The sequence below is a fragment of the Ranitomeya variabilis genome, chromosome 8, assembly GCF_051348905.1.
Source record: "Ranitomeya variabilis isolate aRanVar5 chromosome 8, aRanVar5.hap1, whole genome shotgun sequence".
NCBI lineage: Eukaryota > Metazoa > Chordata > Amphibia > Anura > Dendrobatidae > Ranitomeya > Ranitomeya variabilis.
Window position 1 is genome coordinate 73,989,198 of NC_135239.1, and position 72,089 is coordinate 74,061,286.

Sequence of the window (72,089 nt, forward strand, 5' to 3'; positions counted from 1 at the left end):
CTCCCTGTGTGCTCCCATAAGAACAACGTGATGAAATCACATTGTTTTGATGATCTCCATGGAGATCCCCGGCCCCAAGATAGCCACAGGGTCCTTCAGTGAATATTCCAGCAGTTGGACCTCTACTACAATATTTTATGTTTTATCCACTCAATGACCCATAACCATAGGTCATGAGAAAACCACATTTGCATGAACGACAGGTTGATGGGTTTGGCTGGACCTCTATACACATCTCAGGATAAGTTAATTGCTTGGACAAGTTCTACGTACTAACTGTAAAATAATATGCAGAATTTACCAATCTGCTTTGGTTCAATGTTATTGAGGTTTAGCAGATATGACATGAGATGTATTTGTTTCTCTAAATGAATGCTATGGCTGCTCTTATTTGTCAAATATAGTAGTGAATGTTTTGCTTATTTCGAATGATTACAAAATGGATTAATAATAATAATAACTGAGCGATAAACAACACTTCTCATTCTCAGCCATTAATTAATTTAAGAAGGCGAAGTCAATTACACATAAATACACGAACGTTGTGTTTATTATTGTTTTAGTAAACTGGAGACGAGCTACTTTCTCCTTTCAAAGAATGTGTCATTCATTTCTGTGCAGTAGAAGGGACAGGCTTACTCTACAAGATTAAAGGCTGAAGTTTTAATTTACAAACTGAGTTTTTGTTGGGATTTGACTTCAATTTGCCTTTATGGTTTTATATAAAGCTTGGTATTAATGGCTCAGAAAGGAGTGGGCACTGGAGCTCAGTTGCTTCTTCGTCACTCATAATACATAGGCTGCCTTTTGCTATGCAATGCTTTTTATTATATTTTTAAACATTAAAACTTAGAGGAATATTTTTGGACTATGATCTTTCAATAAAAGCAAAAAGCAAACAAGATGGATCACTAGAGTGGGGGAGGTTAGCAAAAAATCAAGCAAATACAATATATACCCATAAAAGTTATTATACTGTACTTCTATTTTAGTTATTTTACAGAACTCCTGCATGACCACAGGCTCAATAAAAAATGTGTGGGTTTCTATGGCCATGAAGGAGTTCACCAGGAGGTGCTGGTAACTTCTGCACAGCCAAGAAAATGTAAAAACTTTAAAATCTTTAGCTAAACTTTGAGCTGAATTTCAGAATGCACAAAAATAGCAATACGTACCGTCACTCTTAATAAACTAAAGTTCAACTCATAAGGACGAATTTATCATAAAACAGAATTTTTTTAAAGTTTTCCTTGTAACTATGTTGCCGTATTTGACATATTTGCATCAAATTTAACCCCTTCATGACCTTGCCGTTTTTTGCAATTCTGACCAGTGTCCCTTTATGAGGTAATAACTCAGGAACGCTTCAACGGATCCTAGCGATTCTGAGATTGTTTTTTCGTGACATATTGGGCTTCATGTTAGTAGTAAATTTAGGTCGATAATTTCTGAGTTTATTTGTGAAAAAAGCGGAAATTTGGCAAAAATTTAGAAAATTTCGCAATTTTCACATTTTGAATTTTTATTCTGTTAAACCAGAGAGTTATGTGACACAAAATAGTTAATAAATAACATTTCTCACATGTCTACTTTACATCAGCACAATTTTGGAAACAAATTTTTTTTTTGCTAGGGAGTTATAAGGGTTAAAATTTGACCAGTGATTTCTCATTTTTACAACAAAATTTACAAAACCATTTTTTTTGGGGACCACCTCACATTTGAAGTCAGTTTGAGGGTTCTATATGGCTGAAAATACCCAAAAGTGACACCATTCTAAAAACTGCACCCCTCAAGGTGCTCAAAACCACATTCAAGAAGTTTATTAACCCTTCAGGTGTTTCACAGCAGCAGAAGAAACATGAAAGTAAAAAATGAACATTTAACTTTTTAGTCACAAAAATTATCTTTTAGCAACAATTTTTTTATTTTCCCAAGGGTAAAAGGAGAAACTGGACCACGGACGTTGTTGTCCAATTTGTCCTGAGTATGCTGATACCTCATATGTGGGGGTAAACCACTGTTTGGGCGCACGGCAGGGCTCGGAAGGGAAGGAGCGCCATTTGACTTTTTCAATGAAAAATTGGCTCCAATCTTTAGCGGACACCATGTCGCGTTTGGAGAGCCCCCGTGTGCCTAAACATTGGAGCTCCCCCACAAGTGACCCCATTTTGGAAACTAGACCCCCCAAGGAACTTATCTAGAAGCATAGTGAGCACTTTAAACCCCCAGGTGCTTCACAAATTGATCCGTAAAAATGAAAAAGTACTTTTTTTTCACAAAAAAATTATTTTAGCCTCAATTTTTTCATTTTCACATGGGCAACAGGATAAAATGGATCCTAAATTTTGTTGGGCAATTTCTCCTGAGTACACCAATACCTCACATGTGGGGGTAAACTACTGTTTGGGCACATGGTAAGGCTCGGAAGGGAAGGAGCGCCATTTGACTTTTTGAATGAAAAATTATCTCCATCCTTAGCGGACACCATGTCGCGTTTGGAAAGCCCCTGTGTGCCTAAACATTGGAGCTCCTCCACAAGTGACCCCATTTTGGAAACTAGACCCCCCAAGGAACTCATCTAGAGGCATAGTGAGCACTTTAAACCCCCAGGTGCTTCACAAATTGATCCGCAAAAATGAAAAAGTACTTTTTTTTCACACAAAATTTCTTTTAGCCTCAATTCTTTCATTTTCACATGGGCAACAGGATAAAATGGATCCTAAAATTAGTTGGGCAATTTCTCCTGAGCATGCCGATACCTCATATGTGGGGGTAAACCACTGTTTGGGTGCACGGCAAGGCTCGGAAGGGGAGGCGTGCCATTTGACTTTTTGAATGGAAAATTAGCTCCAATCGTTAGCGGACACCATGTCGCGTTTGGAGAGCCCCTGTGTGCCTAAACATTGGAGCTCCCCTACAAGTGACCCCATTTTGGAAACTAGACCCCCCAAGGAACTTATCTAGATGCATAGTGAGCACTTATAACCCCCAGGTGCTTCACAGAAGTTTATAACGCAGAGCCGTGAAAATAAAAAAAAAATTTTTCTTTCCTCAAAAATGATTTTTAGCCCAGAATTTTTTATTTTCCCAAGGGTAATAGGAGAAATTGGACCCCAATTGTTGTTATCCAGTTTGTCCTGAGTACGATGATACCCCATATGTGGGGGTAAACCACTGTTTGGGCGCACGGCAGGGCTCGGAAGGGAAGGCACGCCATTTGGCTTTTTGAATGGAAAATTAGCTCCAATCATTAGCGGACACCATGTCGCGTTTGGAGAGCCCCTGTGTGCCTAAACATTGGAGCTCCTGCACAAGTGAACCCATTTTGGAAACTAGACCTCCCAAGGAACTAATCTAGATGTGTGGTGAGCACTTTGAACCCCCAAGTGCTTCACAGAAGTTTATAACGCAGAGCCATGAAAATAAAAAATAATTTTTCTTTTCTCAAAAATGATTTTTTAGCCCACAATTTTTTATTTTCCCAAGGGTAACAGGAGAAATTGGACCCCAAAGGTTGTTGTCCAGTTTCTCCTGAGTACGCTGATACCCCATATGTGGGGGTAAACCACTGTTTTGGCACACGTCGGGGTTCGGAAGGGAAGTAGTGACGTTTTGAAATGCAGACTTTGATGGAATGCTCTGCGGGCATCAGGTTGCGTTTGCAGAGTCCCTGATGTGCCTAAACAGTAGGAACTCCCCACAAGTGACTCCATTTTGGAAACTAGACCCCCAAGGGAACTTATCTAGATGTGTGGTGAGCACTTTGCACCCCCAAGTGCTTCACAGAAGTTTATAACGCAGAGCCGTGAAAATAATAAATGTGTTTCCTTTCCTCAAAAATATTTTTTTAGCCCAGAATTTTTTATTTTTGCAAGAGTAACAGGAGAAATTGGACCCCAAAAGTTGTTGTCCAGTTTCTCCTGAGTACGCTGATACCCCATATGTGGGGGTAAACCACTGTTTGGGCACATGCCGGGGCTCGGAAGGGAAGTAGTGACGTTTTGGAATGCAGACTTTGATGGAATGGTCTGCGGGCATCATGTTACGTTTGCAGAGCCCCTGATATGCCTAAACAGTAGAAACCCCCCACAAGTGACCCCATTTTGGAAACTAGACCCCCCAAGGAACTTATCTAGATGTGTGGTGAGCACGTTCAACCCCCAAGTGCTTCACAGAAGTTTACAACGCAGAGCCGTGAAAATAAAAAATCATTTTTCTTTCCTCAAAAAAGATGTTTTAGCAAGCAATTTTTTATTTTCACAAGGGTAACAGGAGAATTTGGACCCCAATATTTGTTGCCCAGTTTGTTGTGAATACGCTGATACCCCATATGTGGGGGTAAACCACTGTTTGGGCACACGTCAGGGCTCGGAAGGGAAGTAGTGACATTTGAAATGCAGACTTTGATGGAATGGTCTGCGGGCGTCACATTGCATTTGCAGAGCCCCTGATGTGCCTAAACAGTAGAAACACCCCACAAGTGACCCCATTTTGGAAACTAGACCCCCGAAGGAACTTATCTAGATGTGTGGTGAGCACTTTCAACCCCCAAGTTCTTCACAGAAGTTTATAACGCAGAGCCGTGAAAATAAAAAATAATTGTTCTTTCCTCAAAAATTATGTTTTAGCAAGTAATTTTTTATTTTTGCAAGGGTAACAGGAGAAATTGGACCCCAACAGTTGTTGCCCAGTTTGTCCTGAGTACACTGGTACCCCAAATGTGGGGGTAAACCACTGTTTGGGCGCACGTCGGGGCTTGGAAGGGCGGGAGCACCATTTGACTTTTTGAACGCAAGATTGGCTGGAATCAATGGTGGCGCCATGTTGCGTTTGGAGACCCCTGATGTGCCTAAACAGTGGAAACCCCTCAATTCTAACTTCAACACTAACCCCAACACACCCCTAATCCTAATCCCAACTGTAGCCATAACCCTAATCACAACCCTAACCCCAACACACCCCTAACCACAACCCTAACCGCAACACACCCGTAACCCTAATTCCAACCCTAATCCTAACCCTAATCCCAACCGTAACCCTAATCCCAACCCTAACCACAACTGTAACCCCAACACACCCCTAACCCTATCCGTAACCCTAACCACAAGCCTAATCTTAACCCTATTTCAAACCCTAGCCCTAATTCCAACCCTAACTCTAATTCCAACCCTAACCCTAAGGCTATGTGCCCACGTTGCGGATTCGTGTGAGATCTTTCCGCACGATTTTTGAAAAATCTGCAGGTAAAAGGCACTGCGTTTTACCTGCGGATTTACAGCAGATTTCCAGTGTTTTTTTGTGCGGATTTCACCTGCGGATTCCTATTGAGGAACAGGTGTAAAACGCTGCGGAATCCGCACAAAGAATTGACATGCTGCGGAAAATACAATGCAGCGTTTCTGCACGGAATTTTCCGCACCATGGGCACAGCGGATTTGGTTTTCCTTAGGTGTACATGGTACTGTAAACCTGATGGAAAACTGCTTCGAATTCGCAGCGGCCAATCCGCTGTGGATCCGCGGCCAATCCGCTGCCAATCCGCTGCGGATCCGCGGCCAATCCGCTGCCAATCCGCTGCGGATCCGCGGCCAATCCGCTGCGGATCCGCTGCCAATCCGCTGCGGATCCGCGGCCGATCCGCGGCCGATCCGCTGCGGATCCGCGGCCGATCCGCTGCGGATCCGCTGCCGATCCGCTGCGGATCCGCTGCCAATCCGCTGCGGATCCGCTGCAGATCCGCTGCCGATCCGCTGCGGATCCGCGGCCGATCCGCTCTGTGTGCACATGCCATAACCCTACCCCTAACCCTAACCCTACCCGTAACCCTAACCCTACCCCTAGTTCTAACCCTAGTTCTAACCCTAACCCTAGTGGAAAAAGAAAAAAAAATATTTTCTTTATTTTATTATTGTCCCTACCTATGGGGGTGATAAAGGGGGGGGGTTATTTATTATTTTTTTATTTTGATCGCTGTGTTAGAACCTACCACAGCGATCAAAATGTACCTGTAATGAATCAGCCAGCCGGCTGATTCGGCGGGCGCACTGAGCATGCGCCCGCCATTTTGGAAGATGGCGGCGCCCAGCGAGGAGACGGACCGACACCGGGAGCCTAGGTAAGTATAAGGGGGGGGGGAGATCGGGGCACGGGGGGTGACATAGGAGCAGGGGGGGAGCGGGCAGGAGGACGGGGGAGCGGAGCACAGGATGGAGGGGACCGGACCCCATAACGGAGCACTGGGGGGGCGATCGGTGGGGTGGGGGGGGGTCACTTCAGGTTTTCCAGCCATGGCCGATGGTATTGCAGCATCGGCCATGGCTGGATTGTAATATCTCACCAGTTTTTTAGGTGAAATATTACAAATCGCTCTGATTGGCAGTTTCACTTTCAACAGCCAATCAGAGCGATCGTAGCCACGGGGGGGTGAAGCCACCGCCCTGGGCTGAAGTGCCACTCCCCCTCTCCCTGCAGATCGGGTAAAATAGGAGTTAACCCCTTCACCCGATCTGCAGGGACGCGATCATTCCATGACGCCGCATAGGCGTCATGGGTCGGGAAGGGGTTAACAAACTGTTTGGTGATTATCGATAAATTTGACATATGTTTAGATGAAAAACTTCTGTCTAGAGCTTATTTATTACTTTTTTGCATTTTCATACTAGAGTGAATATGCTTATTTTGTGCTACTATTTAAAAAACCAGAGAGATGACCCAGAGCAGAATTTGGTCTACATGCAATGTGTAAAGGCATGGTCACACTGTGGCCATTCCATAGACAAAACCCAAGAAAAAAACTAAATGAGCATATTCCACTACAACAAGGTATACCCAGTGGAGACAGTCCTGGCTTTTATGCTTTTTTATCAAAATAGTGTTAACCAAGTAACCTATGTTATTTACATGTACTATTTGTCACCATTCCACCCCTCAGGGTGTCTGGAATGCAGTTACTGACAGCTCAGCCGTCCAATCCAGTACAGGGGCGTGCTGAAGCTGTCAGTACTTTGATTGACAGCATGGCCATCCAATCTGGTTCAGGGGCGTGCTGAGCTGTCAGTGTGTTTATAGGCAGCTCAATTAGCCAATCTGTGACTGGGAGGTATCGACAGACTCCAGGTATTCACTATCCCTGGTAATGGCCATGTCTACTTAACTGAGCAGCTTCTCCCAGACTACTGCCAGACGTACATTCATCTCGTGAGGTTTGTGTTGTGCTCTCTCTGCCTTGAGTTCTATATGTTTGATCTGTTGCCTTCTTGGACTTTGTTCTGACTACCCGCCTGTTTAACCCTTTCAGTTCTGATCCGTTATCCTTCTGGTACTCTGACCTTAGAACATTACCTGACTACGCTTTTGTCTCTTCCTTTTGTTAATGACGTACCCTCCTGGCTTTTGACCTTGGACTCCTTGACCACTCTGACTCACGACTTGGCCGAGAGAAGTGACTAGCGTCACACTATTACTATTTACTTATTTACTCACTACAGGGTAAATGCTCATGTTATGCTTTAGTTTTGTCTGTGAAATCACAACAAAAAAGTTAAATGTCAGCGTAGCCTTATTAACTGGAATTCTCTCCTATGTCTTTTGTAACTGCCCCATAATATTGTCTGGCTTGCTATTAACCCTGTTATCCCCAACTATACAGCCGTCTACAGACTGCCTTGGAGAAAACAAATAAATATAACATGTCAATAAATTGTATGACAAAAGTCTTCAGAAGGGGTGTCAAACAACTTCTAGTCCTTTATAAATACAGTTTAGAAATGGATATACAGGCATACTCAAATTTTGTCTCGGTGTCATGGTCCATATAACCAGTCACTACAACTGTTATCCATAATTCTTGACATTTTAATTATCTTATAGTTTTTTAAATCAAATGATAAGAAATGTCATTTCCTGTAAAAATGAAGACGCATAACTCATCTTCACATATTATGCAATATCCATTTGAAGCTGTTTATGTATTTTACAGACTGTGCCAGTAACATATAAATTTTGCACATATGGCATGTCTCCTAAATAGCTTCTGATCGCCTATAAAATATAAGCTGCTTGCCTAAATAAGACAAGATAGCAATAAACTGTTGGACAAAGCCTTTGCTGCTGAGATCTGCAAAACGAAAGAAAACATTTCATTTTTTTTCCTTGTCGCCACCAGTCTTATCAGACGAGAATGATCAGAGCAAGATTTTCAGCACCGACTGTGTAATATAATACATAACCACCGACCAGACAGTTACAAAGTACAGTTCTGCTGATAATGTTCTATCATGTTACAGGAATATCACTTGCTTACCCAAATGCCTTTATGTCGGTCATGAGGTCATATTCAGGAAAATAATCCATAAAAAAATGAAATATTCTTTAAATATTCAAAAAAATCTTCCCTAGGTAGATGCAATTCATTGATACAGATACAATTAAAGCTGCTGTAAGGCAAGAAGTCCTGGTCTTAAGAAAGTAGAAATTCCAGAAATACTGTATGGTAACTAATTATGTATCATAAACTCTAGTTTTCTTTGTTTCCTCTTAAATTTAGTTCTTTAATTTACCGTAAATGTAGTTAGCCAGCGATTGACCAATTGTTTATATACCATTTATTTATATTATATTTATTTGATTTTATTTGTAGATTTATTTTGTGCAGAATTACAAAACGTTTTAGAGTCTTTAAAAAAATGTCTTATTGTCCATGTCCATGTGTTGTGTCCAGTATAAGAAAGCAATCACATTGGTCTGCTTCTGGAAAACCCCGTTGGAGATGCAAAATGTTTTTTGTAATATTAGAAATACAGCACAAATGAGTACACCTCCTTTGAAAATTAAGATTTTAATCAATATCTCACTGAACACGCTAATAATTTCCAAGATTTTGATAAGACTGAGTTTCATAGAACATTTTTTAACCCATAATACAAAAGTAAGGTTAATTATTTTATATCATTTTTATGAAAAAATCTTCAGTTTTACTCAGATAAGTTGATGCAAAAATCAATACACCCCACATCAAAAATTGTAATTATATCCAGCATTTTATATGACCTCAATGATTTTTAAGGACAGCACCAAGTTTCCTACTTGGCAAATTCTCCGTGTGGACATCTCAAAAATTGGAAATTTTTCCACTTAGTTGGATTACCGATGTACTGCAGTGTGCAGGCCCTGCCGTAAGAAAATAATCTGTAAACGTACCAACAAAAAATGAACTACCCCAACGTGCATAAAAAGTGCAAAAAAGATGTAAATAATACATGAGGTATTGGCCGATATTTTGGACAAAATACACAAGCTCTCAACACACATCAAGGGTCCTCATTATCTACAGTAAATTCAAAAACAATTCACTGAAAAAGAGGTGCAAGGTACAGTCATCATTATTTCATAAACTAAGCCATCCCTGCTTTGTACTTTCACATGGCAGAGACCATAAGCAGCTCCTTGGAGGTAACACTGTTCTATAAGGTGCACTCCACCATCCTCACCAGCAGTTACAGTCAGCAACGTTACATGACCTACATGGCCCGGTGAGGCAATGTTTTCCACCAGCAGGCCAGTTGTTTACTGGTAACATTTACACTGCTGATTATGCTTATTCAATGCCACATCCTCTTCAGTGGATATCCTCTTGTCCCCAACAGCAAGATGAAGGACATTGTATCAAAAATCTTACAGGATGGCTCCTCGTCAACTACAGGCCTCCAAAAGGCCCTCAATGCTTGTTTCCCTGATAAGAAAGCTTAGTCAGGAAACTAAAATAATTAAAAAACAGAAATATATATAGTATCAGACATATCATGTCTAAGTCGCATCCACATGTGATAGGCATACTGCGTGATGTGCTTCATTATGATGACGATGTACAGGACCTGAATGCCTAGTTGGCCGATGCACATAACACACAAATGGCACTCAGCATTGGGAAGAGACAATGCATGCAAGGATCATGTACAGCCAGAGGTAATCATCATAAGGACAGAGTCATAAAGAATAGCAGCAAATAGTTAAAAACAATGTTTTTAAACAAGGAAGGATTTATAGCTATTTCATTGATGCCAGCTGGAAACCTTGTTTTCAAGAGAACTATCCATCTTGTTTCTCTCTTTTGGAGAACTTTCTTTAAATTATCCCCCTGTAGACCCAAATTGACCAGATCAATACCATGTATTTGAAAACCCTTTTTATTGCATTGATGAAATAAAAAAAAGTCTAGGAATGGGATGCAGTTTGTTATTCTCTTTCACTTTTGTGACAGCACAAATGCCCCTAACATGTTCTAAGGCCCAAATTCTTAGTTTCATAGTCATCCCTATGTAATGTATATTAACCTCCTCCTGACAAGCAAATTACAGTTATCTCATATGTCCCTGACTTTGTTGAGGAATCGCAAGCCAAGCCCACAACTTTGCTGGCTGATGATGGCTGAATTATTCAGTCATCATCTGCCTCTAACAGCTAACAGCTCTGCTCTAACCGCATCTGTTAACCTGGTAAATGCACGTTAACAGGGGGATACGTTATTCCACATACCCATCATCGCCCCACTTGATCGTGGGGCGACGATGGGTTGCTATGATAGCCGGAAGACTGCTGAAGACCTTTGTGCTTGTCATGACAATTCTCCTGTGGAAGCCAGGCATTCATAGGAGACTGATTTTCACTCTACAGTGAAGCGTTGTAGCACTGCTGTGTATAGTAGATGTGATCAGACGATTGCAGGTTCAAGTCCTATAAGAGGACTAACAAATGCAGTAAAGAGGGATTTTTTTTAAATGTAAAGAAATATACAAGTTTTATCACTTTGGCCTCATTGAAAAATTAAAAAAAATATGACGAGTCTCAGAGAATGGGAAATAAGCAAAAAATTTTGTTTACAAATTTCCAAAAATGTTTTCACCACTTAAATAAAGAAAAAAAACTTTACATGTCTGGTATCTGTGTAATAGTACTGACATGGAGAATCACATTCCAGTTCAGTTTTACGATATAGTGAACATGATAAACAAAAAAATATTTAAAAAAATAATTGTTGAATTGCACTTTTTCTGCAATTTCAACATGCTTGGATATTTTTCCCACTTTCAAGTGCATCACATGATAAAATAATGGTGTTGTTTAAAAGTACAATTCGTCCAGTGCCCTCATGCGGCTATGCTGATGGAAAAAGAAAAAGTTAATGCTCTTGAAAGTTGTGGGAGGAAAAAACGAAAACTCAAAAATGGAACTTGGCCGCTGAGTGAAGGGTTTTAGTTACAGGGGTTTATAGCATAAAATATCACCAAAATTGTGCTACAGGTTGCATGATGAACAATTTAACATTTCTGTTTACCAACTAAACCGGTTGGACATTTGCACCACATATTGGCAATCAACGAGTAATGAAAAAGAGCCCAATTTGGCTCCTATGCCAAATAGGTTACGAGGTGTTGGTGCAATATAGTGGCTGTTGGTCAATATGTCATTTAAATTGCATGATTGATGCCACGTAATGTTGGGAATTGTTGAGAGACATTTGGCAAAGTCTATATCATTCAATAAAATTGGACAGTGTTTATTGAATACAACAAAAATGGAGCTCCAACTGATATTAAATGTGGTAATCGGACAGGGAAAATCAGCAAATTTAGAAGAAGAATCACTATTTGGACTGACCCACCAAAAGAGGTTCGCAAGAAACCTCCTTAGCCCTCCAATAACTGGATTAGATATGCCTACGGCTGTGGCACATCTTTTGAAAATTTCAACATAAGTAATGAGTAGTGTTGAGCGATACCTTCTGATATTCAAAAGTATCGGTATCGGATTGGATCGGCCGATATCCAAAAAATATCGGATATCGCCGATACCGATACCCGATACCAATACAAGTCAATGGGACACAAATATCGGAAGCTATCCTGGATGGTTCCCAGGGTCTGAAGGAGAGGAAACTCTCCTTCAGGCCCTGGGATCCATATTCATGTAAAAAATAAAGAATAAAAACAAAAAATATGGATATACTCACCCCTCCGACGGACCCTGGTTCTCACCGGTGCAAGCGTCTGCCTCTGTTCCTAAGAATGCAGTGAGTGAAGGACCTTCGATGACGTCTCAGTCACATGAGCGGTCACGCGACCAATCACAAGACCACGACGTCATCGCAGGTCCTACACTCACTGCATTCTTAGGAACGGAGGCTGCCGGTTGCACCGCTGAGGTCCAGGGTCCGTCGGAGGGGTGAGTATATCCATATTTTTTATTTTTATTCTTTATTTTTTACATGAATATGGATCCCAGGGCCTGAAGGAGAGTCTCGTCTCCTCCAGACCCTGGGAACCATATGCACCGCACATGCCTGGGAACTTTTTTGGAACCTCCGATTCCGATTTCCGATATCACAAAAATATCGGAACTCGGTATCGGAATTCCGATACAGCGAATATCGGCTGATACCCAATATTTGCAGTATCGGAATGCTCAACACTAGTAATGAGTTTCTATTACTACAACTTTCTTTACCATAATCATAATATTTTGAAAAATTTGAATTTTTTCAGACTTTTGTGAATTTTCCCAGTAGAACCATGTGCAGGATTGGGCCCCTGTGAAGGGCTAGGCACAAAAGATGTAACATTTTTTACATAAAAAATCATGGGCCTCCTCGACTATAGTTATTTTTACCCTCATTATCACCCTCATTTTTTTGCTAAATTAAATATTTTGAGGGGTTTCATATGGATACATTTTCCCCATAGAACCATGCACAGGACTGGATCCATGCATAGGGCTTGGCACAAGCAGAAGACATCAAGACATTTTCTTCAGACAAAACCTCATTCATTTCCATAGCTAGAATGCTCTTTATCATCCTCTGTTTAAAGCAATACTCAAAGTAAATGTAACTTTACATTTTGAGCTATTTTTATACCATATAATGACCATCCTTAGAAGTGTTCCTGCTGACCTTTCCGTAGTTTCTAAGAAACATACCGCATTCTAGACCCTAGCGAGAGGTTTCATATCAAAACCAGCTGTGCATGTCATGTTTTACTCACTCCATCACAAGCTTGGTTTTTACTCTGCTTACTCTTAAGAGAATGGGGAGTTTTCTTAATTCCCTGTGGGCTCCCAGGTTTCCGAATAAAATTAAAGGTGAACAAGATTTGTAAAGACAGACTGTATACATTCACTATACTCACAGAGGCACTGAAGTGGAGAGTAGTGACAGAGAAGTGCGCAGATAGTAGAGGGACCTTTAGTAGGGTAGGAGTATGCTACATTTGGAGCCCAGGAAGTGTGATAGCTGGAATTAAATTGAATTGACATGTCTGCGAGTTCTAAAGAGCATTAGAAGACATGCACATTACAGCGGAGAGAGGCTGTCAAAGGCCGTACTTTGAAAAAGAATATTGATTCATTCTCTGAGTTTGTGATATGGTATATATATATATATACAGTGCCCAGAATAAATGAGTACACCCACTTTGAAAAGTAAGATTTTCATCAATATCTCATTGAATCCAAAAACAATTTCCAAAATATTGACAAGACTAGGTTTTGTAGAACATTTTTTTAAACATGAAAATAAAGTTAATAATATAACTTTCATTACAAAATCTTCAGTTTTAGTCAAATTAGTTGATGCAAAAATAAATACACATAAAAACTCTGGCATTTTTTAAGACCTCCATGATCTTTAAGGACAGTACCAAGTCTTCTAAGCATGGAATGAACAAGTTGACAACAAATTGTAACTTGTATTTTTTTTCATACATCAAGAACGACCTCTTTTATATATTGGATGCTGGATGGAGAGTGATGTGCAACTTGTCTCTTTAGAATTGCCCGTAGGTGTTCTGATCAGGAGACACTTGGCCACTGAATAACTTTCACTCTTTTCATCTTCAGAAATACAACAGTGGCCTTAGATGTGAGTTTTGGATTATTGTCATGTTACTAAAGTGCACGTCTCTCAAGGGCACGGAGTGATTGTAGCACCTTCTCTTTAACTACAGAGTAGTACATCTATGAATTCATGATACTACCATCAATGAAATGTAGCTTCCTATCATAAGCAGCACTCATGAAGTGCCACTTAAAGACACTACCACCATGTTTCTCTGTAGGCACCTTGCAGTTTTTTTTTGTATTCTTCATCTTTGCTAAATCATACAGTTTTGAAGCCATTAGTTGAAAAAACATTTATCTTGGTCTCACCACTTCAGAATACAGAGTCCCAGTAGTCTTCTTATTTTTCAGCATAGGCTCTGGCAAGTTGTATCTGTTTTTTTGTGCATGGCCTGTAGGAGACTCTTCTTTCGTGGACAAAAGCCATGCATGCCATTCCTTTGCAGGTTTTTTGTTGTAGTGTTTCATGGGAAACCCTCATCCCAGTTTTGCTTTTAATTTCTTTACCTAACTGCAGTGAACTTGCATGTTTATTTTCTTCAACCTTTTTCATCAAAAGCCGCTTTTGTTTAGGTGTTAATTTCCGTGCTCGGTCTGGAAGTCTCTGTAAGATGGTTGCAGTTCCATCTTTGTTACATCTTTGCATCATTTGTGGAACAGGATTGTGACTGATAAAGTTTTGCTGATCTTCTTGTAGCCTTCACCTTTCTTGTACAAAGACATTATTTTCTTTCTCAGGTCTTGTGACATTTCTCTTCCATGTGGTGCCAATGATGACAGCATGAAGTGGTAAGGGGTTTTCTATGGTAAGTTATGCCTCCTAAGATGAGTATCCATATTTTCTGTCCCATTGAGATATGAAAAACATCGGATCACACCCTTACCAATGTTAGTCTATGGGGCTGTGAATATATATGATTTTTTTTCCTCAGACAGAGTGAGTCTGTGGAAAAAAATCGCAGCATGTACAATTTGGATCCCATATTTGGATCACACTCGACCATGCAAGTCAATGCATCCATGAAAAACATCGGACTAATGTGATTTTTACAGACTGAGAATGAAGAAGATGGAGAAATATTTTTCCATCTTCTCATCCTAGAAAATCAGATCACACTATGATCACATTCTGATCAAACTCTGATCAGGGCTTGGTCAGTGCGAATAGCATTATTGTCCCGATCCTCTAGAATAAGAGAAAATACAGTGGTGTGACCAGGTACGGACTGGGGCTGATATTCAGCCCTAGCTTTTGAAATTACACAGGCCTATGCTGTCCCCATCCCCAAGCACCAGATGGAATATATTACTACTAATATTGCCCTGGATGGAGGAAAGCAAGATATACTTCCAGAACAATATTTCAAATGTTACCTGTAGCCTGCTGAGATAAGTGACGGAGTCAGTGACTTTGTGCTCCGTCTCAACTCTTAAGAGCATGGGTGTCTTGAGAACACCAATTCTGTGAACAATGTCAACAAGGCAGCCCACGACCAGACAGGCCCTTCTGGCATTTGCCAGAATTGCCAAATGGCCAGTCCAGCCCTGGATGTGACCCTAGCCATAAAGTCAACTGTGCTGGACACCTGTTTTAGGAATACTCCTTTTTAATTAGAATTTTGAAGTCTAAGCCTTAGCTTTGCTCCTAAGACTTTAATTTTAGTGTACTCATATTTCTAACATGGTCTTGAATGATTGTTAGGAAAATTACATTTATGTATAAGCAAAATAACAAATTCTGTTTGCAAGCAATGACCCACATCTGTGGGAGCATGTTGTAGCATAGTATGCCAGAGAAAATATTGAAAACTAAATGTTTTCTAACAAATCTGTTGGGATGTACTCATTTATGCTAAGCACTAACATATATATTTCTTTGTATTACATTTTTCAAAATTTTTTGCTTCTTCTAACCCTTTAACCCCTCATTAGCAATAATTCAAAGAGTGATTCCACACAAACACACATATTCTCCAACATTTTGAGTAAGTATTAAGAAGATTCCGTTTTAAATCATTAACCTTTTTATATATACCACTAGACATTAGCAAATCAGGCAAAAATTATATTTTACTGTTGGCTCAGTTTTCCCCTGGAAAATAGATTCACAGAGAAGAAATTTTCGGTGAATTAAATGTTTCTTATTATGCTCTGTAGTCTCTCCAACCCCAGGGCATAATAACCGTAATATGTAAAATATAATAAAAACCTTTATACCCACTTCACTGCTCGCCTCTCTTACCTCGCCATTATTCTCTGTCACTTGACCATTCCTTGTTGCATCTGCAGATCGACTGCATGAAAATCCCTTGTGCATCGGTTTCTAGGCCAAGGCTTTCGGATTTGCTAGGATTGGGAGAGTTCTTTGCATGCACCTGCAAAGGTTGCATTACACACTATGACGTCATGGGCCGAGACCTTTGAGGTCACATGCACAGAACTCTCCTGGACCTAGCAAACTCAGAAGCCCTTGATATTTCAACGCCACTGCCGTCAATCTTAAGATGTTGCAATGACATGTGTCAGAGAGTAGCGTAGGGGCCGAAGAAGTGATCATAAGGTTTTTTTTTTAATTTTCTAACATTCTATGCTTCAGAAAAGTGGTGATCAGTGATCAACATTTTGCTGAGTCTGGTACTATATGATATGTTAACTAACAGGATGAAACACTACATTTGCCTTGCAGGGGCACCTTCAAATGACATAAATGGCCAGACGTAATTTCCCCTCATGATATCAGCTGCTCAGGCTTATCAGTGGATCAACATGGATTTGGCTTCTGAAACTTTTGTTGATCTGTTGGCCACTTGTCCAGCTTGATTAAAGAAAGTGTTGTATTGGTGAATCAATCATTTTAAATACTATACAATAAAGAATTTTATATTTTTTATATTTTGTACTTCACTCCCCCCCTAATCAAACATATTCCAGTTGATAACTTCTTATGTACAATAGTTTGCACAGTAAAATTTCATTTGTTTCCTCCTTATGTTATTTTTAACACTTTAATTTATTTAGCTTTTCAGCAGGTAACACAAAAAATACCATAAAATTAGACACCCTTTACTATGCACTTATAGTACGCTAGTAAGCTTTGTCTGCGCGTATTCATACACCTAACAGAATACTATTAGTATTAGCAAATTTAGGTGACTCTTATTTAACATCAACTTGACTAGTTGAACTAAAACTTTTGCTGATACCACAGGTAGATATTGCTGTTCTTTGGGATATATCATACCTATTTGTCATCTGTCCATTGTGGATAGGATGACAAATGACTGCTAAAAAACTGATCCAAAAATTATCAATCACATCATTTAATACATCTATTATTTCATTTAATATATTGTATGAAAAAAAAATTACTATTAAAGCTACTTACACAGTATCATCTTTAACATGATTGTGACACATTTTTTATGTCATTCTTGAAAATCATCGTTTTAACCTGTCCATCATTCCACTGACATTATGTTAAAAAAATGAAAGACAAGAAGCATATCATTTTTGTGGACAAGAAAATGCAACTTGTAATGTTAGAACCTTTTTCCCTTTTGCATAATATGAATTGATACATAGTGTCTCTATTGATGACCTGTTCAAATGCCTTTTGCACAAAAAAAGAAATACAATTAAGATAACATTAAGTTTCACCCAAGGAAACACTTTAAAAAGGTATATTCTAAGTATTTTAAAAGTTAACAAAAACCTAAAGAAATGAACTGGAATACAAGTTGGTAAGCATGCAACATGTAGGCGCATGGTCATACTGGACACTAAACTGACAAAATTTAAGTTAAAAACTAAGTGAGCAAATACCCTTCTGTAATTAAACATATAGCAGTAGTGCATGAAGATAATATAGGGTACTTAGTTATCATAATTTTTATTGAAAAAACATAATAGTCATCCCACCTTGTCCAGGTGATCCTATTTCTGAAGGTCCTAATCTCTAGTATTAATACCTTACTATATGTCAAATGACGTAAATGTGAATAAGGGCCAAGCAGAACTGAAACCCTGACTAAGGGACACCCAACCATGTGGAGCTATATAAACATAATGTTCAGCTTATTTCTTTAAAATTTTGTTTCAGGTTTTTGCACTCTGTGCAGATAAGAGTATGGCCTCCCTTTTTGTTTGAGCTTAGCATTATGTTTATATGGGGTCTTGGTCCTGCTTGGCCCTTATTCCCCTTTATGTCACTTGGAAAATGGTAAAGGTTTAAATACTCAAGGTTAGGACTATCCTGAATACGGTCACCTTGACATGGTGCGATGGCTTTTACATTTTTTATAATCAAAATTATGTTACCTAAGAACCCTCTATTATTTTCATGCACTATTGCTATTTATTTACTACAGGGTATTTGATAAAACTTTGGTTTATTCTCAGGCTTTTTCTATTTTAAAAATTAATCTTATAGGACTCAGTCTGGTGTAAGAGATGAAAAAAAAAAGTTATTCTTACCTATCGAATTGGTGGCTCTTCTCCACACTCAGTACTGTGTCTGCTGCTGGTCTTCCAATATCAATAATATGTGGGATCAGGGGCGTAACGACCGCGGTCGCAGCGGTCGCCATTGCGACCGGGCCCCGCAGGTCAGGGGCCCCGGGCCGGCAGGTCAGGGCAGGGCCGGGCTGGACATCGGGCACTTCTGGCAAATGCCAGAAGAGCCAATGCCAGTAGTGGGCCGCCGCACTGTTCCTCCCCGCCGCCGCCGCCGCCGCCGCCGCCGCATTTAACTATACCGGCGTCTATGACACCGGTATAGTTCAATGCAAATTGCAATGATGGAGGAGAGCGTCACCTGACGCTCCCTCTCCCATCATTCCCCGCTCTGCCTCTGACAGTACACTGCGGGTGCGCGATGACGTCATATCATCGCGCACCTGCAGTGTCCTGGGCAGACTGCAGCCACCAGGAGCAGCGCGGGCAAAAGGAAAGGTGAGGAGAGTTTTTTTTTTTCTTTTTCACCGGACTGTGGGGCCACTATCGGGGGGGGGGGGGGATGAGATGCGGGCTGTGCTCTATATACCCCTGTGCTGGCTGTGCTCTATATACCCCTGTGCTGGCTGTGCTCTATATACCCCTGTGCTGGCTGTGCTCTATATACCCCTGTGCTGGCTGTGCTGCATATACCCCTGTGCGGGCTCTGCTGTATATACCCCTGTGCGGGCTCTGCTGTATATACCCCTGTGTGGGCTCTGCTCTATATACCCCTGTGCGGGCTGTGCTCTATATACCCCTGTGCGGGCTGTGCTGTATATATCCCTGTGCGGGCTCTGCTGTATATACCCCTGTGCGGGCTGTGCTGTATATACCCCTGTGCGGGCTCTGCTGTATATACCCCTGTGCGGGCTCTGCTGTATATACCCCTGTGCGGGCTCTGCTGTATATACCCCTGTGCGGGCTGTGCTGTATATACCCCTGTGCGGGCTGTGCTCTATATACCCCTGTGTGGGCTGTGCTGGATATACCCCTGTGCGGGCTGTGCTGTATATACCCCTGTGCGGGCTGTGCTGTATATACCCCTGTGCGGGCTGTGCTGTATATACCCCTGTGCGGGCTGTGCTGTATATACCCCTGTGCGGGCTGTGCTGTATATACCCCTGTGCGGGCTGTGCTGTATTTACCCCTGTGCGGGCTGTGCTGTATATACCACTGTGCGGGCTGTGCTGTACATACCACTGTGCGGGCTGTGCTGTATATACCACTGTGCGGGCTGTGCTGGATATACCACTGTGCGGGCTGTGCTGGATATACCACTGTGCGGGCTGTGCTGGATATACCACTGTGCGGGCTGTGCTGGATATACCACTGTGCGGGCTGTGCTGGATATACCACTGTGCGGGCTGTGCTGGATATACCACTGTGCGGGCTGTGCTGGCACCCAACACCATGTTGCAGTGCAGGAGATTCCTGCAACAGTCCGAGGCGTATCTAGGGGAAGGGGGTGGGGGGGCGTCACGGAGGTAGGGGGGGGGGGCCCATTTGGAAGTTCGCACCGGGGCCCATAACTTTGTAGTTACGCCACTGTGTGGGATGTCACATTATAGTCACAGCCAATCAGCATCCAATGAACAATGGCAACTTCCATATTTTCTGGGCCTATTGAGATTAAAGGGGTTGTCCACTAACTGAGCAATCCTTTTTTTAGTGAATTACTGTTAGGTGTCGAGTTTCTTCTACTGCACAGGGGGAACCTCAAACCATGTCCGCTGAGGTCTCCCATTCTTCTCCAGCCACAGTGGAACCTGCTCAGCAGAGACATCGGTCCCAGCGCCTGGCTCGGACAGATACTGTACATTTGGCTACTGCTGCCTTTCCAGGTTCAGTAATCAAACGCTGATAAACAGCAAAAGGTCAGTAAATAAGTCTAGTAAAGCAAATAACCTTAATCCATTATTGATAAAGTAGATTAAAACATAATGTTTTTATTTGAATAGAGTTAAAAACCATGAGACAACTACAACAGATAAACACATAGAACAGACAACCGTGCTCCCTAGACAGTTAGGCAGGGTATATATGAACAGAGCACAGAGGTAGTGAGAAGTTGTTTTGCACGAGCACTTTTTCTTTTTCGCACTTATTGTCCTAGTCCGTGTCTCTCACCCTGCTACATGCAGCCCTATATGAGCAATACAATATATATATACTCATTGCTCCTTCATTCTGTCTAAAACCTTTCCTGTCGGGTATACATGACAGTGAGCATGGGACACTTTGCTCAGGGCGCATTGTAGGAGTAAGGCCGGGGTCACACATGCGTGTTTTACGTACGTAAGAGCGCAAAAACTACGTACGTAAAACTCGCATTACATACGGCACAATGCTTCTCAATGGGGCTGCTCCTATTAGCCGTATATTACGGTTCAGTATTATACGGCTTTCTACGGCCGTACAAAATCGCAGCATGCTGCGTTTGTCAGCATATTGCGCAAATAATACGCCAATGAAAGTCTATGGGGGCGAGAAAAATACGGATTCCACACGGACCAGCAGTGTGACTTGCGAGAAATACGCAGCGGTGTTAGTGAAAAGTCGGTAATTCAATTGCCGGCTTTTTCCTTCTCCTTCACAAACCCGACAGGATATGAGACATGGTTTACATACAGTAAACCATCTCATATCCCCATTTTTTTTGCATATTCCACACTACTAATGTTAGTAGTGTGTATGTGCAAAATTTGTGCACTGTAGCTGCTAAAATAAAGGGTTAAATGGCGGAAAAAATTGGCGTGGGCTCCCGCGCAATTTTCTCCGCCAGAGTGGTAAAGCCAGTGACTGAGGGCAGATATTAATAGCCAGGAGAGGGTCCACGGTTATTGGCCCCCCCGTGGCTAAAAACATCTGCCCCCAGCCACCCCAGAAAAGGCACATCTGGAAGATGCGCCTATTCTGGCACTTGGCCACTCTCTTCCCACTCCCTGTAGCGGTGGGCTATGGGGTAATGAAGGGTTAATGCCACCTTGCTATTGGAAGGTGACATTAAGCCAGATTAATAATGGAGAGGCGTCAATTATGACACCTATCCATTATTAATCCATTGTTGGAAAGGGTTAAAAAACACACACACACATGATTTAAAAGTAGTTTAATGAAATAAACACAGCGGTTGTTGTAATAATTTATTGTTCTCTCAATCCATCAGGAACACCCTCGCTTGGCAAAATAATAAACGCACAAGATACATACCTTCTGGTGAACCGTCTCGTCCCACGAAGTAATCCATCTGAAGGGGTTAACTAATATTACAGGCAGAGCTGCGATAAACCACTCGCTCGTGCCTGTAATCCCCGGGTGCTGAAAGGAAAGCAGGATCTGTACTTACATTGAGTCGCGGTGAGGCGCCCTCTGGTGGATGTTCTCATGAACTGCAGCCTGGGAACTTTTTCCCACGCTCCAGGTCATATGAGGACATCCACCAGGGGGCGCATCACCGTGACTGAAGGAAATGTAGGTCAATGACCTACATTTCATTCATTCGCCGGGGAATTACAAGCACGAGCACACCGCTGCATTTAGCAGGGCTCCTGCCTGTAATATTAGTTAACCCCTTCAGATGGATTACTTCGTGGGACGAGACGGTTCACCAGAAGGTATGTATCTTGTGCGTTTATTATTTTTCCAAGCGAGGGTGTTCCTGATGGATTGAGAGAACAATAAATTATTACAACAACCGCTGTGTTTATTTCATTAAACTACTTTTAAATCATGTGTGTGTGTGTTTTTTAACCCTTTCCAACAATTGGATTAATAATGGATAGGTGTCATAATTGATGCCTCTCCATTATTAATCTGGCTTAATGTCACCTTCCAATAGCAAGGTGGCATTAACCCTTCATTACCCCATAGCCCACCGCTACAGGGAGTGGGAAGAGAGTGGCCAAGTGCCAGAATAGGCGCATCTTCCAGATGTGCCTTTTCTGGGGTGGCTGGGGGCAGATGTTTTTAGCCACGGGGGGGCCAATAACCATGGACCCTCTCCTGGCTATTAATATCTGCCCTCAGTCACTGGCTTTACCATTCTGGCGGAGAAAATTGCGCGGGAGCCCACGCCAATTTTTTCCGCCATTTAACCCTTTATTTCAGCAGCTACAGCGCTGAAATTTTGCACATACACACTACTAACATTAGTAGTGTGGAATATGCAAAAAAAAAGGGGATATGAGATGGTTTACTGTATGTAAACCATGTCTCATATCCTGTCGGGTTTGTGCAGGAGAAATGAAAAGCCGGCAATTGAATTACCGGCTGTTCACAGATAACGCGCTGAATGAAATCTAAATACAGAATATATATATATGTGTCTCAATGACATATATATATATATATATATATATATATATATATATACTGTATATATGTTTTCCCGAACATTTGAGCACATAAATCCATTAGATGTCGGTTTTGCAAGCCTGCGCGAAAATCTCGCAGTACGGATGCCATACGGATTACATACGGAGGATGCCATGCGCAAAATACGCTGACACACCCTGACTACGGATCAATATTTTGGAAACATTTCTCCGTATTACGTCCGTAGTACGGACGTATAATACGTGGCGTATTGTCTTACGCCATGTGTGACTCCAGCCTAATAGGGTCAGCCGTCGACGAGTGGGGGCACCAATCTCGTATCTGTGTATAGGGTGCCAACCTCCATGGTCAGGCAGTGTTTTTTGCAGTATCCCCTTCAGGGTTTGTCTAGGGAGCACGGTTGTGTGTTCTATGTGTTTATCTGTTGTAGTTGTCTCATGGTTTTTAACTCTATTCAAATAAAAACTTTATGTTTTAATCTACTTTATCAATAATGGATTAAGGTTATTTACTTTCCAGGTTCAGCCATTATAACCAGTACTGTTCAGTGGCGAGCAGGCACTCCTGGGACTAAGTCCTGCTTTTCTCCTTCCGAGCATGCCCAAGGGAAGAACTCTCATTGGAGGTCGGGGGTCACATGCTCAGGTCCTGTAGCAGCTCCTATTGGTCCACTAGGAAGGTCCTGGACAGCTACCACTATAAAAGGTTCGCATGGCCACACGGCCATGCGCTAGTATCATTTGTGTTTGGCTGTTGCCAGTGGATACTCTACCACTCAGTTTATATGTGGTGTGAGTCTGTTTAGATTTGGGGCTGTACACTCAGGCAGGCAGCTAGTGTCAGTGGGGGCAATTAGCCTTGGATTAGCATCTGGTTCCTTCATGTGTGCGGTTAGCACAGAAGAGTTCCAGAGCAAGCACAACCCTAGTTAGAGTATTAATCTCTGTGTACAGTGCGACTCTGTGAGGCAACAGAGCTCGCTTTCATTTCACAAGGGGTGAAGTTTAACACACATGTGGGCTCAGTGTCCATCCGCCATTACTTTGCAGCAGGTATCTCTTCACGGTGGACCCTGGGCATCGAACGCACCTCGTATCACTCTCTCTATTACTTGGTGCGTTCCGCTAGCCCTAATAGTATACTAGTGCCTGGGTCTGGCTAGTAATGGCCGACATACAGCAACTGCTGCAGTACATCCAGCAGCTGGAGGGCAGGTTGGCGGCTCTCGAGCGCACAACCTCAGCTGTGGATGTTACCGCTGTAGCTGTTCAGGCTGCTAGTGTGGCTGCAGCAAGTTTGTCCACTGCCACCCCTGTTCTGACCTTATCTCGCCTCCCGCTGCCAGATAAATACTCTGGTGATAGTAAATCTTGTAGGGGTTTTGTGAGCCAGTGCGCAATACACCTCGAGCTCCTGGCTGCACGTTTTCCCACAGTGCGGGCAAAGGTGGGATTCATTATATCTCTACTGTCGAACAGGGTGTTGTAGTGGGCTATGCCGCTGTGGAAGCGTGGTGCTCATGTGGTGCAGAGTGCTCCGCTGTTCTTGAGCACTCTGAAACAAGTCATTTTAGGACCTCAAGTCACCCATGATATGGCGATCCAACTGTTGGCATTGACTCAGGGCTCGTCCATGGTCAGCCATTTTGCCGTCCACTTCCGGATTTTAGCATCTGAGCTGGAGTGGTCGGATAAAGCCCTCATCCCTGTATTTTGGAGGGGGCTGGCTGACCATGTGAAGGACGCTTTGGCCACTAGGAAGATTCCCGCCACACTGGAGGAGCTAATAGCTGTATCTACTCGAATAGATAATTATAATAATGATAATCTTTATTTTTATATAGCGCTAACATATTCCGCAGCGCTTTACAGTTTGCACACATTATCATCGCTGTCCCCGATGGGGCTCACAATCTAAATTCCCTATCAGTATGTCTCTGGAATGTGGGAGGAAACCGGACTACCCGGAGTAAACCCAAGCAAACACAGAGAGAACATACAAACTCTTTGCAGATGTTGTCCTGAGTGGGATTAGAACCCAGGACTGCAGCGCTGCAAGGCTGCTGTGGTAACCACTGCGCCACCGTGCTCTTCGTTTTATTGAATGAAGGTTGGAGCGAGCCCAGTGTAGGCAGAAGTTTCGGCTGGCTCCCACCTTCGCCATATCTTTGTAATTTGTAATTTCCGGTCCAGGCGCCCGAGTTACATGAAGCCATGGAGGTGTCACGAGCGGGATCTAAGTCCCGGACCGCTCGTGCACTTAAGGTCTGTCATGTCTGCCGGCAGTCAGGACACCTTGCCTCCAGATGTTCCCAGCAGTCGGGAAAACGTCAGTGTCTAGTGATTGTAGGAGGAGGTACACTAGACATGGCGACGTTTTCCTCCAAACTGTCCTTTAAGGGGACAATTACCATAGGCTCATCCACTCATTCAGTAGAGCTTTGCGTGGATTCCAGGGCAGAGGGCAATTTTATGTCATCTGCCTTCGCCCAACGACATGCAATAACCCTGGTGATGCTCACCAAACCAGTGATCGTACGAGTGGTGAATGGGTCGACACTGCCCTCACAGATAACAGAACAGACCATCCCATTTACTCTATCTATGTCGCCATCTCATCAGGAGATTATTTCTTTACTCGTCTTTCCTGAGGGAATTGATGAGGTCCTGTTAGGGATACCTTGGCTACGGTACCACTTCCCTCATATAGAGTGGTCCACAGGCAGAATTTTGGGATGGAGTGAATCTTGTGAGGGTAGATGTCAGAGGGAGTGCATTCAGGTTGCTACTACTGAGGTACCCGCAGATCTTTACTCTCTCCCCAAGCAATATTGACCCTATGCTGACATGTTCTCCAAAAGGGCTGCGGAGACCCTTCTGCCTCACCGCCCCTAAGACTGTCCTATTGACCTCTTGCCTGATGCTGAGCCTCCCGGGGTCGAGTCTACCCATTATCTCTCCCAGAGACAGAGGCAATGTCTCAGTACATCCAGGAGAATCTGGCAACAGGATTCATTAGGAAGTCAGTGTCACCTGCAGGGGCTGGGTTTTTCTTCGTGCAGAAGAAGAACCGAGAATTATGTCCATGCATAAATTACAGGGGTCTTAACGCCATCACCGTTTGTTAGGGTTGGCGGAACACACTGAATATATATTTTTTTGAAATAGTAGGTGCATACGCCACGTATTATACGTCCGTACTACGGCCGTAATACGGAGAAATGTTCCCAAAATAGTGATCCGTAGTCAGGGTGTGTCAGCGTATTTTGCGCATGGCATCCTCCGTATGTAATCCGTATGGCATCCGTACTGCGAGATTTTCGCGCAGGCTTGCAAAACCGACATCTAATGGATTTATGTGCTCAAATGTTCGGGAAAACATATATACAGTATATATATATATATATATATATATATGTCATTGAGACACATATATATATATTCTGTATTTAGATTTCATTCAGCGCGATATCTGTGAACAGCCGGTAATTCAATTGCCGGCTTTTCATTTCTCCTGCACAAACCCGACAGGATATGAGACATGGTTTACATACAGTAAACCATCTCATATCCCCTTTTTTTTTGCATATTCCACACTACTAATGTTAGTAGTGTGTATGTGCAAAATTTCAGCGCTGTAGCTGCTGAAATAAAGAATTAAATGGCGGAAAAAATTGGCGTGGGCTCCCGCGCAATTTTCTCCGCCAGAGCGGTAAAGCCAGTGACTGAGGGCAGATATTAATAGCCAGGAGAGGGTCCATGGTTATTGGCCCCCCCATGGCTACAAACATCTGCCCCCAGCCACCCCAGAAAAGGCACATCTGGAAGATGCGCCTATTCTGGCACTTGGCCACTCTCTTCCCACTCCCGTGTAGCGGTGGGATATGGGGTAATGAAGGGTTAATGCCACCTTGCTATTGTAGGGTGACATTAAGCCAGATTAATAATGGAGAGGCGTCAATTATGACACCTATCTATTATTAATCCAATTGTTGGAAAGGGTTAAAAAACACACACACATTATTAAAAAGGATTTTAATGAAATAAACACAGCGGTTGTTGTAATAATTTATTGTTCTCGCAATCGATTTCCAGGCTCTCGCTTGGCAAAATAATAACCGCACAAGATACATACCTTCTGATGTCAGATCACGTCCCACGAAGTAATCCATCTGAAGGGGTTAACTAATATTACAGGCACGAGTTGCGATAAACCACTCGCTCGTACCTGTAATCCCCGGGTGCTGAAAGGAAAGCAGGATCTATACTTACATTCAGTCGCGGTGAGGCGCCCTCTGGTGGATGTTCTCATGAACTGCAGCCTGGGAACTTTTTCCCACGCTCCAGGTCATATGAGGACATCCACCAGGGGGCGCATCACCGCGACTGAAGGAAATGTAGGTCAATGACCTACATTTCATTCATTCGCTGGGGATTACAGGCACGGAGCACAGCTGCATTTAGCAGGGCTCGTGCCTGTAATATTAGTTAACCCCTTCAGATGGATTACTTCGTGGGACGAGATGGTTCAGCTGAGGGTATGTATCTTGTGCGTTTATTATTTTTCCAAGCGAGGGTGTTCCTGATGGATTGAGAGAACAATAAATTATTACAACAACCGCTGTGTTTATTTCATTAAACTACTTTTAAATCATGTGTGTGTGTGTTTTTTAACCCTTTCCAACAATTGTATTAATAATGGATAGGTGTCATAATTGACGCCTCTCCATTATTAATCTGGCTTAATGTCACCTTCCAATAGCAAGGTGGCATTAACCCTTCATTACCCCATAGTGTGGAATATGCAAAAAAAAAGGGGATATGAGATGGTTTACTGTATGTAAACCATATCTCATATTCTGTCGGGTTTGTGCAGGAGAAATGAAAAGCCGGCAATTGAATTACCGACTTTTCACTAACAGCGCTGCGTATTTCTCGCAAGTCACACTGCAGGTCCGTGTGGAATCCGTATTTTTCTCGCCCCCATAGACTTTCATTGGCGTATTATTTGCGCAATACGCTGACAAACGCAGCATGCTGCGATTTTGTACGGCCGTAGAAAGCCGTATAATACTGAACCGTAATATACGGCTAATAGGAGCAGCCCCATTGAGAAGCATTGTGCCGTATGTAATGCGAGTTTTACGTACGTAGTTTTTGCGCTCTTACGTACGTAAAACACGCATGTGTGACCCCGGCCTAAAGGGTACAATACCAGAGCCTGGAAAGGCAGCAGTAACCCTTTGTACAATATCAGACTGAGCGAGACGCTGGGACCGACGTCTCCACTGAGCAGGCTCCACTGCGGCTGATGCAGAATGGGAGACCGCAGCAGACATGGTTCGAGATTCCCCCTGTGCAGCAGCGGGAACTCGACTCCTAACATCGTTAAGAACAAGTACCCACGGCCCCTGATATCTGAGCTCTTTGATAGGCTTTGGGGAGCAAAAGTATTTACTAAACTAGATCTGCAGGGTGCTTACAACCTGATTCGCATCCGTGAGGGGGATGAATGGAAGACGGCTTTTAACACCAGGGATGGGCACTATGAATACCTGGTGATGCCCTTCGGGCTCTGTAATGCCCCAGCCATTTTCCAAGACTTTGTAAACAATATCTTCCGGGATATGCTCTCCACCTCGGTCGTAGTCTATCTGGATGATATTCTCATCTACTCTCCAGATATAGACTCCCACCGGAGAGATGTTTGCAAAGTCCTCAACCTCCTACGGGCAAGCTCCCTCTATGCCAAGTTGGAGAAGTGTGTGTTTGAGCAGGAGTCTTTGCCTTTCCTGAGCCATATCATCTTGGCCCAAGGATTGGCTATGGATCCTGCCAATCTACAGGCTGTTATGGACTGGCAGGAACCCCATTCTCTCAAAGCGGTGCAGCGCTTTATGGGGTTCATCAACTATTATCGCCAGTTCATTCCTCACTTCTCAACTTTGGTAGCTCCCCTGGTTGCCCTCACCAAGAAGAGAGCAAATCCTAAATTGTGGTCGGAAGAGGTCTCCAAGGCCTTCCTCTCTATTAAGTCCCATTTTGCTAGCGCTCCCATTCTACATCGCCCCGATGCAGATAAGCCGTTTATAATGGAGGTGGATGCCTCATCTGTTGGTGCAGGAGCAGTCCTCTTCCAAAAGGATGCTCAGGGTCGGAAGCATCCTTGCTTCTTTTTCTCCAAGACCTTTACACCCACGGAAAGGAATTACTCCATCGGGGACAGGGAGTTGCTAGCTGTGAAGTTGGCCTTCTCAGAGTGGAGACACCTCCTGGAGGGGGCTTGTTTTCCCTTCCAAGTGTTTACTGACCACAAAGATGTGGTTTATTTGCAGACTGCCAGCGGCTAAACTCTCACCAGGCTAGATGGTCCCTGTTCTTCTCCCGGTTCCACTTTACTCTCTATTATCTTTCCGGGGAGAAGAACATCCATGCCGATGCTCTCTCTCGCTCCATGGTGTCTTCAGTAGAGGAGGAGCCTCAGCTAATTGTCCCTTCTGAGAGCCTGAGGACCGTGGCCCCGGTTTCGCTAGAGTCTGTGCCCCCTGGCAAGACTTTTGTACCATCTAATTTGTGACTGGAGGTTCTCTCTTGGGCTCACTCATCCAGGGTGGGTGGACATTTTGGGACCAAGAAGACATCTGAGCTTCTGGCGAGGATGTACTGGTGGCTGCATATGGCCAGTGATGTTGGGGATTATATTCGGGCGTATGTCTCCTGCGCCAAGAATCAGTCTCCTCGGCAACAGCCCGCTGGGTACTGTACCCCCTGCCAGTGGCAGACAGGCCCTGGGAGATCGTCGGGATGGACTTCATGGTGGGCTTACCCAAGTCTCGTAGCTGCACCATTATCTGGGTAGTCGCAGACCATTTTTCTAAAATGGTGCACTTGGTGCTGCTTCCACGGTTACCTTCTGCACGGGCCTTGGCAGCGTTGTTCATTAAACATGTTTTCCATCTACATGGCATGCCTGACAAAATTGTCAGTGACCGGGGTCCCCCATTTGCGTTTGCATCTCGGTTTTGGAGAGAGCTCTGTCGTTTACTCAGCATTGAGCTGAATCTCTCTTCTGCGTACCATCCCGAGACTAATGGGTTGGTAGAGAGGGCCAACCAGACTCTAGTCACATACCTGAGACATTTTGTCTCTGCCAGGCACCTTGTGTGGAATTTGCTTTGAACAATGCCGTAGCCGACTCCACTGGGCAGACTCCATTTCTCTTTAATTACGGCCAGCATCCGCGTGTCCCTGTGCCCATGCCCGTGTCATCCACTGATTCTAGGGTGGCAGACTGAGCAGTGGAGGCACGTGACATTTGAGATCGCACACAGGATGCCATCTGGGCCTCCAAGGAGAGAATGAGGGTTTCTGCTGATTCATGCCGGCGCCCCACTCCGACCTTTGCTCCTGGCAACTTAGTGTGGCTCTCCGCCCATAACATCAGGCTGCGAGTTGAGTCCACTAAGTTTGCGCCTCGCTACATAGGCCCTTTCAAGGTTCTGGAACAGGTTAACCCTGTGGTCTACCGTTTGGCTATTCCTCCTCGCCTAGGTATCACCGACACTTTTCATGTATCCCTCTTAAAGCCCGTCTATATGTCCCGGTTTTCCGAGTCATCTGCCGGGACATCGGGTTCGTCCACGGATGAGTACGAGGTGAACTGTATCTTGGTGTGCAAGGTGGTACGTGGCAAAAAATAGTATCTGGTGGACTGGAAGGCCACAGCCCAGAGGACAGAACCTGGGAACATGTGGAGCACATTCGGGCTCCACTGCTCATTGCAGCCTTTGAACGTAGCGAGGCCCATGGAGGGGACCCTAGGAGGGGGGTAATGTTAGGTGTCGAGTTGCTACTGCTGCACAGGGGGAATCTCGAATCATGTCCGTTGCTGTCTCCCATTCTTCTCCAGCAGCAGTGGAACCTGCTCAGCGGAGACGTCAGTCCCAGCGCCTGGCTTGGACAGATACTGCACGTTTGGTTACTGCTGCCTTTCCAAGTTCAGCCATTGTAACCAGTACTGTTCAGTGGCGAGCAGGCACTCTTGGGACTAAGTCCTGCTTTTCTCCTTCCGAGCATGCCCAAGGGAAGAACTCTCATTGGAGGTCGGGGGTCACATGCTCAGGTCCTGTAGCAGCTCCTATTGGTCCACTAGGAAGGTCCTGGAGAGCTACAACTATAAAAGGTTCGCATTGCCACACGGCCATGCACTAGTATCATTTGTGTTTGGCTGTTGCCAGTGGATACTCTACCACTCAGTATATATGTGGTGTGAGTCTGTTTAGCTTTGGGGCTGTACACTCAGGCAGGCAGCTAGCATCAGTGGGGGCAATTAGCCTTGGCTTACCATCTGATTCCTTCATGTGTGCGGTTAGCACAGAAGAGTTCCAGAGCAAGCACAACCCTAGTTAGGGTATTAATCTCTGTGTACAGCGCGACTCTGTGAGGCAACAGAGCTCGCTTTCATTTCACACGGGGTGAAGTTTAACCCACGTGTGAGCTCAGTGTCCATCCACCATTACTTTGCAGCAGGTATCTCTGCACGGTGGACCCCGGGCTGCGAAAGCACCTCGTATCATTCTTTCTATTACTTGGTGCGTTCCGCTAGCCCTAATAATTACTCACCCTAGTAAAGTCAAAAAAATATATACTCAGCATATATGCTGGAACTGGATCTCTTGGGGCTGTGTGATATTAACTCATGTGACCCCTTTTTCCGTTTGTCTGAGGCTTATTCAAGGTTAGTAAGAAGGCAGCAGCCCAAAGGCACCACAGCATGGGCAACTACTGTGCAATTCCGTCTCCTGGAAATATCCAGTTTACAACAATCTCTTGCTTTCTGATGAAGGTCTGGAATCTAGGATTGAAATATCAAATATACACTGCGTGCAGAATTATTAGGCAAGTTGTATTTTTGATCACATGATACTTTTTATACATGTTGCCCTACTCCAAGCTGTTCAGGCTTGAGAGCCAACTACCAATTAAGTAAATCAGGTGATTTGCATCTCTGTAATGAGGAGGGGTGTTGTCTAATGACATCAACACCCTATATAATGTGTGCTTAATTATTAGGCAGCTTCCTTTCCTTTGGCAAAATGGGTCAGAAGAGAGATTTTACAGGCTCTGAAAAGTCTAAAATTGTGAGATGTCTTGCAGAGGGATGCAGCAGTCTTGAAATTGCCAAAATTTTGAAGCTTGATCACCGAACAATCAAGCTTTTCATGGCCAATAGCCAACAGGGTCGCAAGAAGCATGTTGGGCAAAAAGGCACAAAATAACTGCCCATGAATTGAGGAAAATCAAGCGTGAAGCTGCCAAGATGCCATTTGCCACCAGTTTTGCCATATTTCAGAGCTGCAACATTACTGGAGTATCAAAAAGCACAAGGTGTGCAATACTCAGAGACATGGCCAAGGTAAGGAAGGCTGAAAAACAACCACCTTTCAACAAGAAACATAAGATAAAATGTCAAGACCTGGCCAAGAAATATCTTAAGACTGACTTTTCAAAGGTTTTATGGACTGATGAAATGAGAGTGACTCTTGATGGGCCAGATGGATGGGCCAGAGGCTGGATCAGTAAAGGGCAGAGAGCTCCACTCCGACTCAGACGCCAGTAAGGTGGAGGTGGGGTACTGGTGTGGTCTGGTATCATCAAAGATGAACTTGTGGGACCTTTTCGGGTTAAGGATGGAGTGAAGCTCAACTCCCAGACCTACTGCCAGTTTCTGGAAGACAACTTCTTCAAGCAGTGGTACAAGAAGAAGTCGGTATTGTTCAAGAAAAACATGATTTTCATGCAGGACAATGCTCCATCACATGCCTCCAACTACTCCACAGCGTGGCTGGCCAGTAAAGGTCTCAAAGAAGAAAAAATAATGACATGGCCCCCTTGTTCACCTGATCTGAACCCCATAGAGAACAAGTGGTCCCTCATAAAATGTGAGATCTACAGGGAGGGAAAACAGTCCACCTCTCGGAACAGTGTCTGGGGGCCTGTGGTGGCTGCTGCATGCAATGTTGATTGTAAACACTAACAGATCAAGCAACTGACAGAATCTATGGATGGAAGGCTGCCGAGTGTCATCATAAAGAAAGGTGGCTATATTGGTCACTAATTTTTGGGGATTTTGTTTTTGCATGTCAGAAATGTTTATTACTATATTTTGTGCAGGTATATTGGTTTACCTGGTGAAAATAAACAAATGAGATGGGAATATATTTGGTTTTTATTAAGTTGCCTAATAATTCTGCACAGTAATAGTTACCTGCACAAACAGATATCCTCCTAAGATAGCCAAATCTAAAAAAACCCACTCCAACTTCCAAATATTAAGCTTTGATATTTATGAGTCTTTTGGGTTGATTGAGAACATAGTTGTTGATCAATAATAAAAATAATCCTCTAAAATACAACTTGCCTAATAATTCTGCACGCAGTATATAGTGCAATTGGATTGTTAAAATAAAATATTTTCACTATTCTATTGCTCAACCCCTGAGCGACGAGTTTTTTCTTTTTATGTAACGAACTGGATCCCTATTCTGGCACCGCTACTCTAATGGAGTGACGTATAGTACTATATCATAAGAAAAACTGATGCTGATTAGCTGCAGGGTATACATGGCATGTCCAGTAAAAGAAAAGACACCACCTTCTTGAGAAACTCTAAGTTATGAATAAGGACTTTTACTTATGAAACACAACAGATGTTTGAAGATCTGTGTTCAGTGGTTTTAGCATGTATGGAATAAAGCTACAATTAAGACGGAATTTCAAAATAAGAACAGAGCACTGTCTTTTCTCTTACTGGCTTATATTGACATGCTTTGCTCAAGTTGTCAGGCACCTTGGATGAAGCCATTACAGGTATGGTGAGCTGTTGGCTTTTTTATGTCAGGCTCACATGGCATGTGTTACGTGAGTCCCCAGGGACTTAGTGCTGATATTGCTGGAACAGCTCCAGCGAAGGAAGTGGGTATCTGCTATTTTTATTTTAAATGGGAAGGTACTTGTCTTAAAAAGAGATTGTCAAGATAGTGGAAACTTCTTATATTTAAATATAAAAGATTTTTCTCTGGCGGTATCTTTTTTACAATATAACAATACGGCTAGTAATGGGGGCATCTTATAGATGCCTCTCCATTACTAACCTGTGGGCTTTATGTCAGCGACCATAAAACAGCAGACATCAACCACTATGACCCCATTTGCCACGGCACCAAGGCAAGTGGGAAGAGTCAGGCAAAAATGCCAGAATTGGTGCATCTAATAGATGCACCTTTTCTGGGGGGCTGCGGACTGCTATTTTTCGGCTGGGGAGGCAATATCCATGGTCCTTTAGCAGTCTGAGAACACCAGCCCCCAGCTGTCTGCTTTAGGAAGGCTGGTTGTCAAAAATGGGATGGACCTCATGTGTTTTTTTTTTTATATTTATTTAAATAATTTTAAAAAAAATGGTTTGGGGTCCCTCTATTCTTGTTAAGCAGCCATGATAAAGCTGACAGGTAAGGGTTGCAGCCCTCAGCTGTCAGTTTTGCCTAGGCTGCTTATCAAAAATAAAAGAGACCCACATCATTTTTTAAAACATATTTAATTATAGCCCAGGCACCGGTTGATGAATACTCCCATCAGTAGCACCTGCTCTCACTCACTTTTTTCAGCGACAGCAGGCGTAGGATGTTGGGAGCAGTACTCTCTCATCAGTCGATGCCTGTGACCGAAGGTAAACTTTTCACTGCCCATCACAGCTGCTGGCCTACACTGTCATCTGACAGCATTGGAACGGCAGCTCTATGACAAGCCGTAAGATCTTACTGCCGATCGGAGTCCGTGTTTGCAGCACTGTCATGCAGATGACAGAGGGGCAAACAACAGATGTTCGGGCCCCCCATTCATCTGAAATTTTAGATTTAGGCCGTACCCGAACATCCACTGGTACGCCCATCACTAAATATAATATTTGCAGCTTTCAGATATTTAGCACTAGCACATATGTGGGCTTTTGATATATGGTGTTTTTATCTATGTCTTTAATTATTACTACATTGATGCTGATTCAGGTTCCGGTAAGTAGGTAATGGGGACCATCTCACTTTGCTGTGAATTCTAGTTACGTCCTTCGATTTACTTTTATATACATTTTTATAGTTTCTATATTATTATTATCATTATTATATTTCACTAAATAAAAACTGACAACCACAAAAATGTATTTATTACAGTAAGTACATAAATATAATGCAGCTTAGGAGGACAATACTGTCATTAAAATGGTGCCAATGTCAGAAGATATCAGAGAACAATTAAAAATGTTGATACATAAATCAGGCTTGCTTCATATATTTAGTCTGGAGAAATCTATTCTTTACACATAATTACACAGACAGATAGATATCTGTGGCATCTGGAACAGTTCCATGGTTTGACCTACACAAATTAAATTTCTAATTACGGTATAGGTAAGTACAGAGCTATGACCACAACTGGTTAACCACATTACATCACTAAGTAATGTTATAATAAGAGGAATAAAAAAAATAAAATGCTGACAAATTTCTCTAAAATTAGATTCAACTCCAGATTCTTCTTTCTTCAGCAATTCGTAGAATCCTCATTAAGATTAAATGTTGCCGTAAGAGGGCTATATTTATTCCCTTTATTCACTATACAAAAATGGTTCCTCGGAAGTATGAATTTTAAATTATGTCTGAGTTTTAAAGTATGTTCTAATGTTTCCTACTTAGTAAATGCATCAATAATTCAGGGATAAAGGGATGAGGTACATTCATAAAATTATCTATCCTGTCATCCATGACGTTTTGTTAGTTCATAACGATTCATGAAAATTCAATAACTTGAGCAAAGTGCCTCAATAAGCCATCGATAAAATGGTTGGTTTGCTTGCCCTCTGTGTAAGATAATACATTGATAATTACTAGAATTTAACTGGTTAAAAGGAACCTGTCACCAATAGTGATGAGCGAATTTACTCGTTACTTGAGATTTCTTGAGCATGCTCGAGTGTCCTCCTAGTATTTTTTAGTGCTCGGAAATTTAGTTTTTATTGCCACAGCTGAATGATTTACATCTGTTAGCCAGCATAAGTACATGTGGGGATTCCCTAGCAACCAGGCAACCCCCACATGTACTTATGCTGGCTAACAGATGTAAATCATTCAGCTGCGGCAATAAAAACTAAATTTCCGAGCACTAAAAAATACTCTGAGGACACCCGAGCGTGCTCTGGGAATCTTGAGTAACAAGTATATTCTCTCATCACTAGTCACCAGGTTTGACTGAGATGACATGCGACCACCACCTTTCAGGACTGATATGCAGAATTCTATAATGCTGTATATCTGCCCCCAACCCGACCTGCAAGACAAGATGGCATCATAAGAAGAAGGGAGGCACCAGACTAAGACCAGTGACACCCCTCGGACAGGACCGTCCCGGAGGTGAGAATAGTAAAAGGTCTTTTTCTTGCCTTGCGTGTCGGGTTGGAGCTTATATACAGCATTATAGAATGCTGTATATCAGCCCTGAAAGGTGGTGGTGGTATCTCATATCGGTCAAACCTGATGACAGGATCACTTTAACACACAGTAACAGTGTAACACTGCTAGAGAATATCATGAGAAATCTTGAATTTCAGGTTAGCCTAGCATTGTAATATGCAAGTTATAAATTAGATTATCATCATTTATTCAGCAAGTTTGTATTCAAAACCATAAGTTTTAAATATATTAAAGCAACATGCAATAATACACATTGTTAAAGGGGTTATCAAGGACTTTGATGATTTTTTACTATGGGTCTAAGATCCTACTGGCATTAGTTGCTAACTACCTGCCTGTTCAACCCGGCACAGGTCTCTGCCAGCTTAGAGTTGTCATGAACCATTCCTGATGGTGGTTCTATGGCTTCTTTTGACCTCAAGCCAACAAAGCAGCTCTTCTTCTTCTTGTCTGCTTTATCAACGGGTCATCTCTGTGCATGTCATGCTGACAGTTGGCTCTTTGCTGCCTAATAAGCCAGCTGTCAGTCATTATCATGTCAGAGGTGATGCCCTTTTGACAGAGCAGAGCAGAAGAAGAGCTGCCCTGTTGGCTTGAGATCAAATGAAGAAGCAGAATCACTGGCAGGATTGGTTTATGACCGCTCAGAGCTGGCAGAAGTCAGCACTGGGGAGACAAGCAGTTAATTTGAAACTGCCTGCCTGTAAGATTTTAGCCCCATAGCAAAAAATAAGCAAAGTCCCAGATAACACTGAAATTAAAGTCAATTTCCACTTTTAAGGAAATCTGTCATCAGTTTGGACCTCTATAATCCGATAATGCAGTTAAATGCATGATGAGAAATCAGTGTTAAATAATAGTGCCATATGTAATGAAGGATCTGGTAATGCACCCTCAGTCTCGGGGGCATGGGTTTTGTGTAGCACATTGCATAATTTCCCCCAAAAAGTCAATTTGCTTTGAATAAATTATGGGAAAGCTTCTGTCAAGCTTCTAATTGCTCACAGAATACATGTATAACACTCTTAGAGCCCGATTCATCAAAACGTTTACACCAAGTAGTCATAAATATATGTATGCTTCCAGCCACAATCCAACTAGACATGAGTGGCCTCATTTAATACAAATGAATTGAGCAAAGCCATATATGACTAGTCGGAATGTAGCAGGGAATATGCATACCACTACGGTCAGTCATATTCTAGCCAAAATCATAGCATAAAAATCAAGTGACGCTGCCTTCAATGGAGGCCAAGTTGTCAATCCAGTAACCAGATAAGAGCCACACTGGGGATATTATTGAACATAGGAAAAGTGGCACAATAAAACTTGCTCTTTTTAAAAGATGCTCTTTTTTCCCTCCCTTGACATTGATGGCAAGGAGACTGCTGAGAACTCTTCTTGAAACAGCAGGAAGTATGAGTGTTTAAAAGTCCCAATGGCCAGTGTGAAAATTGCAAGTTTACTCATTTTTTTAAAATAAAAAATGTGACCTAAAAAAAAGACTTTGCCCAATTTTTAATTCTTTTTAAATATATGTAACGCAAAAAAATGATTTAAACCATAGATAAGGGCATCACGGTGGCTCACTGCAGCCTTGCAGCGCTGGGTTCTTGGGTTCAAATCCCACCAAGGATAATATCTTCAAAGTTTGTATGTTCTCCTCATGTTTGTGTGGGTTTCCTCCAGTTTCCTCCCACTTTTCAAAGACATAATGATGAGGAATATAGATTGTGAGCCCCATTGGGGACAGTGATGATGTCTGTAAAGCGCTGCGGAAGAAAATAGCGCTATATAAGCAATGCATAATAAATAAATAAGTAATTTTCTGATGATGATTCCCCTTTAATGATGTGGTAATTAAGTAATGAAATTGAATCAGTATTTGTACACTCATAGATACAGCAGAAGGCATTTAGCTCAGATGTCATCTGGGACGCATTGGGTTGTGAAAAGAATATATAACATTTATGGGACTAATTGCATAGAGACACTTTTTATATTGTGTTCATCATTAAATGTGCAGCATTTTAAAGATGACAATTGTCATAATCTACAATGTATAAAATCTTTACTAGAAATCTTGGCTCCTGTGCCTCTTCCCCGACAACCACGGACACCATAACCTCTGTCCATAATGATGATGTGATGAAGAGTAACCTCTAATAACACAGTACTGGAAATCGTCAGCGCTGCTGCTCAGAAGGCTGCCTAATGAGGGTCTGTATCTCTGCTTCTGATCCCCCGTTGAGATTTAATTGCTCTGATTCTCACCTAGATCCCTTTTCTCTTGTGTGTAAGATAGGAAGATCCTCTTGTGCATCTTTTGACATGTTCGCAAGAACAGCTTTTACAGCCAAAATCTCATAGGAAAGTTATCGTTTTTTAATGAATCACTATATAGGAAAAATAGGAGTTCCACAAATGCATATTTAGCCTAAATTAATTCACATAAAAAGGAATTTGTTTTTTTCAAATGTTCATATCGGAAATTATCGATATTCTACCTACACAGTATATGGCAGCATTGTAAAGGGATAGAGGACATGATAAAATACAAGAATGATTAATCATGGCTTCTGGGCCTTTTCTCTAGAGCAAAAAAGGCTCTGACTTCAACATTATATTCATTATTAACCCCTTTTCGACATTGGGCGTAATAGTGGTACACCCTCCCATTGATGTGGGCTTCGGCGGTGAGCCCACATCTTTCCGGACACATGTCGGCTGTTTTGAACAGCCGACATGTGCCTGAAACAGCCGCGAGTGGAATCTCAATCCACCAGCGGCTATTAACCTGTTAAATGCTGCTGTCGAACATGCACTTCCGGCAATTGCGCAGGAAATCCGCCCATCAGTGATCCCCGTCACATGATCGCAAGTCACCGATGGGTTCACATGACAACCAGAAGTCTCCTAGAGACCTCTATGGTTGTCACTGGTGGACTGCTATGAGCATCGCCCGGTGGTCAGCACTCATAGTGAGGTATTCTGCTACATTCAGGCAATCTGATCATTGCCTGTATCTAGCAGAGCCAATCGGGTAATGGCAGCTTCTAGTCTTCCATGGAGACTATCGAAGCATGCCAAAAGTGGAAAAAATGTTTTTAAAAATATATAAAAAAATTAAAAAATATAAAAGTTCAAATCACCACCATTTCACCCTATTGAAAATAAAACAATAAAAAAAAATCAGACATACATATATTTGGTATCTTCATATGTGATTTGAAAATTTGCAAAATGTTAACAGAATTATATTCCAGTACCCTTTTCCTAATTTTATTTTTGTGCAGCTGAAAACTAACATGTATCTTTTTATTTTAAGATGGTTTAAAAAAACCGTTAAAGACAAGAAAAACCACATTTTTGATTTGCACAAAATTGATCAACCAGAATGTGTTATTTTGATGAATTGCACAACACGTGCGACAAGACAAATAGAAAAAGTCACTTTAAAATAATTTAAATGATGAATTGTGGCTTTAATGTTTCTTCACAACCTTTTTTTATTTTTGTGACACTGCATCTAATAAAAAATGTAAAGCAACTCAGAAAAATCTGAACCAAAAAATATATTGTTGTGTGTCAACGAGTCCTAAAGAAGTCTATGGGTTCAATTCATTATGCCTTTGGGCCCTTTTTGTCTACTTTGTGGTGTTTTTCATCTGTTTTTAATTTTTCCCTTATTATTCTTTCAATTAGTGACTTTTTTATAGTTTATTTCACGTTTGTTTTCGTGGGTTTTTTCCTGTTCATCACTGTGGACAGGGTTTGGGGTTATCAGAGAGTTTGAACTGATTCATTAATTGCAACTTTTTAAAAGGTTCCAATATTTTTTAGCTGAAAATCTTTCTGCAAATTTTGGAAATTTAGCTGAACATACGACTTTTTGGACTGATATGTCACAAAAAAAAGTTGAAGGAAAACAATGAGTATTTTTGATTTTCCACAAATTTCATAAAACACGAGTCACTTTGAAGAATTTGTTACGAAAAAAAACAACAAATACCATCAAGTATAAAAAAAAAGCTGCAGATAATGAATCTGGCCCCATATGCTTCCTTGGTGCAAGACAACAAACAAATCTTACTCTGTCCAATCTTGTAGTCACATTGCTTTTCATCATCATCATTATTATTACTATTATTATTATTCATTTATATAGCACCACTAGCTGTACTACCCGGCTTCGCCCGGGTTAAGGACTGCTGTTAGCAAAATAGAATGTGTTAACAAAAATTTATTCTGCACACAAAAACCACAAAACAAATAGATAGAAATGTAATTATTAAAAGGCAAAAACTAAGCTAATAGAAGAATTTCACAACATATATTAGCTTTGTTATACTGAGAATGTCTTTGTTGCCTATATTAACCAATCAGAGCTCAGGTTAATTAACTGTAGCAAAATAGAAGCTGAGCTGTGATTGGTTGCTATTGGCAGCCTGATAAATCCCCAGCCAACAGGAAGCCCTCCCCCCTGGCAGTATATATTAGCTCACACATACACATAATAGACAGGTCATGTGACTGACAGCTGCCGTATTTCCTATATGGTACATTTGTTGCTCTTGTAGTTTGTCTGCTTATTAATCAGATTTTTATTTTTGAAGGACAATACCAGACTTGTGTGTGTTTTAGGGCGAGTTTCATGTGTCAAGTTGTGTGTGTTGAGTTGCGTGTGGCGACATGCATGTAGCGACTTTTGTGAGATGAGTTTTGTGTGGCGACATGCGTGTAGCAACATTTTGTGTGTCGAGTTGCATGTGACAGGTTAGTGTAGCAAGTTGTGTGCAGCAAGATTTGTGCATGGCGAGTTTTGCGCGTGGCGAGTTTTATGTGTGGTGCGTTTTGAGTATGTGCAAGTTTTGTGTGAGGCAACTTTTGCATGTGGTGCAACTTTTGTACATGTGGCAATTTTTCTGTGTGTGCAAGTTTTGCATGAGGTGAGTTTTCCATGAGGTGAGTTTTGCACGTGTGGCGAGTTTTGCGTGAGCCTAGTTTTGCATATGGCGAGTTTTGCATGTAGCGAGTTTTGCGCGTTGCGAGTTTTGAGTGGTGACTTTTGTGTTTCGACTTTTATGTGGCGAGGTTGGTGTGTGTGTGGTGAAATGTGTGCTGAGGGTGGTATATGTGTTCAAGCACGTGGTAGCGTGTGGCGCATTTTGTGTTTGTGTTCATATCCCCGTGTGTGGTGAGTATCCCATGTCGGGGCCCCACCTTAGCAACTGTACGGTATATACTCTTTGTCGCCATCGCTCTCATTCTTTAAGTCCTCATTGTTCACATCTGGCAGCTGTCAATTTTCCTCCAACACTTTTCCCTTCACTTTTTCCCCATTATGTAGATAGGGGCAAAATTGTTTGGTGAATTGGAACGCGCAGGGTTAAAATTTCACCTCACAACATAGCCTATGACGCTCTCGGGGTCCAGACGTGTGACTGTGCAAAATGTTGTGGCTGTAGCTGCGACGGTGCAGATGCCAATCGCGGACATACACACATACATACATACACACATTCAGCTTTATATATTAGATATACCTGTATGTAATCTCCTGTATATAGTATATACCTGTGTGTCATCTCACCTATATATAGTATATATCTGTGTGTCATCTCCTCCTGTATATAGTATATACCTGTATGTCATCCCCTCCTATACATAGCATATACCTGTATGTCATCTCCTCCTGTATATACTATATACCTGTAGGTAATCTGCTCCTGTATATAGTATATACCTGTGTCATCTCCTCCTGTATATAGTATATACCTGTATGTCATCTCCTCCTGTATGTAGTATGTACCTGTATGTCATCTCCTCCTCTATATAGTATATACCTGTGTGTCATCTCTCCTGTATATAGTATATATCTGTGTGTCATCTCCTCCTGTATATAGTATATACCTGTGTGTCATCTCCCCTGTAAATAGTATATACCTGTGTGTCATCTCCTCCTGTATATAGTATATAGCTGTATGTCATCTCCTCCTGTATTAGCCCTCGTTCACACGTTATTTGGTCAGTATTTTTACCTCAGTATTTGTAAGCTAAAATGGCAGCCTGATAAATCCCCAGCCAACAGTAAGCCCACCCCCTGGCAGTATATATTAGCTCACACATACACATAATAGACTGGTCATGTGACTGACAGCTGCCGGATTCCTATATGGTACATTTGTTGCTCTTGTAGTTTGTCTGCTTATTAATCAGATTTTTATTTTTGAAGGATAATACCAGACTTGTGTGTGTTTTAGGGCGAGTTTCGTGTGTCAAGTTGTGTGTGTTGAGTTGCGTGTGGCGACATGCATGTAGGGACTTTTGTGAGATGAGTTTTGTGTGGCGACATGCGTGTAGCAACTTTTTGTGTGTCGAGTTGCATGTGACAGGTTAGTGTAGCAAGTTGTGAGCAGCAAGTTTTGCGCATGGCGAGTTTTGCGCGTGGCGAGTTTTATGTGTGGTGCCTTTTGAGTATGTGCAAGTTTTGTGTGAGGCAACTTTTGCATGTGTTGCAACTTTTGTGCATGTGGCAATTTTTCTGTGTGTGGCAATTTTTCTGCGTGTGCAAGTTTTGCGTGTGGCGAGTTTTCCATGAGGTGAGTTTTGCACGTGTGGCGAGTTTTGCATGTGGAGAGTTTTGCGCGTGGCGAGTTTTGAGCGGCGACTGTGTTTCTACTTTTATGTGGTGAGGTTGGTGTATGTGTGGTGAAATGTGCGCTGAGGGTGGTATATGTGTTCGAGCACGTGGTAGTGTGTGGCGCATTTTGTGTGTGTGTTCATATCCCCGTGGTGGTGTGGTGATTATCCCATGTTGGGGCCCCACCTTAGCAACTGTACAGTATATACTCTTTGGCGCCATCGCTGTCATTCTTTAAGTCCCCCTTGTTCACATCTGGCAGCTGTTAATTTGCCTCCAACACTTTTCCTTTCATTTTTTCCCCATTATGTAGATAGGGGCAAAATTGTTTGGTGAATTGGAAAGCGCGGGGTTAAAATTTCACCTCACAACATAGCTTTGATGCTCTCAGGGTCCAGACGTGTGACTGTGCAAAATTTTGTGCCTGTAGCTGCGACGCCTCCAACACTTTTCCTTTCACTTTTTCCCCATTATGTAGATAGGGGCAAAATTGTTTGGTGAATTGGAAAGTGCGGGGTTAAAATTTCACCTCACAACATAGCCTATGACGCTCTCGGGGTCCAGACGTGTGACTGTGCAAAATTTTGTGGCTGTAGCTGCGACGGTTCAGATGCCAATCCCGGACATACATACATACATACATACACACATACATACACACATTCAGCTTTATATATTAGATTATTTCCATGGTGCTGTACGTGAGAAAGGGGTTACATACAGGGTTATAGATATCGTTTACAGTAAACAAGTTTACAGTGACAGACTGGTACAGAGGGGAGAGGACCCTGTCCTTGCGGACTTATATTCTATGGGATAGTGGGGAAGAGACAGAAGGTAGGGGTGAGGCGGCGGCGGCTCTGGCGGTGGTGAGGCGGCGGCATGGTTATTGTAGGCTGTAGGCTTTCCTGAAGAGATGGGTTTTCAGGTTCCGTCTGAAGGATCCGAGGGTGGTGGATAATCGGACGTGTTGAGGCATGGAATTCCAGAGGATGGGGGATTTTCGGGAGAAGTCTTGGAGGCGGTTGTGTCACATAACCTATGGATTGTTAGAGCCATCGGAGACACCGTGACTGAACCATCCTCCCAGATACTAGGCCCTGCATCTCACAAGGCGATGTGTCAACACCATTCATTTTACTACACAGTGTATTGTAAAATGGGAAAAAAATTCCAAGTGCAGTGAAATTGTGAAAAAAACGCAATTCTGATATTGTTTTTTGGAGAATTGTTTTTACGGTGTACATTTTGTGGTGAAAATTACCATGCAATATGATTCTCCTCATCAATACAGTTACGGCGATACCCAATCTGTCCAGTTTTTTATGAATTTAGTGCAAAAAAAATCAGAGGTTTGCAAACAGTATTTTTTGGGTTTGTATCACCATTTTCCAAGACCCATAACCATTTTTATTTTTTGACTAATGGAGCTGTGTAATGGCTTATTTTTGCGGGGTGAGACAATGTTTTTCTTAGAACCATTTTACGATGTTTTTATTTGTACCATTTTGATGTAGATGTGACTTTTTGATCGCTTATTACAGCCTTTTTGCGGAATTGCAGCGACCAAAGAAAGTGTAATTCTGGCGTCCTTTAATTTTTTTTCCCATTTATGGTCTTTACTGATCTGGTTAATTGTTTATATATTTTGATAGGTCAGACTTTTCTGATAGTGGCAATACTACATATGTGCATTTTTTTAAATATTTTTATTTTCTAAGGGGGAAAAGTGGGTTGACTTGAACTTTTTGCTTTTTTTGATTTTGTCATTTTTTTAAACATTTTTTTTTTACTTTTTACTGTTACTCATAGTCTCCTTAGGGGACTTGAAGATGCGATTGCTGGATCGCTTATTCTGTATACAGCGATGCCACAGCATCACTGCATATAGCAGAAATCACAGTCTCCTTTGAAGCTTGCCCAAAACATATGCCTTATCATCCTGTTTTTGAATAATAATCTGAATGGTCTTACCTCATTGCAAAGGCATTCATCTTAACTAGCGAAGATGTTCCTCCTTCACCACAGGAGTCTGACGGGAGCATTTTAACTCACCCACTGAGTTAACCAACTCACCACTTAGTTCAATAATGTACCAGTTCTATTATTTCAGTCCAGAAATACTTATACTTATTCAACGAGTCCATTTTCTGACTTCAACCAGAAGGATACACTGGTCTTGGAAAATTTTCACTAGATCTGGTATAACCATACCTGCCACCCCAATTAGAAGGATAGACTATGATGTTGATGGTTTATTAGCTCCATACTGGCTAGTCCAGCTAACACCTCCATTAGGCCTGTCCCACACGTCCAGATAATTCCGGTACCGGAAAAATCGGTACCGGAGTTATCCGTGTCCGTGTGTCCGTGAGCTCACGTGGCACATCAGTGTGGCACAAGTGCAGCAGCTGTGTGTCGCCCGTGTGCCGACTGGGTACCACACGGACCGTGCTGGAGACAGCGCTACATTAAGCGCTGTCTTCAGCGTGGTGCTGAAGCCACCATTCATCCCTTCTCTCTAGCAGCGTTCGCAGGGGAGAAGGAATGAAAAATCATTGGTTTTTTTTGGTTAAAATAAACTTTCCGGCAACCTTCCCCCTCCCACCCCCTGTGCCCCCGGCCGCTGTTAGTAAAATACTCACCCGGCTCCCTCGACGCTTCCTGTCCACGCCGCAGCTTCTTCCTGTATGAGCGGTCACGTGGTACCGCTTATTACAGTGTTGAATATGCGGCTCCACCTCCCATAGGGGTGGAGCCGCATATTCATCACTGTAATGAGCGGTACCACGTGACCGCTCATACACGACAAGCTGCGGCGCGGACAGGAAGCGTCGAGGGAGCAGGGTGGAGCCGGGTGAGTATTTTACTAACAGCGGCCGAGGGCACAGGGGGTGGGAGGGGGGAGGTTGCCGGAAAGTTTATTTTAACCAAAAAAAAACAAAAAAAATGATTTTTCATATCTTCTCTCCAGCGAACGCTGCTGGAGAGAAGAAATGAATGGCGGCTTCAGCACCACGCTGGGGGGACAGCGCTTACTGTAGCGCTGTCTCCTGCATGGCACACGGACTGCACACGGACAGCATCCGTGTGCGCTACGTGTTTTACATGGACCCATTGACTTTAATGGGTCAGTGTGATCTGTGCGCTCCCACGAACACTGACATGTCTCCGTGTTTTGCACGCGGACACGCGGTCCGCGAAAACACGCTGACATGTGCAGAGACACATTGATTTTAATGTGTCTACGTGTGTCAGTGTCTCCGGTACGTGAGAAAACTGACACCTCACGTACCGGAATCACTGACGTGTGAAACTGGCCTTAGTAATGCTATTGACTGATAGTGGGAGTCAGAGCTTCAGAGGTTTAAATAGCTGACTGCTTCACTCAGGAGTGATAAAATGTAGACTAAAATTTATCTGAATTTACCCAAAGTAATCCCTTAAAAAGCAGCACCAACAGTCCCAGGGGAACAAATAGGACTTGCGCCGTCATGTGTCGCAAGCAATAAAGGTATGCCACTGCCCAGCGGCCAAAGCAGAAACAAAGGACGCACAAATTGGCACAGATGCTACTTGCTGATCAGAGTTCGGGTAGCATAAATCTGATGAATGGTTCCCTTTATTGTTCCCCAAGTTAATTACTTGGTAAGAGGAAGACAAGTTATCTGAAGATTCTTTTAAGCAAGCAGTAAAATGCTAATATAATTAGGTAAAGCCCCATTTGAAGGGCAAATCAAAGAGATTTTCTGATTAAATTTGTAACTCTGGTCTTCAGCTTCCAGGAGAACAGAAGATCAATACTGTACACTAATAAAGATGATTATAAAAAGACACTGGGTGGTGAGTTTCCAGTAGTTGAAGCACCTGGAGGATAATGACATTTGCATTCTGAAAGTGAAGACAATCAGATGTCAAGGTTAGGAATGACCGAATGACCTATGATGGTATTTAAGGACAAGAAGAAGTCCCCAATTGTTTCCCATCATTTCAATCGTGTTTCAGGAGGAAACTCTGAAAGAAAAAAATTAGAAACTGTTTCCTACAGTTAATATTCTGCATATGCTTATGTATTTCAGTGTTGCTTTTATGATATGATATGAAATGATATGATATAGTATTGTCATGTTGGACGCTATTCACACTAGGGCGTCCGACAGACAGCGGTAATTCCGCATTCGTCCACTATGCGCTCAGTGGCGCTGGCTAGATTTCATCTAGGTTGTCCGGGGTTAATCTAGCTGGTACTCGGATTGGAGGCTGGATCTCGCCCACTGCCTTTAAATAGTTCTGCTGAACTTTGGGCATCACCGATTATAGCTTGTGTCTTGTGCCTGGTGATCTCGGTCTGGAGTGGTGGTCTAGGAGAGGAAATATCGTGTCTGGTGGTGTATTATCCTTCGTCATATTTCTCCTTCCTATATTTGTATTTGTTTTGCCCTGTGCACATTATAGTGTTTTCCTGTGTGTCTGCTTTCTGTAGGGGTTGGTGTGTGGTCTTATCACTGGGTGGCAGGTGGAGGCTTCAGCTTAGTACTGAAACAGGACTCAGGGTCAGGCCTGGTGGCCCAGACATGCACACCTTCAGTGTAAACTCTGGGAGAGGGACAGACAGGGTTTCCCTAGTCTGAGGGATATTGCAGGGGCCCGGGTAATCAGTTGTAGTCTACCCAGTACCCCAGTGACAAGTATGAAGTGATGCTGTATTAAACTGGCTGCATACACAAGCAAATACTGGTATATTGATTGCCACTTTGCTAGTGTGTACGTCATGCAATTTATATATACTGTATGTCCCAGCTTTAAAGCGTGTGCTGACCCGCAATATTGTGTACATTTGGTGAACAAAGAAATGTACACTTGTAGATAATTCCAAGTATCTGAATTTGAATGAATTGTTATTTTTAGGTTTTATATGCTGTAAATATACTCTAGGTTAAAGAAATCTGTCACGAGCCAAGACGATCAACCCCTTCAAACTGCTTATATTGTCATGTAGCTCATTGAAAGATAAGCTTACGTGCTCAGGTAACGTGTTATCTGAGCATGCTTAGGTGTTATCCGAGTATCTTGGGAGTGCTTGAATAATATGTTTGAGTCCTCATGGCTGCATGTTTTGCGGCTGTTAGGGAATCCCTGCATGTGTTCCGGTTGTCTAGCAAATGGGCAATCCCATCATGTTGTGCTGCTGTCTAACAGCCACGAATCATGAGCACTTCCAAGATACTCGGATATCATCTGAGAATGTTAACGCATCACTATTTATTAACCCTTCAGGTGCTTCGCAGAAATTAAAGCAATGTAGAAGGAAAAAGAAAAACTTAACTTTTTCACACAAAAATGTTCCTTTAGCCTCAAAGGTTGCATTTTCACAGGGGTAACAGGAAAAAATAGACCATAAAATTTGACTTTTGGATAATTTGTTGAAATAGATAGTGGATGCCCTGACGCATTCGCAGAACCCCTGATGTGTCTTAAACAATGGAAACACCACGCAAATGACACCATTTTGGAAACTACACCCCTCTAGGAATTTACCTAGAGTTGTGGTGAGCATCTGAGTACACAGATATCCCATATGTGGTGTGAGCATCTGAGTACACAGATATCCCATATGTGTTGTGAGCATCTGAGTACACTGATATCCCATACGTGGTGTATAATTACGGCGTGGGCTGGATTGGAAGAACACCATTTGATTTTTGAAGCACAAAATTGTCTGTAATAGATATCGAAAGCCATATCGCGTTTGCAGGACCTAAACAGTTGAACCCCCAAAAAGGTGACCCCATTTAGGAAATTACACCCCTCAAGCGATTTAGTTATTGGTGTGGTGAGGACCTTGAACCAGCAGTTACCTCACAAAATTTTATTCAGTGGAGCCGTGAAAAAAAAAAATCTAATTTTTCCCACAAAAAGTTTGTTTAGCCCAAAATTGTTCGTTTTCACAAAGGTAGCAGGAGAAATGAAGCATGTAATTTGCTGTGCAATTTCTCCTGAGTACACTGATGCCACATATGTGGGGGGAAAAACTGTTTGGGCACATGGCAGGGCTCAAGTGGAAGTACTGCTATTTGAATTTTCGAGTGCAGATTTGTGAGGAATAGGCTGCAGGTGCCATGCTGAATTTGAAGAACCGCTATGGTGCCAAAACAGCAAAAACAACCTCACAGTGTTCACAGTGATCTAATTGAGGTCACGACAGTTAATCGTTCTGGCTCACAGTGAAATGCTAGTGGGAACGTAGCCTCAATGCCATGCGGTAACCTTGATGACGTCACTGCTAGTCACTGAAGCTGGGCTCACAGCACCTCATTATCCCATGGTTTTTAGACTTAATGATTGCATCATGTCACCATTCATGTTTTAAACCAGTTATCACAGAGATGAATTACAGCGTTAGACAGTATGACTTTTCTTCATTTCGGACATGTGAAGGATATGGTTGTTTATTATTTTTCTTTTATTACAGGAGACAAGGACATTAATTGAATGGGCATAAGGTGAGTATCATGGTTGTTTATTTCATGTTTTTTTACAGGTGACAAGTGCTTCAATTAAATAGGCTTAAGGTGAGTATACCAGCGTTATTTTATTTTTATTTCAAATAAAGGAGTCTGTGTCTTTTTAACAATTTAAGTATGGGGCTGACTGTTCAGGTTCACCCATCTTTACTTACTCATATTAGCTTATAAATCAGATGAGTGCTATCCGATAGAAAATCAGATTGCACTCAGACCAATGTTATTCAATGAAGCAGTGCAGATCTGCATATATTTTTTCTAAGCTGTAATCGGCATGAGAAAATAAAAGAGAAGCATGTTTTAATTTTCCTCTGAAATATGCTGGGTGTGAGAAAAAAAATGCTTGCCATCAGAATGGCATCTGATTTTTATGGATTACAATTCTGTAGCATAGGAAAATGTAATTGGTCATGTACAACATTAATAGCTACTGATTAAAAAGAAAAACTAGATCGTATACGGATAGCACATGGATGACAAGTGAGAAAAAATTGTCCCAATTTTCTGGACAAGAATGGGACAGATTTTTATATACTAGTGTGAGCGTACCCTTAGGCCACATTCACACTTTCAGTATTTGGTCAGTATTTTACATCAATATTTGAAGCCAAAACCAGGAGTGGGTGATAAATACAGAAGTGGTGACGTGTTTCTATTATACTTTTCCTCTGATTGTTCCACTCTTGGTTTTGGCTTACAAATACTGAGGTAAAATACTGACCAAATACTGAATGCTTACACTGACAGAATGTCTTTTACGCCATGCAGACATAACATAGCTGGCTGACCCGGAGTTCATCCTATGATCATGGTTGCCATTGCAATGATCGGCAGCTGGCGATGATGTTGCAGAGTTGCCAATCATGTGGGAAAGGAAGCCTCCTCCCTCTCCCAGCCTACATCATGTGCAAAATTATTAGGCAGTTTGTAGTTTTAATGATTCATTATATTATTGAACAACTGCAGAGCTCTCGATCAATTCTAAAGGTTAATAAAACGGATTATTTAAAAAATTATAAGTGAGGCTTTGTCTTTCTTAGGAGAATATATGCATGTGTAGGATTATCGGACAACTGAGTGTGTAAAATTATAAAACAGGTAAAGTGGGAATGAGAACCAAAAATCGTAGTGACATTTGAGGCCTTGTCCACCAGGAAGATCGGGCCTGGAGTGAAGATTTTGGAGAGTATGAGCAAAGATGAAAGAAGTGATAAAGACTGGATGGTGGGCTTGTGGAGTGGTGTGACAGGTGAGCGGTAAGATGAGTAGTCATTTTTCTAATCACTTGCCTAGTCATCTACATTTCAGAAAAATGATGTCCAGAGATAGCCATCACTTTGCTGCATCGCATTGCAAAAAATTCATAGTCTGGAGAATATTTTTCTAAAATTTGAGTAGAATTCAATTACACTCTAATTACTTTGCTAATTTCTATCAGCAAATGAAAATTATGCCAAATTAATTAAGAGGAGTATGCTGCATGTCAATGAACTTGGTGCAGTGGGCTATGGATCAAGACTGACATGCAAAATGCCAGACTTAATGGATTCTCTCATATTTTTTTTCTTTGTATTCGATAAAATTTCTAAATGTATGAAACTATGTTAAAGAACTGTTCTCATCTTTAGTCATCGGGAGGACACTGCTCCCTTGAACCTTGAAGATTAAGGCCGCCGTCACACTAGCAGTATTTGGTCAGTATTTTACCTCAGTATGTGTAAGCCAAAACCAGGAGTGGAACAATTAGAGGAAAAGTATAATAGAAACATCTGCACCACTTCTGTATTTATCACCCACTCCTGGTTTTGGCTTACAAATACTGATGTAAAATACTGACCAAATACTGGTAGTGTGACAGCAGCCTAATAGTTCTAACCAGTGTAATTGTTGCGCCACTGGTCCGAACTGAGTGTTCTCTCACTCTGCTAGATCAGGCAACATTGCCTTTTTAGCATCGGAGAAGCACAAGTAAAAAAAAATGCAGAGGGACAAAAGCATATAGCCTTTTATTAGACAATCACACCTTACCTAGGTTACCAACCACTTTGAGAACATCGGGTGGCTGGTAACCGTGGCAACGAACTGTAAACTATAAAATTAAAAATTCCCTCCAAAGCAAATTTTTAATAAGTTGTAAATTGCAAACTTATTTGTTTTAACAAGTGCATAGCAATTTTACCTATTTAAGAACTTGAGACATACCCTTTCATGTATTATCCCTGAATGATCAATAATACAAAATGTCAATAAACTAAATACTAGAATTAGCTAGGAGAAATGGTTAAAATCACTGTCAATGCCTAGGACTTCAAGCATGAATTATTTGAATGTGTAATATTAGCTACATGCTCAGTGTGAAAAATAACGCTACAAACAGGTACGGCTGTAATATTATTATCTATCTGGCCCACAGAGATCTCTGCAGGGAATTAAGAGGATGAGAAAAGTGAGATACATGTGAACCTTTTCTATCAGTCTGGTATATACCCTCAGGAGCCGGTCTGTCACGTGTAAACATGTCTTGCAGAAAATTCTCTCATGGTGCCTTGCAAGTTCATGTACAGTATATGCAAGTGTAACATTTCCAATGTATCAGTATAAATAGAGATGTCACAATGTTTGTCAATGCTGCAACTATGAAATGCTTACAAGCAATGAGAAAAGTAGTGGTATGCTCAATCTAGGGATTAATGTTGGTAAATGGTACATTACTAATGTTTGAAGTCGTTGAATAAATACATAATACATTTTGTGTCTCTTTGTGAGATAGAATTTCTTTTATCATTTATCGATGTGACCTACTGGAAAAAAAATATTTTTTTTACAATGGACAATACACAAATGTATCACATTAAGGCAACCTTAAAATCCAGTGCAAAAATGGGCAGACACGAGCCTTGGATCAAAGTAAAATAATTAGACCACCCTTTTTATACCACAGCAAGCAGCCTATAGTGTTAAAGTATATTTTCAAATTACTTTAGTTAGTTAGGCAGGCATAAAAGTAAGCAAGTTTGCAATTGACTTGCTTTTTCTCTCTGCTGTCATTCTCCTGCCATGACAGCTTTTATCTTTTTTATAGTAAACACCTAATTTCCATGGACCTTGGCCTCCAGACTCTGGTTAAGAGTTTACGTGCCAAAAGAGAAACAACAGAAGGAGCAATTCCCAATATAACAAATTTTATTAAATCTAAAATAGTAATCACATATAGTGCATATAGTGTGAAAATAGTAACAAGAGATACAATTGAGATGGTACAACCATCTATGAACCAGTTTCAGCAGAAAGAGAAGAAAAACGGGACCAAAACGCCTCGACCATGTTGTCAGGTCAAATTACACAGGATGCTATACCAAAAAGATGGATCTAAATTAGCACAACATGCAAAGTGCTTATCTGGCAATGTAGGAGAGTCAGCAAGCAGGTAATATATAAATCTTAGCTGAGTCCCCAGAGAAGATTGCCTACTAAGTGATTGCACTACACCCGATGATTGCACATTACCCAATAGCCTAAAATAGCATAAATAGTCCTTATAAAGTCCGGCTAAAACGGTAAACGCAAAATACCTGCAGTCATGATAGCCTCAGTATGATCCCGTAATGCTGAACACCTCGACGCGCGTTTCACCACACCAGTGGCTTCGTCAGGAGGTGAGTAAGCATCCCAAAGAAACCCTTTAAATACTAAAGAGGCAGTGATGTGATTACCAGCAGCCGTTTGCGGCGCGCCTCCGCCATGATGCGACACGCCGAGGAGAGCGGCGCTCAAGGTGCGCGTCACCGCGTCACGTGATCCGGTCACATGACCAGACCCGTGACCATGGTAACGCGTCTCCCTGTTAGAGCGCCACCCACCACCGCGCGGGGCAGCTCATGCGCGGTGCGCGCTCCGGCCGGGAACAAAATAAAAGAAGGTAAACTTGTGCATACTGCAGGGAAAAATAGAATAAATGGTGTAGGAGATGTCAGATAGACGTCATGGAGGGCTCCCAACAATAGGACCGCAAATAGATAAAAATATAAATAGTCTTTGGGCCCAAAAAGGAAGATATCAATTATGGACCAATCAAACTAACCACTAGGACCCCCTCGGACCTATCCAATAGTGGCATGTGGCCCACCGAACGACACTAAACAGATCATTCACCATACAAGAGACAACCTATACACAGAGGGTGGAGCTATACCAGTGAAAACTCCTTAGCTCCCATGTCAAATCTCCGAGCGATAATAATTACAAACAGGATAGTCATCTCAGTAGTAACAATACAATAGTACACATGTCACATAAAACGGTCTGTTCTTATAATGGGCCGAAGTGTTTGTAATATAGTTGGTCCAAAACATCTTCTTACATGGAATCCCAAGTCAATACAATGGTCCCAGACAGTGGCCTCCTTTACTCCATAGATTCCACCAGAAGGTCCAAAGCATGTGCGGACTGCAATGTACAACCATACAGTATGACTGACAACAGAATAAAAAATAATTAAAATCAGAAACCACAACAAAACACATTAAAATTCGCGCCTACTCCTTAAATAAAGGACTTGAAGCTTAACGCCTCATTGAGGCCTTTAGGGGCAACTGTGTCGAGGCAGACCATCCATTTGGTTTCCCTTTTCAGGAGTTCCTTTTTATAGTTCCCCCCTTGAATACCCAGTTGCACCCTATCTATGCCCTTCACCTTAAACATTTTAGGATTGCTATTGTGATGGATACGGAAGTGTTTAGGTATGGTTTTTAAAATTGACAGGTTATGGGCCACTGCTGCATTCCTAATGTCCCTAGCATGTTCCAGAGTCCTAACCCTTAATTGTCGGGTAGTCATCCCGACATATATTAACCTACACGGGCAATAGGCATAATACACCACCATATCCATAGTACAGGATATATGATGTGTAATCCTATAGGTCTTGGTAGCATCACTGTTGTCAAATGTGAAAGACCTATCAATGTACTGACATGCAGAGCAGTCACCACACTGAAAGGACCCCCAAACTGGGCCTGCACGTGTAGAGAAGTGGGACCTCTGTACTGCCACATAGTGGCTACGTGTCAATAGGTCCCTCAAGTTTTTCGACAGTCTCCACATCACAGAGGGGTTCACGGGCAGGCATCTACTGAGATCTTCATCTGCCCGCAATATGGACCAATGTTTACGCAAGATGTCCATGACATTGGTCCATCTCGAGTTGAATGTAGTGATCAATCTAATTGGTTCGTCTTGTTGTTTTAACACCCTCCTTTTAACTAACAGTTCACCCCTCTGTGTCCCGGCAGCTCTCCTGTATCCCTTTCGTATATATTTGTGATTGTATCCACGTTGTTGTAGGTGCCTAGTAAGAATCCCTGCCTGATTCTGGAATTTATTATCATCGGAACAAATGCGCCTCATACTGAGGAATTGCCCCACCGGTATCGCCCTGGTCGTCTGGGGATGATGCGCTGAAGAGGCATGAAGGAGGGCATTAACCACCGTGTTCTTACGATATACATCAGTAGTCAGATAACCATTCTCATCTGTCTGTATCAGGACGTCAAGAAATTCCACTTCCTTCTTGCTGTATGTAAGTTTGATGTTATACGGGTTTTCATTCAAATCAGTCATAAATGAAATCAGTGATGTCTCAGAACCCTGCCATGTAAACAATATATCATCGATATACCTGGACCATGAGACCACGGCAGAGAAGTCCCCCATTTCATAGACCACCTCTTTCTCCCACAGCCCCAGGAATAAATTAGCATATGAGGGCGCACAGGTCGCCCCCATCGCTGTTCCCTGGAGCTGTAGGAAAAATCTGTCCTTAAATGTAAAGAAATTATGAGTCAAAATAAATCTCAAAAGGTCCAAAATAAAAGTAACCAAATGATCATCCAAATTTGTCATCTCCAGGAAGGACCTCGATGCCGTGATCCCATGGTCGTGGAATATCGATGTGTACAGTGACTCAACGTCACAAACCACTAGGAACAATTAAGAGTTTACTTTAGTTACATTCCAGGAAGAGTTAACTCTTAACATCCCAGTTAGCTCTCTCCAACTCATTAATTTCTATAAAGCAGTTAGTTGCTCATCTCCTTCCTCCTCCCTCTCACCTTCTGAAGTGAGATGTAGTTCTAAATCTTGTAAAATCACCAGCCTGTAGCTTTTACAGCAGTTCTCCTAATCACAGCTCTAAGTGTGTTTATTCAATGATGGTAGTGTAGACTCAGAATAAACTGCTGATAGCTGAATGTTTCTTGTGGAACTTATGCTGAGCTTTGTAGTTCTACCAATACTACAGTTCTACTACAAACAGATCTGCCTTGCTAAAAATCATAAAGTAAGGAAACTGCAGAGTTTTGTGCAGCTCAAGACACAACTTTATAATACCCCTGTAAAGATATATTGCTACAGCTAAAGATAAAGATAATCTACTGTATATGTCTCTACACCTACTAAACTACCTATCTATCTATCTATCTATCTATCTATCTATCTATCTATCTATCTATCTATCATTAAAAATGCTCCTCATCCCCCCAAAAAAATCCTTCCATCCCATTATATCTTCATAAACCCCCATTACATTTTTTCCTCCATTTTTAGCTCTTCTTCAGTCCCCTTATTCCATGCTTGTGATCTGATATTATTCACATTCTGATCTCTCCCTTTAGATTATATTTCCATAGTGATAATGTTTTCTGGCTTTTCTGCAAGAGGTGCATTGGTCACACAGCACCCTCACTCCTACTCTTCATGCTCATTCACTCCACTTACAAAGTATTTTTGTGAGATACCTTTGCAAATGTCTGCCCAATTGTTTCCACCTCCTAGCAATCCTCCTCCTGCAATACATTTGGAGCCATTCAGATGCTACCCTGATGGTATTGCATGATGTATTAGCATCTGCTTAAGTTTTTCAGCTTTAATCTTGACCAACTTCATTCTCTGAAATGGAGCCTTAAACTTGTCAGAACCCTCATAAGCTTCACTGTTGCCTCCAGACACCTATTCTACCACTCTATAGCCCTCTGTGAACAAATTGCCTTTTGTTAGAATCAAATATTTCACATTTTGATTTATCAGTCTAGAACACCTACTGCTATTTCTCTGGACATCTGATTTTGAAAGGAGATAAGACTGATGCATCTTTTTTTGTCGGCTGCACTAAGTTTCCTTGGCCAACTGCTTCATCGATGTTACTTCACGTTGCCCATTTGTTGGTATTAACAATGCTGAGAAATATGACCATGTGGGAGGCAGGCCCATCAGAGGACCCACCTGCCAGCTTTCCGCACTGCAATACATACCACTGGCCAGTTAGAGACTTGCAGCTGATAATGGCAGGCCAGTCACAGACGATGCATGGCAGTAATGTCATGCTTCCTGCCATGCGAGCCAAAGTCAGCTGTTGGCTCCTTTGTCGGCTGTAGAAGAGGATGCCGCATTTTGTGGGAGATGAGGAAGGTAAGAAGACTTTTTGTTCTGTGGTGGGCTGATATTGTGTAAGTCTGAAGGGCTGGGGGGTCTGATACACAGGGAGGAGGAGGATGTTACACTGTACAGCTATGGCCTGGGGAAATATTACTGTGTGTTTCACTCTATATTTTGTGGTGATATAGGTATGGAGGGCACGCGGATATATCCAATGTCATACACTGTGAGCTGCTGTGGTGTGATGGGATGGGGTGTTACCTTGTATACTGTATGTGAAGAGTTTTGTGTTTTTTTCTGAGGTAATGAAAATATTGTGTATCTGGATAACAGTATGCAGAGGCTAATGGAGTGGTCTGCAACAAAATTTGAATTTCACCTTATATATCCATTTAAAGGGGTTGTCTGGCCTTGGGCTACAAATCTGCAGTCACTCTGTGTGACTGCAGACTTATGAATCCTCACCTCGCGTAGACTACGTGCTGTGAGTTTTTTCCGATGCCAGGAGCGGTGGGCAGACGACCGCAAGTATGTGATTTGCATACTTGCATTCACATGCAGACTAGATAAGCACAATCTCATTCAAAGCATGTGCATTGAGCAAGGCCGGAAACAGTCAAGTCATAATGTGGCCAAACGCAAGCAAAGCACATACTTGTGGTCATTTACCCACTTCTCCTGACACCAGAGAATCCGCACTGCTCGCTTTGTACCCAATGTGCGGATTCACATGTCTGAAGTCACACAGAGTGACTGCAGACTTTTGGCTTATTGTTGAGCCACCTCTTTAATGTAATAATTCAAATAATTTTTGTAATATACTTAAATTAAAAATTCAGTATCGTTCTATACTCTATATTTCAGTTTTTTATTTCTTTTTTACCACCGATGGTGATGCTATGTTTGAGAATTCCCAGTGCATCCTGAGATACTCAAACAGGAAGTCATTAGCCACCCCGGAAACAAAGCATCACCAGTGACATCCACTTCAAGGGCTGGGCTAGTCCCTGCTCTGCTGAGCATGCACCAAGTTGTTAATTCTAATGCATGTCCAGTATGCACTCCCTGCTCACAGTACTATGTTCCTTGGAATGTGCAGTGACAGTGTGCTCCCTCACCAGCTGTAATAAAGAGTGACAAGCCTGCAAGAGAGTACACTGTCAGAGTGCATTGTAAGGAGAGAACACTGCAAGCAGAGAGAGCAGAGACTTGCCAATCCGCTGAAATCGACATCACTGAAGATGATTCATTTCAGGGTAGGTAAAACATTTGCAGCAGTGACTGCAGACCAGCCCCTTGATAACATCTCATTTGAGTATCCCTGCATGCACAGGAGATTCACAAACTAAATGTCTTTGGAAGATAAGTAACAAAAGAAGCAGGGAGTTACAGTCGAGCGGTAGGAAATTTTTATCTTAAGTATTTCAGAAAAGTGATTCAATTATTAAATTAAATTAGAGATAGACATTTAGGATGGAATTGTGCCAACCTTACTTCATATCCATCAGATAGGCTATAACTTTTTCATTGCTGGGACCCCACCAATCCAAAGGTTCGTACTGTGAAGAGCTGAATCTGAATAGAGCGAAAGTCAAGCATGTGCACCTCCACTTTACTCATTCTCAATATGAGCGCTGGATATAGCAAATCATTTTATGTAATTTATCAAATCAACAAAAAATAATTCTTTGTTTCTTGGTGAGTGACCAATAGAAATCAACAAATATGCTTGGTGATACTCGGATATCACTGGAGTATCGGGGTGCTTGGATGTGCTCAAATGTGCTTTGGCTGGTTTTCAGATTTGAAGCTCGAATCCCTCCCTCGGATGTTTGACGCCTATTACACAGCTAATAAATATGCGTAGATTGCCTGCCAGCCCCTGTAATGCCGTAGCCATCTTGGTAGTGGCATTTCTGTGATTACCTGGCTTCATTACCTCTTCAGAGGTTATAAAAGAACAGGTGCTGCCACACTAGGCACACTGACACCACTACACAGTTCAGGGACAGTTGTGATTGGAGGGAGAAATCAGAGTCCTCTGGTGATGATGCTGAGTCATCATACTAACAATCCTTCTAAGGGCTAATCCTGTGCTGAGCTGATTGTATCAGAAACATTTTGCATTCAATTGATTTCTTTGATTATTCATCCATAGTGTATTACGCTCTTTGTGTTACATTTCGGTGGTATATAACACTCCAAAAAAGTGTTCAAAACTTTTCTGGATTGAGCTTGTCATTCATAGAAAATTATGTGCTTTGTGTTACATTATGGTGGTATATAAAACTCAAAAAAGGTGTTATTTTTTTTTTTACTAGATTGAATTAGTAATCCTTAAAGTGTAATGTGCTTAGTGGGCATCAAAGCGACACAGATGGCATTATCCCACCAAAATCCCAAGGGAGCGACCGGAGGAATATCAAAGACCAAGCTGATGCTGCAGCAGAGGTGACAGGAGCCTGTGGACCTGAATTGGCTACTTTCCTTGAACCACCAAGGCCCAAACCCAGCCCAAAGCCTTCACCGTAGGGATTCTTGCAGACTGCGGATGGGAGAGTCAAGATCCAGCAACGTGTGAGTGGACTGCAGGATCTAGGCTGGTCAGAAGAGAGAAGGAGGTGAGCCAGAACAAGGACTGGAGTTGGCATCCCGGGGGAGGTTGTTATGCACGAGCAGCAGAGGATTTGGAGGTCCATAGAAGAGCCTTTATGATTGTAGGAGTACATCTACTACACTTTCAAAATATTTGAATGAGGCCAGCAGTTATTGCATTCAAGGGTCTATGGATGACCCTCCCTATAATTCTTTTCCGACTTTGCACTGCGTGCAGAGCATTTATGAGTGTAGGAGTATCACAACTATACTTTCTTAATATTTGAATGAGGCACTACAGTTGGTGCCTTCAAGGGTGTTTAAATGACCCGGCTTGTGATTTTTGGCAGGCTTTTCACTTATTATATAGCCTTTATGAAATTAGGAGTGCTACTACATCATAATTTGAACATAATATGTATGAAGCCCTACTTAATAACAAATACAGGGTGTATCTGAGTCCCTCTTCCATCAAACTTTTTGCAGTTCTTGTTTCCTTCATAAATTACACTGAAATTTCCTTTTTTTTTAAAAAAAAAAACAAAACAACAACTCAATTTTGGTTTACTTAAATTATTATTTTTATAAAATCCTTTTTAAATTTTGCCTTATATGCAAGTCATTATACAGGGAAGAATGTTTCCTAAAAATTTTTTGTAAACTCCAACTTCTCATTGATTTTGAATGTTTTAATGTCTGTCCTTAAAGGGGAGTAAAAGTGTGACATGTGAGGCATTGACTGTAATGATCAGACAGATTACACCCAAGCTTATGTTTGATACTCTCGATGCCAGGTATACCATATATACTCGAGTATAAGCCGACCCCCCTAATTTTGCCACAAAAAACTGGGAAAACTTATTGACTCGAGTATAAGCCTAGGGTGGAAAATGCAGCAGCTACCGGTGAATTTGAAAAATAAAAATAGATGCTCCATACCGTTTATTATGGCCCCATAGCTGTGCCATATAGTGCTCTGCACCGATCATTATTGCCCCATAGCTGTACCATAGAAAGCTGTGCCATATAGTGCTCTGCACCGGTCATTATTGCCCCATAGCTGTACCATAGAAAGCTGTGCCATATAGTGCTCTGCACCATTCATTATTGCCCCATAGCTGTACCATAGAAAGCTGTGCCATATAGTGCTCTGCACCGTTCATTATTGCCCCATAGCTGTACCATAGAAAGCTGTGCCATATAGTGCTCTGCACCGTTCATTATTGCCCCATAGCTGTACCATAGAAAGCTGTGCCATATAGTGCTCTGCACCATTCATTATTGCCCCATAGCTGTGCCATATAGTGCTCTGCACCGTTCATTATTGCCCCATAGCTGTGCCATATAGTGCTCTGCACCGTTCATTATTGCCCCATAGCTGTGCCATATAGTGCTCTGCACCATTCATTATTGCCCCATAGCTGTGCCATATAGTGCTCTGCACCGTTCATTATTGCCCCATAGATGTACCATAGAAAGCTGTGCCATTGCTGCTGCTGCAATAAAAAAAAAATGACATACTCACCTCTCTTGCTTGCAGCTCCTCAGCGTCCCGTCCCGGCGTCTCTCTGCACTGACTGATCAGGCAGAGGGCAGCGCGCACACTATATGCATCATCGCGCCCTCTGACCTGCACAGTCAGTGCGGAGAGACGCCGGGAAGACGGAGCGGCACCTGGCGTGTGGAACGCGGACAGGTGAATATGTAATACTTACCTGCTCCCGGCTTCCCGCTCCTTCCCCCGGACAGCTGGTCTTCGGTGCCACAGCCTCTTCCTCTATCAGCGGTCACCGTTACCGTCATTAGAGGAATGAATATGCGGCTCCACCCCTATGGGAGTGGAGTCCATATTCATTTCTCTAATGAGCGGTCCCATGTGACCGCTGAACAGGGGAAGAGCTGCGGCACCCGGAGACCGTGGGACTGCAGGGACAGCGCCAGGAGCCCCGGAAGCAGGTAAGTATGCCTCAGCGCCCTCTCCCCCTCACCCGCCGACCCTGCCGCCGACCGTGACTCGAGTATAAGCCGAGAGGGGCACTTTCAGCCCAAAAATTTGGGCTGAAAATCTCGGCTTATACTCGAGTATATACGGTATGTTTATTTTTAAAAGTATAGTAAAGCGTAGCATATACTATACTGCTAAAGAAATTCAGTGACATTTTAGAGACATTTGTGACCACATGACCGTGATGAGTGCCTTTGAATCTGCAAGAGGATTATCAATAATTACAGATTCCTATGCTATATCGCCTATTCTGCTATCCGGGCATACTGTGTTTACATATGTGGTTAGAAACTGTGCCCATTGTGTTTGCATAATTGTAGTATTATTATTATTTTTGTGTATATCTATTTGGCAGTTTGTGGGACTTATGCTATATCTATATTTATGTATACATCTATTTGTGGTTAAAAGGATTGTAATATTTATAAATTTGTCATTATGTATATGTATATGCAGTGCTGTTTAGATGTATTATATGTATGGTATCTGGTATATATATTCTTGTCGCTGGGTGCATAAAATATATTTATATGTATAGGTATTAGTCTCTGCGATATATGAAATCGCCCTCTCTTTACATATATCCACATCTTATATCTATTTGGGCAAGTTTAGTATCGCTGTGCAAAGTTATAATCGCATGTGCGCCACTGGTTAGCAGTTCTGGCTAGTTGCCCACAGTTAAGATGGTTGCTGAGTGTATTGAGCAGCTCCATCCCACTTTACCTTCTGGCTCCGCCTACTGTCTGACATTTTGGTCACATGGGTTCCCCATGTGATCCTGCGTCAGCGGTCCGCAATGATGCTGGTATGTGGGCGGGATGATTCTTTCTGCTGTGCATACACACGCTTCTGGTGGGTTTACTATAAATAAACATCTTTTGCTCATCACTACACGCCCCCTGAGGAAGGAAATCACCGAAACGCGCGTCGGGGTTGGTGGGAGACAGCGTGTGATCCCTCTACCTGAATACTTGGTATATGTATTTGAATCTATTAGCTTCATATGACTGAAATTAATCTCTGTATATATCCTCATACCTGTGTTCTTTGGAACATCTAGGAATCTCCATGCTGTAACTACAGCACTTATGTATGCGGTATTATCTGTCACTTTTTAGCCCTGTTGTTTGCCATTGACTTGTATTAATAAATTCAACTTTGCAATATATATACAGTACATATATGTTGATTTGGACTTTTTTCACTGGAATTTTTTCTGCGGTGGTTTTCGTATCGACAGTCAGTGTGTCCATATTGTCCTAGCACGTAGCTATGGAATTTATTCATAGTATTCTTCATATAATCTCTAACATATATTGAATATGCTATCTTCCAGTAGCTATATGTGTTTTTCCTCTTGCTGCTAAAAAACTCTTATACCTGGAAAAAAGTTTGGGCGTAAGCATTATTGATGTGATTGATTTTGTCTGCAGATCGGTAACTTTGAATACTTTCTTGTGTATTTTTCTAAATGTATTCACTTGGCTGATGATTGTGGTGTAGGGAATCATTTATTCTAAATTCATACCACATTTTTAAAATGAGTCCAAGTTTCTTACAAACAAGTCTATGCACTTTATATAAATTATTTTACTGTTTCAGATTACTTAGCTTTTATTATGTTTTTATAATGCTGGTGAAAATATTTTTGTTGTGACTATGCAATTTTGTAGCTGAAATTGGTTGTCCGAGACATTTATTGTACGCAACACTGATTCTGACTTACACAGATGACTGTAGTTTCGGTTCAATACTGTCCATTAAAAAAACAGACAAATGTTATTCAATGGGGCAGTGCAGAGGAGCAATTTTTAGACTGACCGAATGTGTGTGAAAAAAAAAAAAGATCGCACTGTGTATTTGTTTTAAATTACATGAGACTCACCCATTCAGGTCTGAGGGTGTGTAATATAGCATCTGATTTTTATGAAAATATTGCTGTTTTGTAACATAGGAAACTGTAAATGGTCTTGTAAATGATTAATAGCTGCTGCTGTAAAAAACAGATTATATTCCGTATATTCTCGAGTATAAGCCGACCCGAGTATAAGCCGACCCCCCTTAATTTTTCCACAAAAAACTGGGAAAACTTAATGACTCGAGTATAAGCCTAGGGTGGAAAATGCAGCAGCTACTGGTAAATTTAAAAAATAAAAATAGATACCAATAAAAGTAAAATTAATTGAGACATCAGTAGGTTAAGTGTTTTTGAATATCCATATTGAATCAGGAGCCCCATATAATGCGCCGTACAGTTCATGATGGGCTCCATAAGATGCTCCATATTAAAATATGCCCCATATAATGCTGCACAAATGCTCCCTAGACACAATTGCCCCGTATAATGCTATACAAATGTGGATTATGGCCCCAATATTTGCCACATATAATGCTGCACATGGCCCCATAAGATGCTCCATACAGATAATTGCCCCATATAATGCTGCACATGGCCCCATAAGATGCTCCATACAGATAATTGCTTCAAATAATGCTGCCCATAGCCCCATAAAATGCTCCATACAGATATTTGCCCCATATAATGCTGCACATGGCACCATAAGATGCTCCATACAGATATTTGCCCCATATAATGCTGCGCATGGCCCCATACAGATATTTGCCCCATATAATGCTGCACATGGCCCCATAATATGCTCCATACAAAATACGCCCCATATAATGCTCCATACAGTTTATGATGGGCTCCATAAGATGCTTCAAAATATGCCCCATATAATGCTGCACGAATGTTGATTATGACCCCATAAGATGCTCCATACAGACATTTGCCCCATACAATGCTGCACAAATGTTGATTATGGCCCCATAAGATGCTCCATAGACACATTTTCCCCATATAGTGCTCCACAAATGTGGATTATGGCCCCATAAGATACTCCATAGAGATATTTGCCCCATATAATGCTGCACATGGCCGCATAAGATGCTCCATACAGATAATTGCCCCATATAATGCTGCACATGGCCCCATAAGATGCTCCATATAGATATTTGTCCCATATAATGCCGCACATGGCCCCATAAGATGCTCCATACAGATATTTGCCCCATATAATGCTGCACATGGCCCCATACAGATATTTATTTGCCCCATATAATGCTGCACATGGCCCCATAAGATGCTCCATACAGATATTTGCCCCATATGCTGTTACTGAGATTAAAAAAATAAAAAAATCACATACTCACCTCTCAGGCCCCCCGCACTTGCTATATTGACCTGCTCCCTGTTCCACCGCCGACCGCCGCTGTGTCTTCCCGTCCTCTGCACTCAGCACTGATGTTCAGGCAGAGGGCAGTGCGCACTAATCATGTCATCGTGCCCTCTTACCTGAGCATCACAGCAGCAGTGCCGACGGTGGAAAGGGGAGCAGGTAAATATAGCGCACAGAGTTATACTCACCTGCTCCTGGCGTGGTCCCTGCACATCTGTTCCCCGGCGCCGGCAGCTTCTTACTGTAGTGAGCGGTCACATGGTACCGCTCATTACAGTAATGAATTTGCGGCTCCACCCCTATGGGAGTGGAGTCCATATTCATTACTATAATGAGCAGTACCATGAGACCGCTCACTACAGGAAGAAGCTGCCGGCGTTGGGGAAAAGTATTATTACACAGCTCTGCTCCCCCTCCCCTACCGAACCCTGGGTATGACTCGAGTATAAGCCGAGAGGGTTACTTTCAGCCCACAAAAGTGGGCTGAAAATCTTGGCTCATACTCGAGTATATACGGTATGTATGACAAGTTAGAAAAAATCATCCCACTTTCGTGGATGAAATTCTAAATGATTTTCTATATGCTTTTGTAAACGTACTCTTACATGCAGAATTCTAACAGTTTGTAATATACTATTAATGTAACATTATTTTCACTCTCTGCGCTCGTCACATGTCTCTTTTAGGTTTGCATACAGCTGATCACAAGCTGACCGTTTTGGTAACAACTAGGAGAACTATATGTAAAAGAGTTTGACTCATGATCATAAGGTATGCATCACTTATGGAGTGGTCACGTGACAATTGCACTGAGAAAACATGCAGATTTAAAATGGCAAAAACAATGAGGATAAAATTCAACTTCCAAGCCCCAAATTTATTTTTCTGACAACCAATTCTGTTCTTGTATTTGTGTAGTAATCTCTGTTATGATCAAGAATATGTAGTAAGCTTTATTGTGTTCCCTTATGTATGTACTAAACTTTGTTATGTTATGGTGTTTATATACACTGTGCTTTGCTTGGGTGTTTTTTCACATACTTATGTAGGAAGCACAGGTCTTTTCCCATACGTATGTAGTAACCTCTGATCTGTTCCTGTATTTATGTAATAAGGTAGGTTCTGTTTCCATATTTATGTAGTAAGCTTGGTTTTGCTCCTGTGTTTATGCCGTAAGCTTGGTTCTGTTTCCATATCCATATAGCAAGCTTAGTTCTGTTCACGTATTTATGTAGTAAACTTGGTTTTACTTGCATAACTGTTGTGAATTCTGCTCTTGGGCTCCCTCCGGTGGTTATAAGTGGTAGCGCTGCTGTCTCTGGATCGCAGCATTCATCAGGTGTGTCCACTTTTTGCAATTTGGACTGGGCTATTTAGTCTTGCTTGACCCTTTAGTCAGTGCCAGTTGTCCATTGTTCCTGGAGGATTCACATCCCTGAATGGTCTCTCCTGCTTTGCTGATCATTTCAACAAAGATAAGTTCTGGCCTTGATTTTTGCTGTCCACATGCTGTGGGCCTTTTTGTTCAGTTCTTTTCCATGTTTTTGTCTTGTCCAGCTTGGTCTGTATAAGGATTTGTTTAGCCAAGCTGGTATCTCTGGAGATGCAGATATACCCTCCATATCTTTAGTTAGATGTGGAGATTTTGTATTTTCTGTGGTGGATATTTTCTAGTGTTTTAATACTGACCGCATAGTACTCTGTCCTATCCTTTCTATTTAGCTAGAAGTGGCCTCCTTTGCTAAATTCTGATTTCAGTCTGTGTATGTTTTTTCCTTCTCCTCTCACAGTCAATATTTGTGGGGGGCTGTCTATCCTTTGGGGATTTTCTCTGAGGCAAGATAGTTTTCCCTTTTCTATCTCTAGGGGTAATTAGTCCTCCAGCTGTGTCGAGATGTCTAGGGAGTGATAGGTACATTCCACGGCTACTTCTAGTTGCGGTGTTAAGTTCAGGGTCTGCGGTCAGTACAGGTACCACTTTCTCCAGAGTACGTCTAATGCTGCTCCTAGGCCACCAGATCTTAACAATAACTATGTAGAAAGCTTAGTTATATTCTCTTATTTATGTAGTAAGCTCGGTTTTGTTCCCATATCTTTGTATTAAGCTCCGTTTTGTTCGCATATCCATGTAGTAAGCTTGGTTTTGTTCCTATATTCATTTATTTAGTAAGCTCTACTCTGCTTACATAGCTATGTAATATGTTCACTTTTGCTTCTGTATCTATGCAGTAACCTTGGTTTTGCTCTCATATCTATGTAGTAAGCTCGATTCTGTTCCCGTATCTTTGTAGTAAGCTTAATTCTGTTCCCGTATGTATGTAGTAAGCTTGGTCCTGTTCCCATATCTATATAGTAAGCTGAGTTTTGTTCCTGTATCTATGTAGTAAGTTTGGTTCTGTTTCCATATTTAAGTAATTAGTGTTTGATCTTTGGTAAACATATTTCCATATAGAGTGTGATTTATCTATTCCAAGCCGTGATGAATTTGTTGTAGTTGACTGCTAACTTTTTTATTTAGGTTTTGGATGTTTCATGTCTCAGACAGAAAACTAGTAAAGCTATAATGTTATTTTGGTTTTATATTACTGAACTATGCTGCACCAACTATGTCTACTGAAAAATAAGCTACTAATTCTTTGTCCTTCTAAATGATCGTGATGTTACGTGCAATCCAAGATACAATATCTAACTGTTATTGTGTGCGTGTGACCCCAATGTGAAAGCAACAGCACGTAGCATTTTTAAAGCCATGCTACCTCTGCTGTTTTGTGCAGCAGCCTAATGTAAGTAGGTTAAAGATGGGCTGCTCCTACTCATGAGCCACTACTGTATACCACAGCACTGCAAATTAAAGAACAAAGTTTCTTTAACAGCTTTATAGACTGAAATAGCTATCTAATGTTACAATAGACTGCCCATTTTAAATGTGACTTCAAGGAATTACCTATGCAAAGAAGAATGATGTTACTGTTGTGCACACTGGCTCCACACAGACTGTAGGGGAGCAATAATTCACATGCTTGACAGATTTGGGGAATCTGCACTGCTTCTGTGGCTTCTGCTCTCCCTGTGCACATCCCCAGTCACTCAAAGCTTGCCAAGCTTCACAGGCCACCCCTCGCTCATGATATCCTGCCTCCTGCATATTGAGCTGTGATTGAATGGCAGGCTATTTTCTGTCCAAAGCATAGTCAGGAAATTTGAAATTGGAGCTTTAAACAGACTGTAACAGTACGTATGGCGTCAGACGTCACATGACCAAATGTGAAAGGTCAGAAACAGAGATGAATTTTAACAGCAAGTAAATTACTAAAATATTGTGAAGTCTATGAGAAATTAAGAAACTTAATAACCTGTGTTCCCGGAAAACTTCTTTAAGGAACATGGAACATTATAGTACACCACCAACTGCTGTAGGTGTATAGTGTGAATACACAAAAGCTGCCCTATTAATACAGTGCAAAGAAAAAAAACAATGTAAGCAAAGAAATGATTAAATTAAATGGAAATGAAACAAAAATTAAACAAAATGTTATCACTTGTACAAAGCTAGTGCAAAATCTGCTTTATTTGAGATGAATGGATGTTATTTTCTCTGATAGAGACATCAAAGCTGTCCATTTCAATTAAAAGAAAGAAGATTGTGTTTAATCAAATCTGCTGATCATCATTGTCTGTGGAATACATTTACTTATTGCAAGTCTCTGGAGTTTTATTTTCTATTTGAAGAGAACAGTGATACATTGCATACAGTGGGTTAGAAGAACAATAACTATAGTGTAACTTGACCAAAAATGGTATGGATGAGCGGGATTGTAAACAAAAAAAACTACTTTTTCAGATTTTGAAAACATTTTTTTGAGTGTTAAAACTGGGGTTCGACAACAGGAATCTTAGTATGCAAATTAATTTAATCTAGGATTTACACAGATTTCATATGGTAAGTTTCCAGTAGATAAATTGAAAAAATAGGTCATTGGTGAATAGATACAGAGTCAAAGTATTCCTTTTGCACCAAGGTCATGGACAACCAAGTGCCAAGACTGCAATTGCAGACGATAAGGTATGTCGGGTCGGGTGAAATCGGCCGATTATTTCGAAAAGTCGGGGGCCGACTGAAACATGAAACCCAATGCGAGTCAATGGGGAATCAAAGTTGGCAGTGAGTTGAGGACAGGAAGACACCTACAGTGCCCATTTTAATTCCAAAAACATCAATTATTATTACTGAAGCTTGTCAATCTTAATTTACTTTATAATAATAGTTAGGTATTGAAAACTGGGGGTCATTTGGCTAAAGTTGTGGGGGGGTAGGGCTGGCTCAAGATTTTCGTGGGCCCAGGAAATGCAGAATACTTCACGGCGGTGGAGCAGGGAGAGGTAAGTATTTCAACTTTGCAAGTGCTGTGATTCTCAGCAAGCAGTGGGGGCCCACTCGTTCGCATTGGACCTGGCACAGGGCCCCTCATAGTACGGCGGTGTGTTTGACGGCGGGTGGCGCCTCCCACCGGCAGAGACAATTTTGTGTACTATGAGGGGCCCTGTGCCAGTGACGTCGCCAACGAGTATGCCCCCCCACCTGATGAAGGAACCTGCACTTTCATCTGCACCTTCCTCTTTGTCCCCGTGTAAGGTGGTATAGTATGCGGGAAGGGGAACCTGACTTTCAGCAGGGTCAGATTCTGGCTGTGTAGAGTGCAAGGGGAATGTAGTGGCCTGGGTCAATGTACCAACAGACTCATCTAGCAGTGGCTGGGCAATGGGCAGGATGAGGAGGAAACACAGATATAGGCCCAAATAATAAAGTGGGCTAAATGCAGTTCAAAATTGGTAACAGGACTAACCAGGCGGCATTGCTTTGTTCAGCGGAGGACAACTGTAATGAGAGGCTGACACAGTGAGTTGGCCAAAATAAGTAAGTAGGCTAAATTCAGTTCAAAATTGGTAACAGGAATAACCAGGTGGCATTGCTTGGTTCAGCGGAGGACAATTGTAACGAGTGGCTGACACAGTGAGTAGGCCCAAATAAGTAAGTGTGCTAAATGCAGTTCAAAATTGGTAACAGGAATAACCAGGCGGCATTGCTTGGTTCAGCGGAGGACAATTGTAAGGAGTGGCTGACACAGTGAGTAGGCCCAAATAAGTAAGTAGGCTAAATGCAGTTCAAAATTGGTAACAGGAATAACCAGGCGGCATTGCTTGGTTCAGCGGAGGACAATTGTAAGGAGTAGCTGACACAGTGAGTTGGCCCAAATAAGTAAGTGGGCTAAATGCAGTTCAAAATTGGTAACAGGAATAACCAGGCGGCATTGCTTGATTCAGCGGAGGACAAATGTAAGGAGTGGCTGACACAGTGAGTAGGCCCAAATAAGTAAGTGGGCTAAATGTAGTTCAAAATTGGTAACAGGAATAACCAGGCGGCATTGGTTGGTTCAGCGGAGGACAATTGTAAGGAGTGGCTGACACAGTGAGTAGGCCTAAATAAGTAAGTGGGCTAAATGCATTTCAAAATTGGTAACAGGAATAACCAGGCGGCATTGCTTGGTTCAGTGGAGGACAATTGCAAGGAGTGGCTGACACAGTGAGTAGGCCCAAATAAGTAAGTAGGCTAAATGCATTTCAAAATTGGTAACAGGAATAACCAGGCGGCATTGCTTGGTTCAGTGGAGGACAATTGCAAGGAGTGGCTGACACAGTGAGTAGGCCCCAATAATAAAGTAGGCTACATGTCTGCCAAAATTTTTTTCAGAAATAACCATGTGGCATAGCTAGGTACAGGGGTGGGATCCTCTGCTGAGTAGCAGACAGTGGTAGTAGGCGCAACGTAATAACTGGTCTAAATGGAGGCCATGGCCCCTGTATATTTTAACTATCATCTATCATTTCAACAAATTTGTATTGGCAGTGCCATTGAAGGATTTAACAGCACAGACTACATAGTGGTGGAGCAGGGAGAGGTAAGCATTGCAAGTGGTAGAGCACTGTTCGAGCTGGGGGGAACACTCTCTCATGGGCTGCGGTACTGGCACAGGGCCCCTCATATTACGATGGTGTGTCTGACGTTGTTTGTGCACCACCACCATCAGAGACACTTCATTGTACTATGAGGGACCCTGTGCCAGTGCCATCGCCCAAGAGTGGGCACACCCACCTGTCCAGGCAAACGGCACTCGCACAGGTGCTTGTGCCAGGTGGTGACCTTGGCCCTGTGGGGGGAGTCAGCCCATTTAGGGAGGTATATAAATGGCCTATGGTGGACATTCAGCAGCTGCAAATGGAGGAATTGGAGAGGTCAGTAAGAGGAGGCCAAAAGCAAGACATTTTTCAGGTAAGCTACGTGTCAGCAGGGGAAGGTGGGGCCAAATAATTTGAAATCCATGATTGGTTCATTTTAATGAAGGTTAGATCATCAACATTTCGGGTAGCCAGACGTGTCCTTTTTTCGGTCAGTATTGAACCAGCAGCACTGAATACTCTTTCTGATAGCACACTAGCAGCAGGGCATGCAAGCTCCTGTAATGCATATTCTGCCAATTCAGGCCAGGTGTCTATTTTAGATGCCCAGTAATCAAAGGGGAATGACCTGTGAGCGAGAACATCGATAAGGGCGGAAAAGTAGTTCGTCACCATACTGGACAATTGCTGTCTCCTGTCACTTTGAATCGATGCAGCAGTACCTGTCGTGTCAGATGTCATTGCGAAATCACTCCACAACCTGGTCATAAAACCCCTCTGGTATGACTTTTTTCCCCTGAGGAAGCCGCTATCCAGGCGGCGATACACGTGGGAGCAGGGCCGGACTGGCCATAGGGCACTTCTGGCAAATGCCAGAAGGGCCGGTGCCAGTGGTGGGCCGCTCAATCCGCCGCCCCCGCATTCAACTATACCGGCGTATAGACGCCGGTACAGTTGAATGCAATGATGGAGGAGAGAGCGTCTACAGACGCTCCTCTCCCATCATTCCCCGCTCTGCCTCTGACACTGCGGGTGCGCGATGATGTCATATCATCGCGCACCTGCTGTGTCCCGGGCAGACTGCAGCTGCTGAGACAGGAGCAGGAACCAGGAAGCAACGCTGGGCACGAGGAGAGGTGAGGAGAGTTTTTTTTTTTCTGGACTGTGGGGCCATTCTCGGAGGAGGTGAGGGGAGGAAGAGAAGAGATGTGGGCTGTATATAGCTCTCTGTGGGCTGTGCTCTGTGCTGTATACTGCTGTGGGCTGTATATAGTTCTCTGTGGGCTGTGCTCTGTGCTGTATACTACTGTGGGCTGTATATAGTACTCTGTGGGCTGTGCTCTGTGCTGTATACTGCTGTGGGCTGTATATAGCTCTCTGTGGGCTGTGCTCTGTGCTGTATACTACTGTGGGCTGTATATAGCTCTCTGTGGGCTGTGCTCTGTGCTGTATA

The 72,089-nt window shown here is 42.3% G+C and overlaps 1 long non-coding RNA gene across 1 annotated transcript; it reads left to right on the forward strand.

Annotated features, from left to right (window-relative positions):
• Positions 1 to 7,132: 7,132 nt before the first annotated feature.
• On the forward strand, positions 7,133 to 49,446 carry LOC143787807 (uncharacterized). The gene is made up of 3 exons (XR_013218474.1): positions 7,133 to 7,205; positions 38,320 to 38,461; positions 49,357 to 49,446. It is a non-coding gene; the product is annotated as an uncharacterized LOC143787807 (long non-coding RNA).
• The last annotated feature ends 22,643 nt before the right edge of the window (positions 49,447 to 72,089 follow it).